Here is a 72,089-nt window from a genome sequence, read left to right on the forward strand (position 1 = left end):
GTCTGTATTTTTGGTTTTTACTTGATAATGTACCAGTCCCATCCACTGAGCTAAAATTATAACTGGAGGTAGCACAGCCAAGGCAGAAGTCTGTCAAAAGCGTGTCGCTGATTTTGTTAGGTTGGTATAGCAGTGGGTTTTCTTATCATAGCAATAACAAGGCTTCTTATAACTAGGTTGGTATAGCAGTGAGTTTTCTTGTCATAGCAATAACATGGCTTCTTATGACATGACACCCGCCTCACGCAAACATGGCGGCTGGCGACACGCATCTTTGACATTCAGTGCTACCTCCAGTTAGATTGATAACTCAGTGATCCCATCCCAGTCCATTTCCACTAGCGTGCTATGGCTATCTGGCAGTCTGGCACTAGCAGTGCAGACTGCAGACTGCAGAATGTGGGAACTGTCTGTGGCTGTGGCAATTACATTAATGTATCTGCAATCCTAAAATGCTATGGGAAGGATAGGGAAACAGGTCCAAGACGTAGGGAGTTGTGAAGGAAGTAGTAAAGGCGAGCAGTGTGGAGTGTGGAAATGGAAATATGTATCTGCAATACTAAGACTGTTTTCAGAGTAAACTAATGATTTTCCTCGAGCAAAGCTTGGTCCCCAGGTACTTATATAAATTTGCCGTTTCTAGGTTAGGTAGGGGAGGGGGGAAACGATACGATACGTATCGTTTTTCGATATTTTTGACGATACGATTCGCGTATCGCGATACAGACGCCCGATTCGATACGGCGATACGATATTTTTTTCCGATACGTATCGTATCGCTGTATCGCGATACGCGTCCGTATCGCCCATCACTACCACCAAACAAACACAGACACACACAGAAAGGAAGATGAAGATTGAAGATACTCGAACTCGAGCGAGAATCGAGATTCTCTCGTTTCTCGTTCGCTCTCAATCTCAATACTCATTCCACTCTATCTATTCGCTATACTCACACCACACCACAGAGTCCACTCAATGGTCCAGTCAACAGTTTTTATTCTGCTCTTCCATTCCATTGCCGCCGTCTTAAAAAAAATCAAACCCCAGAACCCCCAGAACCAGAAGAAACAAACCAAACCAAACTTAAACAGGATTTGAGGTTAGGGTTAGATTATGTGGTGTTGACGTTGAGTTTCGTTTAATTTATTATTATTAGGCACTTTACTACAGTGTTGTTGTTATGGTGTTGGTTTAGTAAAGTGTTGATCCAAGTAAAAATATATCCATAGCCTATAATAGTGAAGTGTAAAATGTCGAAAAATAAAATTAGTCAAAATGAATTGCGGCGTCTTATGTCACAAGAGAAAAAGAAATTGATCACGAATGGAAGGAAAATTGAATCACCATTAGCAAAATATCCTTTTATGGTTGGATCCAAAACATGCATGGTCATCTTTTAAAAATTTGTTATGCTTTGTAGCCTTGTTCTTAAAAAGTTAATTAGGCCTAGGTTCACTGTAGGTCGACATAATCCTACTGAATTAAGTTAGGCTCACACAAAATCTTAGAAGGCCTAGGCTACAACAATCCTTACTTATAAGCCTTGGCCTAGGACAACCTGGATAGACATGTTAGTTAAGAGACAGCGAGTTCCAGTAACTTACAGTTCCGCAGAGAACCTAAGCTCGGAAGGCTCCATCTGATGAAATTTTCTTTCGATAGATTATAACTTAGGCCTGAACTTAGTTACCGTACCTAATGTAGCTTAAACGCCTAGGCTAAGTTAGCCTACATAGGCCTATACTGTATTAATTTTCTATAAGTTAGGCCTAAGTTATTCCTAATTGGTACCTCTAAAATATGAGGACCACTCACCACTCTTGAAACAGTGTGATGCGGTATTTAGATTAGGGCCGGCACACGCTATCCCGACCACGACTCCGACTAACCAGTTTTATATTAAGAATAAATGGAACAGCGCGCACTGGTTCGGCTGGTCGGACCCTGGTCGCACGACCAAAGTTTTTCAGTTTGGTCGGGTCCGACCTGCTGGCCGTTGCCAAAAATAGCACAAAATGTAATGGGACGACACGCACAAACCCCGAATTGCCTCCGACCCGACCAGGTTTTTCTTCACTTCCTATAGGGGGTACACTGTCTCAATGAAGTGTCTTGTCCCGTGATTTCACCAGCAAATTTTCTATGTAATTCATCAAAGCTTTAACACATTCTTGTGTAATTAAAAAACCTGTCTTCATATTGACGTAGATCTTCATAAAATGTTGCAAACTGCCCTTTTGTAGACCTGACAACACAACAGGTCAACATCCATCTTGACACTGAAGTTTGTAAAACATTTGTTGTCTTGGTCGAGTTTGGTCGGGTCGTGCTTTGGTCGCATGGTCAGTTCACACAAGCGACAAGTCCACCGACTTGATCGCCCATTGGGTTCATCCAATCCCAATGTGAACATAAAGATCAGCTGTTCTATTCAAGACAATAAATTTGTGAAAATACTCATTTTAAGCAGTCATAAAGTTTGAGTAAAATAGGCTAGTCATAATTTAAATATCGTGCCATATTTAAACAAACAACCTGGAATAAATTTGAGCCTAATTTAAAAAGTATTGTAGCATTTTTATACCCAGGATTCCTAATAATATTATTAGCTTTTATAACTTATTTCAATTTGCAAAAAAACTAATAGGCCTAATTTGGAAAGTGTTAATTTGTGGCAATGATTTAACAATTCTCTTAGTTATTTGAAAAAGAAAACAAGCAAAAGCTTAATTCTTTCCTAAAATACTTAAAAGACAATTTGCCAGTTGTATGCAAAAGTTGTAGTACCGGTATGGTAAAATAAATATCACAGGATGTTGAACTTGAAAACAAGAAATTGATATTGATGTACTAAGTCTCATTACTTTCTCTATAAAGGTAATAAAAAATGTATTACCGTTCCAGAACTTTTCAATCACACTGTATTAGACACCAGTAAAAAGGTTTTTCAATATACATTAGCCCATCTAAACTACGTTTTTACTTTAAATGTTGCAATAATAGTCCTATTGAAGGGCCCTATTATTCAGGGAGAAGATAGTAAAATTTGATATTTTAGAAAATCTTATGATGCCATATATTTAGTTGTGTAGAGTTTTCCTTAACATTATCTCACATATAAGGATGATGGAACGTTGACATGTATTGTATGCGAGAGCGTAGTTCGCAGTGATGCAGTGTGGATTGTCCACCTCAACTCTAAACAGCACAAAGACAACATCGCCCGCAAGAAACAGCTTCTTGCCCCTCCCCCTATTATTCCAAAAAATGTCTCGGACCCTCCCAAGCTGTATAAAAGACCACTTACGCCCCCAACTGCTGTTCCACCTAAGAAACTAAAAGGTTTGTTCTATTTTTACAGTAGGCCCTAACCTATTTGGTAAACTTGATATAAATGTAAGTGCCTAGTAGGTTTAACTTTAAATATAATTTTAGGACTAGATCTGTATAGGCTACATTTCAATCTTCTAGTGTGACTTTACCGTAGTTATATTAACCAAATCACTCATCAAATCCGACACATGGACATGATACAATTTTAACAGAATATTATTGAGCGCTATTAATTAGGTTATTATTATTATATGAATATTATTATTATTATTAATTATTATCATTTAGGTGAGTCGGTGGCTCCGTTGGTAGCATCAAGGACTTTAGGTCCAAGGCAGCGATAACATGGGTTTGGATCCTGATCACTGCGGCAAACATTTTATCAGTACAGTTCACCTTCGTACTGTAGCCTACCGACTCACCACTCGCTTTGCTGGACGTTCCACACACAGATCTGTATTCTATGTGGACGGGAAAATGCAAGCTTAAAAGCCAACCTCTAAAAAAAAATGCCCTGGTTAAATTAAGAAACTTCCAGAAAGGCTGATCAGTGGCGGTCCCAGGATTCCATTTTGGGGGGGGGGGGATGGCCACCGGGGGGTCTGGAATATTCCCCAGAAAAGAAGAGGGTCCGGGGGTTCCCCTCCCCCGGAAAAATGTGGAATTTAAAGCCTAAAAACATATATTTAACATATATGTATTTGAGCTTTAAAATATGCTCAAGCTAACAGTATTTATGTTAGCTAATAAAATACAAAATATTTCGGGGGGGGGGGGGGATATCCATCCCATCCCCCCCTGGGACCGCCACTGAGGCTGATTGATGATTCCCAGAGGGGTTGTGCTGTGACAGCAGTTCCCCTTAAAATTTGTTTGGTGTTCATTACATTAGTTCCATTTTTAAGCACACAATAAGTTAGTTTACCTACCATACATTTTCTGTCACATGAATTGAAAAAAAAAGTAGGTAAGCTATAAATTTGTACAAATGTAGAATGATAGGTTTCAAAGTGAAATTGAAAGAATTTTTGATACAGAAGTCAATATTCATTTCATGACTTTTTCAACTTTTTAAAACAAATAGTAGAACTCAAAAATTTATAAAATAGCATAACATAAAGTAGTGCGATTAATAGTAGCCTACCAATCATAATGACTGTAGCATACTTAGTGTGCTGCCGCACACTTGTGTAATATACTTGATAATCGTAAAATTGGATCTTTAATGTACCTTTTCTCGCCAGTGGCATTTTTCATGTTTTTTTTATGGAAACAGTCCAAACCCTTGTCTTGTTTAAGGTCGACCTGTTGTTAGAAAGCATCATTAAATGATAGCCCAACGATGAATCGCAGATGGGTCTTGAAACAGTCTTGCTTGAGATTGAACCAGCGACCTTCAGGTTTGAAGACGAGCACTATAACCACTCAGCTACCCAGACAATTTGATAAATTAACGTAAATTAAATATATTTTAATATACTGAAAAATATTTCCTTTTGGCTACTAAAATTATCATCAAAAACTGTAAAGACTCTGACAAATTAATGATAGTTATGTAACAATATGTTTTTCGTGGCACTTAACCTAAATAATTCAACAACCTTATTTGCTGTTTTCCCAGGTATCTTAAAAAATGCACCAGCACCAAAACTACCACCAGGGTTTTTCGACAATGGAGCAGTCAAAACAGAGTCGTTTCCAACGTCCAGTCAAGTGGATCCGTCCTCGGTCTTGACACCAACGGAAGTAGTGGCTGAAGAACCAATGGATACAGAAGATGCCTCTTTTGTGGATTCTAAAGATCCACTACCTGAGGGATTCTTTGACGATCCCATCATGGATGCAAAGGTAATGTAGGGCCAAATGTTTGAAGTTTTATTTACGAATCGCTTTTAATTTAAACTTGTAGTAGGACTGTTAGGATAAAATTGTAAGAGGAAATTATGAATGACTTCCAGTGACATATTTAACTATCTGCCACCTATAGGCAGTGAAGTTTGCTGCCCCTTCTCCCCCACTTGTCAGTGCCCCCCCGACCTCCTCACTAAGATTACTCCAACACATGCCCTGTCAGATGATTTTGTATGTTTTACCTATCGTCGTAAGCATTGAGCGAGTAAGACAAGTTGTGCATGAAAATCGTGAATTAACAATCGATGAAATTGTACTTGCTCAATGTTTACGTCATTGACTGCTGTTGAAGGAAGTCCACTACGAGGGTCATCAACAATGCTTTCACGGCCTTCAGGAAACTGTGCCACTCATAAACTTGACTTTTCTTCATCGCCTCTTTTCCATTAGCTGAATTAACAACCCAAGAGTCTCACTAGGTGGTTTTTTTAAGTAAAACACAGAACTTAATGTTCACACACTGTTCATGAAATGTCATTTTTCAATGCAGGTACACGACCAACAGTAACCGACAATGTAGACCTGCAGGTACACCCATGGTCGAAGTAAATAAGGTGTGCTATTCAGCCGGACGAGTTTGAGACCGTTCTGCGCATCGCGACGTGACGTCACCTTGGGGGCAAACCGCTTCGCACGCGTATATAGCTCAGCATGACACTGCTGTATTAACATCAACATTTTGAACTGTTAGAATTGAGGAAAAAGTATGAAACTTGACATGAACATCAATTATAAGTGGACGATGCGTGTTGTGAAAAAATAGTTTGTAATTGTTAAAAACTTAAGCATGAAATCACTCTTTATACTTGGCCTTTCTTAAAACTAAACATGTAAAAGTTAGTCAGCTACAAAATCACGTACTATTTGGTTAGAAGCATTTGACCAGCGGGAAAGTTTTAGATAAAGATCCAAATTTAACTTTCCTTCAAACTATATACCGTTAGAGGCGTTATTTCCTGAGATATGCTAAGTTATATGAGCGTGTGATCGGAGCGCATGCTGCGAGTCGAGTCAGTTGCCAAGTATTAATCACACATTGCCATCCAACAAATAATGTAGTTTCATGAATATAGCATCAGTGATATTTTTATTCCTGTATTTATATTTTTATGTGAAAAATTGTTGTTCTGTTGACTGCAGTGTGTTTTTCCCCGTTTGAATATGGGTTTTTCGTAATAGTTCACAGAGAATATATAATATTGTCTTCTCTGTGAATAGGGTTAACCAGGGGCGGCTCCAGAGGGTAGGCCGGGTAGGCCCGGGCCTACCCAAAATTTGGGTTAATATTATAAAATTAATATTAGGCCTAAATAAAGAAATGATATTTAATAAGGAAAGATAGGTACTTGCAATTGTCAAGTGAGTTATAATAGCTACGAGTGATTTAGTTAAAACTTTAAACTGCGTTAGTTTATGCTCCTGACTGGCCAATGGCGACTGCTCGACGCTCGTTCGTCGTACTGCGTACTGTACTCGCTGTTGATAGTGTGTGAGTCTGACGCCAGACTGCTCCCGCTCTCGCACTCACACAAAACAACACACTGACTAGTGACTACAGAGACACGCAGCCGCTGCCCGCCAGGGGCGCCACTGTCAGTGTCACTCAGTAGTACTCGATGACAGCGAACAACAAACTTAACCTATATGTTGCCGTAACACACAAGTTAATCGTTATTCTGCTCTTCGAACTTGGTTCTTATATTGTTTTTGTGCACATTCGTTTATTAAATAGTGTTTTGTGTTCTAAACTCGTTTTGTGCCATGGAAAAGTTTTTAGTGAAATTTAAAAAGGCTTCATCTTCATCAAAGACGAACAATGAACAGTCCATTAGGCCTACATGTGATGATGATGGTGAGTCTTCCAGTTCCAATGTTGAAAAGTCAATTTTCAAATTAGATGACAATGACACTAATCTGCCTATTTGTAAAAAGTTAAAAGTAGATGAACCGTCCATTTAGACTAGTAACCAAATTAGAGGTCCACTAGATATTAGTGCATGTGCTTCTGACGGACCCAAACAACCAATGCTTAACTTCCCTAGGCGAAATATTTCAGGAAAGCAAAGGTCTTTCCAGAGCTTTTGGTATTCTCAGTATTCCTGGATAGAATACTCAATTGAAAATGATGCAGTATTTTGTTTTTTTTTGTCGACATTTTTCTATTCTCAGAAAGGAAGTTCTTACTTCAGCCGGATATAATGACTGGAAAAATATAAGGAAAATGGCAGAAAAACATGAAAACTCTAATGCCCACAAGCTTTGTTTAACAAAGTACAAGGGATGGCTGGATTCTCAAAAAACTGGTGCTGTTTCAGTTAAAATCAATGAACAAATGGCCCAAACAGTAGAAAAAAATAGAGAAACTCTGAAGACACTTGTAAGAAGTGCATTGTTCTGTGCCCGCCAAGGCATTGCACTGAGAGGACACAGGGAGGTACAACCTGGGAAAGCTCATGAAGATCCAGATGACAGTGATGACTCAAACGATTTATTGGAATACCGCCCCGAAAGTATGAATCATGGAAATTTTCAAGAATTGGTCAATTTGCTTTGTATGGAAAATAGCCAGTTCAATAGTAATTTAAAAAACCTTCCTGGAAATGCCAAATATACCTCTAAGACTATCCAAAATGACCTTTTAGATGCAGCCTCAAATGTAGTCACTCGCAGCATTGTTAATGAGATTAAGTCTAGCAAACATATACAGCATTATAGTTGACGAAGCTCGAGATGAAGGAAAAAAAGAGCAAATGTCTATCTGTTGCCGTTACATACATCAGGCTAAGATAAAAGAGAGGTTTCTTGGGTTTGTTGAGTTACAAGAGCTCACAGCTGAATCTTTAGCGATCAAGATATTAAGTTTCTTGGAATCAAATGGTCTAGATATTAAGAATTGTGTAAGCCAGTCGTTTGATGGAGCATCCGTCATGTCGGGAAAACTTAATGGAGTGCAGACATTAATCAGAGAAATGGCAAAAAATCCTTGTCCTTACGTCCATTGCCATGCACATAGACTCAACTTGGTCTTGGTTGACGTAGCCAAGAATGTGCAAATAGTTAGGGAAACTATTGGCCTATTAGAAGCAATCTATGCATTCCAATCCAGCTCCACACTACGTCATGAACTCTTCATTTTCTTCAAAGAGACTAAAACAGGCAAAAAATCAATTACAGTACCTCAACACAGCGATACAAGATGGGTAGCAAAGTATAAAGGAGTAGAGTTCTTTAAGAACAATCTTGACTCTGTCATTAATGCTTTGAAAAAATGTACAGAAAGTTCAAAGCCAAGAGAAGCTGCTGAGGCTCGGGGCCTCTTGATCCAAATACAATCGTTTAACGTGGCTTTCACTCTAGTTAGCCTTGAAGGTGTCTTACAAATTGTGAATATCCTCTCAAAACAACTTCAGTCCTCGACCATAGATGTTGGCAAGTGCCGAAAGCTCGTAAAAGCAACAAGAGATCAGTTAGATGAGTTGAGATCTGACGCAAAATTTGAATCCTTTTTTCAAGAAACTGCACAATTGTGCAATGATTGTGAAATCGATCATGCAAGGGCAAGAGACACTGGCCGCCGTAAACAGAATCCAACATGATTATTTTGATTATAGCAAGCCTGGATGATTATTTCGTCATGGAGACTACTGGGAAGGGACGATACACACAGAAAGAAAATCCTAAGACAACATTGAAAGCAGAGTATTTTCATATTCTTGATAATATGATATGTGAAATGGACAAACGGTTTGCCGAAAATGACATTTCAATTGCTTGTATTTCAGCCTGTAACCCAAAGTCACACGATTTTTTAGACCCAAAAGTGTTGTGTAACTTCTCAGAGCTGCACGGGAAAGACTGTGACTTCACTTCTACCTTGAAAGTACAATGTGATTTAGGTAAAACAATGTTCAAAGACTCTAAAAGTAGCATGGACGTGTTGAATGATTTAGCGAACTTCCCATCTTTCGATGAACTAAAACAAGTAATGACGATCGTGTTGACAATGCCCGTCTCCACAGCTACTGCTGAAAGGTCATTTTCTACTATGAGGAGAATTAAATCAAACTTAAGGGCTACAATGACGGGGAGGAGACTTCACAGTTTGGGAGTGTTATCTATTGAAAAGGAAGCAAGTTTAGAACTTCTGAACAACCCTGATCCTGTAATTGATGAATTTGCTTCTCAGAAAGGCAGAAGATTGCAGTTTGTAATGAAATAAACAGTTTGTTTGAATAATGATCACACAAATTATTTACTTATCAGGCGAGCTGAATTCTGAACTGAGTGTTATTACTATGTTGTATAATTAATTTTGATTAAAATATTATTAATGCTATTAATAGATATGTGACTGTTATAGGCAATAAATGTTTTCTTTAAAAACCACCGTTTTTCAACTATCATAGTGTATTTCTCTAAATATTTTTTAAACTAACAAAATTGGCATCCATACATAACGATAAACAAAATATTAAATGCAGTTTTCAAACCATTTAAAAAAAAACCTAGATACTAATAAAATATATAAAATCCAATGTATGTTTGTATGTTTGTCCTTTATGGACTCCGAAACCGCTCGACAGATTGTAATGAAACTTTCAGGCATTATTAAGCATAATCCATTATGCTTAATTAGGATTATTATTCAATGGTGGTTTGTGTGAAGTTTGGTGCAGATCCGTCAAAAGGGCTCCGCAATAACTTATTAACTTACATATGTCAATAATTCCCAAAGCAATAATAAAATATACAATTTTACTAATTTTTTCTAAGTACCTTTTGATAGCGGACCTTAAAATGTGATTTTTTTTTACAATTAACATTTTTTATACAACTAAAAAATCTCTTAATTATGTCTCTAAATGGCCTAAAAACTCGATTTTACAGGTCTAATTTTCAAAAAAATTCCATACCCCCCAGACCCCCCGGTCTTGTCCCTGTGTTTGGCCTACCCAAAAAAATATTCCTGGAGCCGCCCCTGGGGTTAACGTTGTCAAATTGTATTTAAAGTATAAGTATTGCAAATCGTTATTGATTAGCTAAAACCAAAGTTTGCAAATAGTGGTTTAAATAATAAATTATCTTTAACGCAAAGGAATGTATTTAACATAGTATATAAAATAAAATGTACTTTGTTAAAAAATAATTTGGTGATTGGTATTTATAATCAGGTTAAAATATAAAATTGTTTCACTCTTGTAATATCATTATAAAAAAAGGATCCTATTTCACTGGGGTTGTTATCTATGTCACAACTTTGGCTCGGATGCAGGGGTGTGTGCGGGGGATGATCACGTGTTGTTTGTTTTGTTTTCGTTTCTGTGTTCACCGCGAGTTGTCAGTTTTCCATTCTACAAAAATGCCCCATTGTGCAGTGTATCAAAATTAAACAAATCAACAGGAGGCTAAGACAATGCAATTTTGCTAGTGGCAAAAAAAGAAAATTTCTAAAGAAACTTAAAAAAGTTAAGAAAAATCCAGAGGTGATGAAATGTTTAATTTTTTACATGTTTACTTCCAGGTCGTAAATATTTTTATAAGATTGCAAAATGTAATTTTAAACTATGTTTTTCGTTAAGGAAATGTTATCAAAGAGAGTTAATTTGTATAAAAACGAAGATGTTGGAACGTATTTTAATGTAAAACTTATATCTGTCACATGTTAATATTACATATTTCATTAAAAATGTAGAATACAAAGTATATCCTTATAACATGTAGCTACAGTGTTTTGGATAATAAATGCGTGGCCTTATTATCCAATAAACGGTGGCATCGGCTGAGCGTGCGCTCCATTGCCGCTTGATATAATTCTTCGTAGCTAAACAAGTAATTCTTTTATCAAAATCCAACCGATACTACAGTTAAATTAGAACCTTTCCCTAAAACTTTCCCGCAGGTCTGATAAACCTGACCAAATAATACGTGATTTGGTAGCCGACTAACTTTTTTGTGTTAGTATGAAAAAGTTTGAAGTTTGATCGGTGGTTGAATGGTTTTTATATAAAATTTAAATCATAAGCATCCTATGTTAATAGTCCAAGACTTTGCAAAGATTCAGGAATTTTTACCGGTTCTTACTATTAAAAATTACAATTTTATTAGAGCAGCGTCACTGCTCGATATGGTCGTGAGGCTGTTTGCCCCCAAGGTGACGTCACGATACCTCTCCCCGCACCGCCGGCAGCCGGCTACGATACGAGGTAGCTCACCTTATTTACTTCCACCATGGGTACACCAAAAGGGCTTTCCAATGTCAGCTACACCGATATGCCCTACCCAGGAGTCGCACCAACTACTGCAAGGCGAATTTCCCGCTGGCAATCACATTGAATGTCTACAGAAATTCAATCAGGGAATTTTTGGACTGTAATATGTATAAATTGAGTATTTCATACATGTTTACAATATCTGTAGGCCTTTTTATATTATTTAAGTGCATACCGGTATGGTTTATTTAGAGATCTAACTTAAATGGGGCCAAATTAACGAGTTTGTTCAGTAGGCCTACTTCATGTTGCTAAACAGGATAACTTTGTTTGCCTCAGGCACGCAACGTTGAATACAAAGACCCCATTCAAGAAGAATGGGAGAAGTTTCAAAAAGAGATCAAGGAGGAAACGTCCGTCTCCACACAGATCATAGAAGACGATCAGGAGGAGGCTACAACAGAGAGGCAAATACAAGAGATAGACGAACAGCTGCGTAATTGGTCTAGGTATGTTCTTCTAACTTAAACATTGTGTTACTTTCTCTCCCTACACATAGTATATGGGGAAAGTATTTATAAGAGGAAATTATGATGACTTCCAGTGACATATTTAACTATCTACCGTCTCTAGGCAGCGATGTTTGCTGCCCCCCCTCCCCTCCCCGCCCCTCGACCTCCTCACTAAGGTAACCCCAACACAAGGTTTCAAGTTGATGTCTGTGTGTGTTTATGTGTGTGTTCAGAGCTACTAATTTTTTTTATGAATATTTAGTGTGTGTCCACCGTTCATACAATCCATTGATTGGGGACAGGCATACAATCTGTAGTATCTCCAGGTGTTATCCAACTTTTTTTTAATTTTGATTTTAGTAGAGATTTTTTTCATAAAAACTTATAAAATAACAGAAAATTGGATTCTCAAAATAACAGCTCTTTTGATTTTGATTCAAATTTGGTATGATACAGTCACTTTTAACTCTAAACAAAAGTGTACTGCCCCCATTGCTGTAAAAGTTACGGTTCAAAAGTTATTGAAACTTTGGTGATTTTCCCCATAAAATATCATAGTTGCTTCCACCGCTTAACTTACCCATGATAAGGGTTGTTGACAAGCTAACGGAAGGAATGTCGAATTGCCGATACCGGGAATTCTAAATTGTAAGGGACTGAGAGAGCAGTGGACGATTTAACTGACAGATGCAACAACAGGTACAAAAGTGTTGATGTAAGTCTATGTTGTACATAATAACCTTTCGTTCAGTGCAATCATTTACTGTACAACTAAATGCAAGTTTTATGCACTGCTTGGCTAACATAATTTAAACATAATGACATTGTCTAGTAAAACTCGTCTCCCTAGGCTACTTCAAAATCTACGTGTGGTAATTACCTGCTATGTATTGTATAGTTTGCAGCTCATTAGTTTGTGTCTAAGTCCAAGTCTGTTAAATGGTATATGGTATTGTATTTGTTAATTGTGTTGGATTTTTTTCTTCGATAAAGTGACTGCAAATAACCAGTGGTTGAACATTCATTACAGTACTTTTGTCTACTGTCTTTTAGTATCTATGCATCGGTTTAATCACCTCTCATTTTACATTAAAACGAGTGATTAGAAAGTGTAATGATTTGTTCGACTTATAAGAGGGTAAACATTTACAGGGTTCTTGATCTGGAGAAGAAAAAGGAAACGGTCCAAGCTGTAGCAACGAAAGGTTCCAGCGAGAATGCGAGGGAAGATGCGTCAGATGATGAGGAAGATTTCGATGAGTTTTTAGATTGGAGAGCTAAAAAATCATTTAAATAAAATCTACATTGGATATGTTGGATTGTACATATATAACTGTAAATATGTAATAATGTATTTTGTATAATTAAACAGTTTTTACACTTATTTGGTTGGTGTTATAATTTGTTTCCTGTTTTGTAGTAGAACACGTTTTTCAACCATTGAACATTCAGAAGCAGTTTTTGTTGTCTTTTTCAGTAGGCCTTGGGAGGTATGAACACTTTTTTGGGTACATAGGAGCTCACAAATATATTATTTGAAATAGAATATTTGTCTAACTGTAATTGTAATGGAAAATTAAAAATAAAGGTACAACGGTTTATATGAAAAGGAATGGAGTTAGACTTAGAAAGCTAGCTTACCTGAGACAATGAGAGTCTAGGGACACAATAAAAGAACATGAAACATAACAGTAACAATGGTATTTTAAGTAAACAGTTTTGTAGATAAGTGTAAAAATAAGTCTTGATGTAGGACTTCTTCAACAGGACGAAATTATCAGTGTATTATACTTTTAAGCTCTTTTATTGCGTATCTATTAGACCCTGGACTCTAATATATTTAGGTAAGCTAGCTGAACTCTATTCCTTTTTCAAAAAACCTCTTACTAGTCAATCAGCTTTCCTTTAGAAGATAAAGTTTCTAATCTTTGTGGACAGATGTACCTGTAGCTTTACATTCTATAGCTATCAATCATGTTAGACATTTGAGTCTATCATGTTTGAATATCTAGTAACTTTACCCAACCCTCTAAAACACAATTGTCTAAATAATTCATCAACAACAAACAGTTAAACCATTGATAGATTTAATGGCTGCAGGTTAAAAGACCTGACTATTTTGAACATGTTGAGGTGTATTATTGCTTTTACTACATGTTATGAGATTGTTTTGTCCCTATATTGAGTCTATTGATTTAGTAGGGGATTTTTTAAGTATCCGGTAAATGATCTTTTAAATCATTTTGTTTTTTGACCTAACTTCAAATGGTGTTTTCAAACATTACGGCCACTTGGGTATTATAGTGTTTTAGACAGTGACAGTGTCAGGGTTTTCCACTTCTTTAACTGATAGAAATGAAAAATTATTTCATATAACTGTTTGTTTTTTGCTGTAGATTTAAAGAATTACAATATTCTCTTAGGAGTTCTCATCCATTTTGAAGCATCGTGCAACTTGTAATATATTACAACTTATATACTATAAGTAAAAAGTTCAAGTTTGTAAGCTATCATTTTCAGTCAAACATTCTCAAATAAATTTAAACCGCAGTAGAAAAATGTTCAGCAATGAATTTTTAATTTTTGACATGCTCACACCTAAAACGACCACTTATCGTTATTTGTAGAGGTCTGATATTAGTTGGTGCATTTGTCATTTGACAGGTGGTGGAAGACAGACAACTGTTGCCAGTTTCATGAGGAATTTTTAACATGAATGCGGCATGGTTGGTTTTTGTAATACAGGTAAGCTTAAAAGTTACTATTAATAATAAATATACATAATCAGACAACGTATTGTCACTCTTGGCGCAAAAGTTGAGAAACCTTATTTACATAGCGAAAATGATAGGAATAGTTATTGTAAACTAACACAGATCTGTAAAAAAAACTAAAGGAGAAAACAGAAGCACACTCTAACATCAAAATGTTTTTTTAATCAAACAAACTGGCTACAACTGGTTCATAACAGATGGAATGTCTACTTCTACGTTAATGTTTAAGTAAATTGAGAACATCATAGTGTGTGTATTTTGCAGGTTTTGGCCTCGATCTCTGAAACTTTGTGCTGGTGGTGGACAAGAGAGTCTCCAGGTAGGTATTTGCTCTTCAGTCACTAATGGAAATGTTATATTTAAATTAAAAGGAAATGCAAGTCGCTGATACAAATATTTTGTAGAGAGGAATGAGTTCAGCCACAGCCACCTCTAATACAAGGCGGCGGCGAGCGAAACGTGGCAACGTCACATCCGTGTCTTGATGCGCGGTCGTCTTACCATTACAGTGAATGGACGAGTCGCGTACCGACTTACATAATTGTGTTTCTACTACCCTAACCATTAGTAATGACATTGAGCTTGTTACTACAGCATGCCAGATAGATGAGATGTGCCTGGATGCAAGAATAATTACAAAAGCTCAATTAAAAATGAATAATACATACAGTGTTCTAAGATTCTAAGCGATCCACCGCGTCAGCAACAATGGCTTCCTGCTATTCTTCGGTCAAATTAGACACCTTAAAACAATTCTCGTTTTTGTGTGAATCATTTTCACGAATATGAACTTAGATTTGAAAAAATGTAAGAATAAGACATTGATTCGTGTAAATATAGACGTGAGAAGTGATTTTTAGGTGAGAATGCCGTACTATTTCCTTATTTATTTGTCTATCTTATTGATAAAAGCTGCTGTTAAGTGATTAAAATAATGTTAAGGTTGGTTTGTCGGCTACTCATCACATAAATATAAATACATAATTTATGTGATGAGTAGCCGACAAACCAACCTTAACATTGATAATGCCATCACGAAAAATACATACCGGAATTAATTGATTAAAATAACTTAAATAAATAGCACTTCAAAGAAATAAACCGGTGTTTCTGTTAAGTAGGCATACTAGTAAAAAATATGTAGCCTACTGCACCGTCTAACAATAAAAGCATCATAGTCTCTGACTCCAGTCTGAATGTTGATGTGAAAAAATTCTATTAATATTGTGGAAAGCCATTCCCTTGGCCATTACCAAGCCATTGGCTTGGATTCTGAAATCGTTTAAGAAATGGCAAACGTTTTGCTTAGTAACGATTCGAAGAAAATAAATTATTTAGTAAGTATGCCTTCAAAATGAAAATTTCAAATTTTGTTGTCACTAACTTATGATTTCCTCAGGTAGACTAAAACAATATTCCTATTGAAAATTGAAAATTAATTTTATTTGAACAAATTGTTAGATGCTAGTCTCTACAAATCCCAAAGTCTCTACAAATATATTGAAGTGGCAATAAGTTAGTCCTCCTACTGTATTCCTCTTCCTCGGGAAGGAAAACTCCTTTGCCAACAGATGCTGTCCGGAAGAGCAAGGTTCAGCATCTACCGGAAATTCCTCCAGATGTGAAGCCTTCTAGATGTCGGTTCCCAGGATGTGACAGTCCTAAATGTCGCATTAAATGCAGCACCTGCAATGTTTTCTTATGTCTAAATTCTAATAGGAACTGTTTTAAACTGTTTCATGAGTTATAATGACCAGGTTCCTAAGTTAAAGATTTACGTGTGTAAAAAAATGAGTTTGGTCGAGTTCCGATGTAACCAATAGGTTACATGCTGTTTTGTACATTTCTAATAAAAAAAAAATTCCAAAAAAATTTTTTCTTGTTTACTTTATTTATTTCCTTTAAATATACACAAAAATTACAAAAATAAAATTCTCAGTTTTCCTATGGGTCTGAGGAGGATAGTTTGCAGCTCATTAGTTTGTGTCTAAGTCCAAGTCTGTTAAATGGTATATGGTATTGTATTTGTTAATTGTGTTGGATTTTTTTCTTCGATAAAGTGACTGCAAATAACCAGTGGTTGAACATTCATTACAGTACTTTTGTCTACTGTCTTTTAGTATCTATGCATCGGTTTAATCACCTCTCATTTTACATTAAAACGAGTGATTAGAAAGTGTAATGATTTGTTCGACTTATAAGAGGGTAAACATTTACAGGGTTCTTGATCTGGAGAAGAAAAAGGAAACGGTCCAAGCTGTAGCAACGAAAGGTTCCAGCGAGAATGCGAGGGAAGATGCGTCAGATGATGAGGAAGATTTCGATGAGTTTTTAGATTGGAGAGCTAAAAAATCATTTAAATAAAATCTACATTGGATATGTTGGATTGTACATATATAACTGTAAATATGTAATAATGTATTTTGTATAATTAAACAGTTTTTACACTTATTTGGTTGGTGTTATAATTTGTTTCCTGTTTTGTAGTAGAACACGTTTTTCAACCATTGAACATTCAGAAGCAGTTTTTGTTGTCTTTTTCAGTAGGCCTTGGGAGGTATGAACACTTTTTTGGGTACATAGGAGCTCACAAATATATTATTTGAAATAGAATATTTGTCTAACTGTAATTGTAATGGAAAATTAAAAATAAAGGTACAACGGTTTATATGAAAAGGAATGGAGTTAGACTTAGAAAGCTAGCTTACCTGAGACAATGAGAGTCTAGGGACACAATAAAAGAACATGAAACATAACAGTAACAATGGTATTTTAAGTAAACAGTTTTGTAGATAAGTGTAAAAATAAGTCTTGATGTAGGACTTCTTCAACAGGACGAAATTATCAGTGTATTATACTTTTAAGCTCTTTTATTGCGTATCTATTAGACCCTGGACTCTAATATATTTAGGTAAGCTAGCTGAACTCTATTCCTTTTTCAAAAAACCTCTTACTAGTCAATCAGCTTTCCTTTAGAAGATAAAGTTTCTAATCTTTGTGGACAGATGTACCTGTAGCTTTACATTCTATAGCTATCAATCTTGTTAGACATTTGAGTCTATCATGTTTGAATATCTAGTAATTTTACCCAACCCTCTAAAACACAATTGTCTAAATAATTCATCAACAACAAACAGTTAAACCATTGATAGATTTAATGGCTGCAGGTTAAAAGACCTGACTATTTTGAACATGTTGAGGTGTATTATTGCTTTTACTACATGTTATGAGATTGTTTTGTCCCTATATTGAGTCTATTGATTTAGTAGGGGATTTTTTAAGTATCCGGTAAATGATCTTTTAAATCATTTTGTTTTTTGACCTAACTTCAAATGGTGTTTTCAAACATTACGGCCACTTGGGTATTATAGTGTTTTAGACAGTGACAGTGTCAGGGTTTTCCACTTCTTTAACTGATAGAAATGAAAAATTATTTCATATAACTGTTTGTTTTTTGCTGTAGATTTAAAGAATTACAATATTCTCTTAGGAGTTCTCATCCATTTTGAAGCATCGTGCAACTTGTAATATATTACAACTTATATACTATAAGTAAAAAGTTCAAGTTTGTAAGCTATCATTTTCAGTCAAACATTCTCAAATAAATTTAAACCGCAGTAGAAAAATGTTCAGCAATGAATTTTTAATTTTTGACATGCTCACACCTAAAACGACCACTTATCGTTATTTGTAGAGGTCTGATATTAGTTGGTGCATTTGTCATTTGACAGGTGGTGGAAGACAGACAACTGTTGCCAGTTTCATGAGGAATTTTTAACATGAATGCGGCATGGTTGGTTTTTGTAATACAGGTAAGCTTAAAAGTTACTATTAATAATAAATATACATAATCAGACAACGTATTGTCACTCTTGGCGCAAAAGTTGAGAAACCTTATTTACATAGCGAAAATGATAGGAATAGTTATTGTAAACTAACACAGATCTGTAAAAAAAACTAAAGGAGAAAACAGAAGCACACTCTAACATCAAAATGTTTTTTTAATCAAACAAACTGGCTACAACTGGTTCATAACAGATGGAATGTCTACTTCTACGTTAATGTTTAAGTAAATTGAGAACATCATAGTGTGTGTATTTTGCAGGTTTTGGCCTCGATCTCTGAAACTTTGTGCTGGTGGTGGACAAGAGAGTCTCCAGGTAGGTATTTGCTCTTCAGTCACTAATGGAAATGTTATATTTAAATTAAAAGGAAATGCAAGTCGCTGATACAAATATTTTGTAGAGAGGAATGAGTTCAGCCACAGCCACCTCTAATACAAGGCGGCGGCGAGCGAAACGTGGCAACGTCACATCCGTGTCTTGATGCGCGGTCGTCTTACCATTACAGTGAATGGACGAGTCGCGTACCGACTTACATAATTGTGTTTCTACTACCCTAACCATTAGTAATGACATTGAGCTTGTTACTACAGCATGCCAGATAGATGAGATGTGCCTGGATGCAAGAATAATTACGAAAGCTCAATTAAAAATGAATAATACATACAGTGTTCTAAGATTCTAAGCGATCCACCGCGTCAGCAACAATGGCTTCCTGCTATTCTTCGGTCAAATTAGACACCTTAAAACAATTCTCGTTTTTGTGTGAATCATTTTCACGAATATGAACTTAGATTTGAAAAAATGTAAGAATAAGACATTGATTCGTGTAAATATAGACGTGAGAAGTGATTTTTAGGTGAGAATGCCGTACTATTTCCTTATTTATTTGTCTATCTTATTGATAAAAGCTGCTGTTAAGTGATTAAAATAATGTTAAGGTTGGTTTGTCGGCTACTCATCACATAAATATAAATACATAATTTATGTGATGAGTAGCCGACAAACCAACCTTAACATTGATAATGCCATCACGAAAAATACATACCGGAATTAATTGATTAAAATAACTTAAATAAATAGCACTTCAAAGAAATAAACCGGTGTTTCTGTTAAGTAGGCATACTAGTAAAAAATATGTAGCCTACTGCACCGTCTAACAATAAAAGCATCATAGTCTCTGACTCCAGTCTGAATGTTGATGTGAAAAAATTCTATTAATATTGTGGAAAGCCATTCCCTTGGCCATTACCAAGCCATTGGCTTGGATTCTGAAATCGTTTAAGAAATGGCAAACGTTTTGCTTAGTAACGATTCGAAGAAAATAAATTATTTAGTAAGTATGCCTTCAAAATGAAAATTTCAAATTTTGTTGTCACTAACTTATGATTTCCTCAGGTAGACTAAAACAATATTCCTATTGAAAATTGAAAATTAATTTTATTTGAACAAATTGTTAGATGCTAGTCTCTACAAATCCCAAAGTCTCTACAAATATATTGAAGTGGCAATAAGTTAGTCCTCCTACTGTATTACCATTCTTGGTATCGTAGCTATATTTTGTAAAATTTAAGCCCTGTCTGTCTAGTAGTTTTTAATATGTTGAATAACAGACATATAATTCAGACACCATGAGATTGTTATTTAATAGTATAGATTATCAAATTAACAAAGTAAATATGTAAAGTCCATCTATTTCCACATTCATCGTACTTACAATATGATAAATGCAACCAAAAAGTTATGTTTGTATCTTTAGTTTTAGACATATTGTGGTGGGTTGCAATTTTTCACTAAATAAACAACCTAGATTCTAATTTGTCTATTTTACTATACCCTAAAATCCACTAAAATATGTAATTTAAATACTTTCATTCATTGATACAGAGCAGCAATACTCTCACTGATGTTTATAGCCTAGCACGAGTGCCGGACCCAGGCGGAATGTGAGTGCCAGTTCGAACGTCACGGCCTTGTATCAGAGGTGGCTGTGGTTCAGCCTGTCTATACTCCTTTTATCCATGCTATTAGCTTACCCGAGAAAGTTAAACACAAGACGGATATATTTTGTCATCATATAGGACTTCTTCAGAGAGAAGTGACACTCTCAATAATGTGTTGTGAGTTGTGACTTTTTAATGTGTATCTATTAGACCCTGGATTCTCTCAAGTAGCTAAACTCTAGCTAAACACTATCCCCTTGAAACAAATTTTTTAAATACCCCAGCTGCAGAAAATTTGTCTTATCGGATTCACACTAAAATATTTCCACACAAGACATATTTATTTCCCATTTATATTAGATTTCAGGAGTACTTCGGTATGTTGGTAGGGTGAAGGTAAAAAGTGTTTTTTTCTTACAACATTTTAATAATATAAGGTGAAATAAATAAATTTGGCAATTTTTAGCAACAGATCCATAAACAAGCAAACTAGAACTGTTCCTTAATTTTCATACAAATAACACGGAATTTTTTTTTTCCATAACCAATAAACGTGTAAAAACTAAACAATATACTATTTTATTGGTTACTTTAAGCTCTTCAAAATGGTTTAGAGAGAAGTTTTGAAATTTTTATGTTTTGAGGTCCAAAAATTGGAAACCCCTATTCCTACAAAAAAAAGCCATAAACCACTGTTCCTTTGGTCCGATTATGCTGGTTCACAAACTCATCCAAGTTAATACCAACCTACACCTTCAACCCAAATTCGACCAAAATTACTCGAGTTGTCGCATTTATATACATATATAGGTATATTAAAATATAAATAAGCCTATATACATTTGTAACAATTTGAGCGAATAGTGGTTTTGGCCTCTGGGGACATAAAAATGAAAATGTAAATCCGTCCCGGGCCTAGGTCTTACTGTTCCATGTCACATACAGAACATTAATATGTACTTCCTTATAGGGAAATTTGCTAAAATTTCAATGTATAATATTAGTATTTAAACTCTTATAATTTTTATAATTAATTATTACCATAATATAGGTGAAATTCTCACACTTTTTACAATATTTTGTTATTGCACCAAACAACCACAAGTGCGAGGCACTGTGCGGTCGCACCTTTTGCATGTGCTTGGCCGGCTCTGATCACACCCAGGGGCGGCTCCAGGGGGAGGCCCAGGCCTAACCAAAATGTTGGTAGATATTTCAAAATTATAAATAAATAAAGACATGTAAATAAAGGGAAAGCATTAAAACTCATTATTTTGCATTAACATTTTTTTTATTCTCCCCCTTTTGCGGGGAAGCCTCTCAAACCTCTCATCTACCGATCAAACTCCTTCATGATCCCTTGTCAGACCTCAAGGCTATTAAAAAGAAAAAGTCAGACCTACCCAAAAGATTATTCCTGGAGCCGCCCCTGAACACAACACTTTCAAATAAAAGTATACAATAGTTAGCAAATGATAAATTTATCTTATAGACTTGATTTGTTTGGTTATGTTTGCAACAGACTGAGCATGAACTATAAAACAGTAGAAGATTAATTTATGTTGAATGGTATTGAATTTAATTTTATGTATGGGGTATGGGTTACAACAGATTAAAATTTAATCAATTGATATAAAACCATTATTTCTAGTGATACAGCACTCCAAAATCAATGGAGAAAAGTTATTACAAATAGCACAAGAAGATTGGAACACCAAGATCACTTGGGTCAATGATTCGAAAAGTGGAAAAGGCCGTGTTTTCATGAGATGTTTTGAAAAAAATAAAAAAAACCAAGATAAAGTTAATAGTGGTTCATTTATTTTGTTATTGTTTGTTAAACACGGACTTCAATGGAAACCTTTGTCTGTGTTTGATGTGGATTCATGCAAGGGGCACATAACAAGATATGTTACATGTATCTCTTTAGAGGAAGAATCAACAAGACTCATTCAAGTAGAATATAAAGAAGAGGAGAAAAAAGAATGTTTACTGTTCGAATTACCGGAAAATGGCTTCCAAAACATTAAAGTAACCGTAGAAGACACTGATGAGAAGTGTTTAGCTCAGAAATTTAAGTGGTTTTCTGTTAAGGTAAGTCAATATTACATTATAGCTGATTATTTAATGCAAGGGTTACCCTGTAATTGGTAACTGTAATGTGATTTGGTTTAAAACTGAAACTGATACATATAGGGATTTTGCCCCAGCCATTTCTTAAACCTGAACAAAAGTAATAATTTATTTTAACAGAGACTTGAAATTATTCCATCCCCATCTGGTAACATAACGGATCCAGAAGGATAACAAGAGGTACTTAGGTATGGATTAAAATGATCCTCTCTAGGGGCATTTCCCGAAGGGTAAGGTTGCCCATATGTTGCTTGTTTATCGTTATAGATAGTTTGGGAGGCCAGGCAGAGTGAAGACAAAATAACAAATTCGGAATTGGTAGTGTTAGTGAAAATATAAACACTCAGTCAAATCCCAGTAGAGTGGGTCTCAATGTTTTTTTTGTCTGGGGATTCCCACCCTCAATCCCTCATCCTGCATATTTTCAAGACCCACATGTTAAATAATGTAAAATAATTATAATTATTTAGTTTGAAGCATTTTTATTTCATAATCTTGAAAATAATGAGACTTGTAAAGTCCTATTTATCAGAAACTAGATCTACATTGAATGCTGAAAAATTTGGATGCGTAAACAAAGCACATAATTTTCAAAAATAATCGTTCTGTATAGGCCCCCTTTACTGAGGGCCTCAAATGATCCCAGTCCGGACCTGAATCCACAATTTTGCTATGCAATTAGTTTGGACAGTCCCAAGTAGTGATCTTTGAGCTTGATACAGGATGTCTTGTCTCTTAATTTGAAGATTTGAAGGTCGTCAACACAAATAATAAAATAGGTAGACCTTTTTTTATTTGGAATGCAATCCCGATTCACACGACTAAGATAAATATGCATCGGGGGGATGCAGCAAACCTGCACACTATTTTTATTTTAATTTTTAATTTTTTTCCTCTTATTCTTTTGTTTGAACATTTTCATTTATAAATATGTTTCAAGATTCAATCATGTGACTAGAAATTTGCGAAGTCTGTAATATACTACTATTAATATAGATTTTTAATATACTTATAGGAAAAATTTGTCAATCATCTAATGTACCACCGTGAATGCGAGGGAGTCTGTCTTGATTGCCCCAAAAGTGCCTTGACAAAATTTGAGGAAAATCATCCTACACTTAATTTGGTAAGCTTTATACAGTGGTATTTCTATGAATTTTACACTCTTAATGTAAGAATTTGCTAAATAATGCTTAAGAAGGTGTCTTAAACATTTATAATTAGCAACATGTTTGAAATTTTCAATTTTAAGATACCATCATTAACTAAACGAATTTGAATATTATTAAATACTGTGCTCTGGCTGATGACTGCAAAAGACAGAGGGAGGATCGTGGGAAGGTCTCCTCCGTGCCAAAGAAACCTAGGCCGAGAAAGCCCAGGGCTGTGGTAATTCTGATTAAACTCCTGGGGGGGGTCATCTTTCACTGAAGTCTTGGGTTAGCTTAAGACTAAGGCCAGGCCAGAGGGGACAAAAACCATCGTCAAGTCCATCAGATGTACCCAGAACCCAGTCCTCCTTGAGCTGGGAAAATCTGACGACCGAGCAGCTCTTGCTGCAAAGGTCAAAGAGGTAGTATAGGCTTCGGAGATCCGGGACCTTGACAAACTCTCGACGGAGGCTGAGGTCAGGGAGGCCATCATAAAGGCCAACCCTGATATCCAGAATACCGACTCCTTTAAGGTATGGCTCACACGACCAAACTATAGAGTGCAACGAATGGCGTTCGCTAAAATGCGAGACCAAGATGCCATTAAGCTGCTGAATTTTGCATACCTGATATCGGATGGGTCAATGGCAGGTTCAGGCGGAGGGTGGTCGTACCGCAATGCTTTCGCTGCCTCGGGTTTGGTCACTCTTCCCAAAACTGTAAGAGACCCGATCGAAGGAAGAATTGCTTCCGTTGTGGTGGTTTGGGCCACAAAAGGAAAAACTGTGCAGTATTAGAGTGCTGTTTCGACTGTGCAGTAAAAGGCCAAAATGACGACTCATTAGGTCATATTCCTGGGACTGGGCGATGCAGTGTTTTTAAGGCTGCACTCACAATTAAACAGGCCAAGTCTCAAAAGTGAGGATTCTCCAGGGTGATTTTAAGAGTTCCAAGACGGCTGACTCTCTGTTGGACCAGCTGGTCCAGGAATTTGGCGCAGATATCCTTCAAATCAGCGAGCAGTACCGTGACAGAAACCCACTTTTTATGTTCCCAGACTCTCTCGCTACTGCCGCTTGTTGGGTACAAAACAACTTGGAGGCACCAGTGAGGGATCACGGACGCGGGTGTAGGTTCGTATGGATGTAGGGGAGTGAAAATTTAAAAACGTACGTTTTCAGGAAAAGCACTTTGCAGATTTGTTTCCCCTTTTTTCAAAACTTTTATTATTATTTTTATTTCATTAACATTTGAAGTTTAATAAAATGTCCATGGTAACGCAATATCTTTGGTATTTTTTTAAAAAAAAGAGCATCTTTAGTGGAAAAACACAAAATCCTGTCACGACCATAACAGACGTTTAAATGAATATTAAAAATAGTTAATATTATTTTTATGACTATGTTTTGCTATAAACTAATTTACTTTTATGACCATTATACAATAAAATGGTCACTGAGCTTTTGGTATATTTGGTCTTTCTAGAAAAAAATGAAAAAACTCAAAAAATTGAAAAAAAGCCAATAAAATCTTTTTAAGTTTGTATAACTTCGAAAAAACTTACCTGAGACCAGAAAAATCGTTATGTTTGTATAGAGGTGTGCTTCTTTTGTGTATAAAACATTGAAATATGACGATATTTTAATTTTTGAAATTTTTATGATAGAAATCATCAACGTGATGGTCAGGGACAAGCGCTACGGTCGTGAATTTTCTGTAATAATCTAAATCTTTCTAAACAATCCTTCAATTATACTGTTAGTTATAATAAAAATAAGTGTTTCAATTGAACTAAACTGTTCAAATTACAATTATATTAAAGTTATTGTCACGACCAAACACACTATAATCCATAAGGCTGGATTGGTCGTGAAAAAAACCCACCATGGTTGTGAAACTTTGGTCGTGAAATTACGTGTTATTTGGCTCTGTTCTGGCGGTAGCCCTGCACCCCATGTTCGAGGATACAAAGTGAACTTCTAGGTTAATCTAGCAATTGAAATATCTTATAAACAAAAATTAACACCATGTCTACCTCATCGAATGACTACGTACGGTCATGGACACACCAAAATTACAAAAAACACAATCTTTCCTTTATTAATCTTGTAATTCCCCCTTTCAACTCGAAACGACCGGCACTACAATCCTGACGTACACCCCGAACTAGTCTCTAAAACCAACTGACTCCATCGACGCCAGGCTTGCCACTGTCGTGCTCCAAAGTTGAAAATTTTTCCCAAATGGTCGTGACGCCAAATCGAGGGACAGACTTATTTTGTCATGGTAGTCAGTTTGCAATGACAATAAAATTATAATATGCTCCTTTTTTGTAAGTTTAGTAACCATTGATGACATAAAAATATGGCTTTATATATTTCGGCATGAATAATTAGTCTAAAAACAGCGTGAAAGTTGGAAAATGTACCCTAGTGACACGTCATGGTCGTGAATTTCGAGACTTTAAAAATACGAAAAAAATACCTAGAACTGTGCAATAACCAAAATAAAATACCCCCGCCGCAGCAAACCTGCAGACTAAGCGAATTTCCATTTGCCTGATTGGATTTACACTAAAATATCTCCTTAAAATATCACATTTATTCCCTATTTAAATAGAATCAGTTTAACACATAGTTAGGTTTGCTGCAACAGGGAGGGTGAAAGTGTTTTTTTTATGTAAAATGTTAATAGTTAGTAAGAAATAAAAATATTTTCCAAATTTGGGCAGAACATGTTAATAAACAAGCAAACTACAACAGTTTACTTATTCTCCATAAGAATAACATGAGAATTTTAAATTTACAATTTTTTGGAATTTTCTCCGTAACCATTAGGCGCATTATAACGCTTCAATATACTAAATTATTTGTTTTTTTAAGCTCTACTAAATTGTTTGGAAAGAAATTGCAAAATTTTATGTTTTTTGGGTCAAAAATGGGAAAAACCCATTTTTACCCCATAAAAGCCCCCATAAACCCCCGTTCCCATGGTCCAATCATGCTGGTTTGCGAACTCGTTTGAATAAACGTAGGTTTACAGGTTTGTACCAAATTTCATTAAAATCGGATCATTTTTGCTCGAGTTATCGCGCTAACGGACACATATATATATATATATATAAATATATATATAAATATATATATATATATATGAATTTGAACGGATGGTACTTTTGGCCTCTAGGGACCTCAAAACGAAAAAAAAATCGGTCCCGGGTCCAGGTCTTACCATGAGTACTACGGTAATAGCTTATTCCCTATATGGGAAATTCGCTAAAACCAAATAAATGTGTGCAACATGTTGCCCCCGTCCCAAAAAATATTAAAACACATAATAATAAACTACAAATCCAGTATCTACGAAGTAAAAGGCCAGGGACATGAAAACTTACGTTTTTAAATTTTCACTCAGGGACGTCACGTTTTTCAGTGTCTACCTTTCCCCTAATGAGCCCACAGAGTAATTCCTTCTGAAGGTTGAGCGCCTAGAGGAAATTGTGCGTGTCACTGCTGGGCATGTCGTCATTGCTGGGGATTTTAATGCCAGTGCTGTTAAATGGGGAATGCCATCTACAAACTCCCGGGAGAAATACATCCTGGACATTGCCACCAGGGCCGGACTATTGCACAGTTTTGTTGTCTATTGCACAGTTACAAAATATGGTCTACCCTTAAGTAGTGATGGGAACAATTGATTGAAAACAACCGATTCAATCGGATATGATTGAAACTATAGTAGTCACTTCATACTCCCGGTCCTACGGCAACTGGAACCAGTCAACCGTCAATAGTTGGAATAACTGGAAACAGTCAAACGTCGGTGATTGAAACTTCAGTAGACTTCCTCTTATCCGGACACCTTTTAACCGGACATTGGTTTAACCGGACTACACTTGGCGGAAATGACATCTCTTTAACCAGAAAATTTTTATTAGCACATTGGTTTAACCGGACTAGATCGGCAGTAAGTGGGCAGTACTGAAATGACTGTTCTCGTGGGAAAGATTTGAGACCATTGATCAGGTGTCTAAATCCAACAGAAAAGAAACATAAACAAAATTAGATCTCAGAAGACCTGAAAAATGAAAAAAAAGAACTACTACAATTGGCCTTAAAACTTCGTGGAAACAAAAATCCTGCCTTGAAATGCGAGTTGAAACAAAACAAACTGAAATATAGGGCAAAATTAGTCAGAGCTAAAACAAAATATTTTGAAAATAAAATACAAAAATCAGCCAATATACAAAAAACAGTATGGCAGATTATAAATTATGAAGTTGGGAAAGGAAAGGGAACAAGAAATAAAAATATTACTTTGAAAGAGGGAAATTGTAGCTTAAGTAATCCTAGAACATGTTCATCGTGCTAACATGTTCAACAAATATTTTACTAATGTTGATCAGGATGTCAGAGGCAACCAATGTGAGAGCAAGATTGAAAATCAAAGTCTTATTGAAAATGAGCAATGTATTAAAAGAGGTTTTGATTTCAAATTTATTGATGCGGGGGAGGTGGAAAAAGTAATTAACTCTTTAAAAAGCAAAAATTCTGTTGGACACGATGATGTCCCTATTAAAGTTATAAAGCATGCCAAAAAATGTCTGAGCCATATTTTAAGTCATTTAATATTCATCTTTTGTATCAGGAATTTTTCCAAATCAATTTAAAAAAATCTAAAATAATACCAATTTATAAGAAAGACGACCTAGAAACTGTGTCAAATTACCGTCCTATTTCTCTCCTACCAGTAATATCAAAAATTTATGAAAAAATTGTCAACAGTAAGTTATTAAATTATTTAGAATAATTTAAACTATTAAACAATAGGTACTCAGCATGGATTTAGGCCTGGAAAATCTGTAATCACAGCAGCAGTGTCATTCATAGAATCTATAATTGAATCGGTTGATAAAGGGGAGTTCACAATTTTTCATTTTCATTTTCATCTTAGTTAGGAATTTTCATGGACCTAACTAAGGCATTTGATAGTGTCAACCACACCCAACTGATAGATAAATTACTCATTTTAGGGGTTACAAAAAAATCAATAAAATGGTTTCAGTCATACCTAAATAATCGTTGTCAGTTTGTAGAAATCACACATAATCATGATAACAGAATTACAACATTTTCTTCTGAAACTGAAAGGGTTAAATGTGGGGTACCCCAGGGGTCAATCCTTGCCCCCCTGTTGTTTTTATGTTATATAAATGATGCTGGTGGTGCACTCTCATGTTTGCCTCAGAACAATCTTTGTTTTATGCAGATGATACAAATCCCAAAGTATCGGCTGAGTCAGTGCAACAAGTTTAAATTTTAAGTTTTGTTGAATTGGCAAACATTGGAAACTTTCTAGAGCAAAATAAATTGAAGCTTAATCTCAAAAAAACTATTTTTTTAACTTTTAAAACAAATCAAAACAAAAAGTTAATTCAACCAAATATCATGTATAATGCAGAAGAAATTGAACATAAACACAGTACACAGTTTCTAGGTCTAATTGTGGACCAAAATTTAAACTGGGATGAACATGTTGATAAACTCCTTTCAAAATTATGTTCAGGACTATATTCACTCTCTAGAATGTCTTATTTTTGTAACCATAAAACATTAAAAAACATATATTATGCTAATGTCCATTCACATTTATCCTATGGTTTGTGCCTTTATGGTTCAACTACAATAGCAAATTTGGATAGGATACTTAAACTTCAAAAAATAGCAATAAGAATAATTTTGAAATTAGAACACAACGAAACAACCAAAAATAAATTCAAAGAACTGAAAATTTTAACGGTATATGGCCAATTTATTTACGACACAATTATTCTAGCAAAAAACAAGTGTAGAAATTTAATATATATAATTAAATATATAATAAATTTAAAATCAAAACCTCTTTTAATACATTGCTCATTTTCAATAAGACTTTGATTTTCAATCTTGCTCTCACATTGGTTGCCTCTGACATCCTGATCAACATTAGTAAAATATTTGTTGAACATGTTAGCAATAGTTCTGGGATCACTTAAGCTACAATTTCCCTCTTTCGAAGTAATATTTTTATTTCTTGTTCCCTTTCCTTTTCCAACTTCAGAATATATAATCTGCCATACTGTTTTTTGTATATTGGCTGATTTTTGTATTTTATTTTCAAAATAATTTGTTTTAGCTCTGACTAATTTTGCCCTATATTTCAGTTTGTTTTGTTTCAACTCGCATTTCAAGGCAGGATTTTTGTTTCCACGAAGTTTTAAGGCCAATTGTAGTAGTTCTTTTTTTTCATTTTTCAGGTCTTCTGAGATCTAATTTTGTTTATGTTTCTTTTCTGTTGGATTTAGACACCTGATCAATGGTCTCAAATCTTTCCCACGAGAACAGTCATTTCAGTACTGCCCACTTACTGCCGATCTAGTCCGGTTAAACCAATGTGCTAATAAAAATTTTCTGGTTAAAGCGATGTCATTTCCGCCAAGTGTAGTACGTCTAGGTCTAGGTCTTACCGTGCCACCTACGGTAATAGCTACTTCCCTATAGGGAAATTCGCTAAAAGGTTTTATATAGATTTTATCAGTTATGAGGTTGCTCGATCCACCTCAGAAGTAATGTTCACTAATTGTCCAACACCTAAATAGGCTATAGTCTATAACAAATCAGATGGAGATTACCAAATTCAATTTTCTTCTCTGAAAACCATTTCTTCTTGCCTGTATAATAAAATGGGTTACTCTCAATTGTTCCAGATCTTCTTCCTATTTGAAACAATTAGAATATTTTGTCTAATTTTCACTTTTTACTTTGAAATTATTAAGACCACACACATTTTTTCTAACCCATCACCTATTTCATGGCAGAAGAAGGAGAAAGTCCAGTTGCTATGATAACATGTGTTCTACAGTCAGGTCTATTCACTTTTAATCACTCAGGTCAATTAATATTAGGTATATGAAATTTCATTTGTGTAAATTGGCTTTTTGAGATTTATTTAATTATCTATATATTTATTTTTATTTTACCTTGTGTTTGAAATAGATTGTAAACATCATATATTTTTAATAATCCTTTATAAGATTCGTTGATTAACAACAATTCATGTTAACGTTGCTATTCACATAACAGACAGTATTTGCTTTTTGGAAATGCAGCATTGATTTGTCATTTGCATTATTTGTTGCCAATGAAGCCGCACGAACATATGAACTAGGCCCCTAGCAGTTCAAGAATAAAAGCCAGCTTGACTACAAGTATATTCCACTACACCTAACAATCCGAAGAGAGATTATATTGAAAAATTTATGGAATTGATAAGGTTGAGACAACTGACATCCGCATGTCATGCAATTACAGATGTAACAGTAACCCAGTGACCAATTTATCAAAACTATACTAGAGGGTTATTCATTTGCACAGAAGTACGGTATGATGACCGTCATGACGAAGGAAAAAATAAAACTTACACAGCTTTAGGGTGGGCCTCCGTTTGGTTTAAGAACGGTCGGTGCCTTCTCAATTAACAGATATTTTTTCTAAAAAAGCATAGATTTAATCTGTATAACACTGATGAAATCGTGTAAGTGTTTACCACAAAAGATCCACCAATACAATTTTAATACTATTTAAAGGTTCCTCCAAAAGCATCCTTCATATATTCCACCAAAAGAAGAGAAACCAGTTAACATAGTAACAATAACTCCTATGATGTACTGTATAAGAAATATGTTATTCATTGAATGATCAACCATATTTTCTAAACTAACCCAATAGACATTATTGTTTTTACACTGATTTATTACTCATTAAACAATGTTAAATGCTCAATTTTTTTTATAATTTCACTCCATTAACGCAGTTAGATGAATTAGCGTAAGCCTTTAAAGCAACCGTCGATTTTGACGGGTTTCACCTAGAATTATATATAGGTATACTGTATAAGAATTTGAACGGATGGTGTTTTTGGCCTCTAAGGACCTGAAAACGAAAAAAGTAAATCCGTCCCAGGTCCAGGTCTTACCATGAGTACTACGGTAATAGCTTATTCCCTATATAGGTAATTCGCTAAAAGTAAATCGGTCCTGGGTCTAGGTCTTACCATGAGACCTACGGTAATAGCTAATTCCCTATTTGGGAAATTCGCTAAAAGGAAAAAACTACAAATTAGGACAAATGTTTCATATTTATAAAATAAATTTCTGTTCTATTATTTGTGCAAAAATCTTAACTTGCTTTTATGTTATTTGACTGTAAGAAACATAACCATATTGGCTAATCATTACCGTAACCAAATTTGTGGATCCTGAACTAACAAGTGGAATTATTTTTCAGTGTATATTGGGTCCGCTTACTTGTTGCTATTGCTGCGCTCCGTGAGTACATTTTAAACAATTTTACAGACTATTTACTAAGTACTAAGTTTTAAAAATATACACATAAGTAAATTATCCTATTGAGATAATAAATACCCCCCGCAGCAAACCTGCAGACTAAGCTAATTTTAACTTGTCTGATTACCCCTACTAAAATCTTACTAATATTATAAATGTGAAAGTTTGTGTGTTTGTTTGTTTGAAGTTCAATCACGCATTAACGACTGGACGGATTGGGCTGAAATTTTGCATGATGATAGCTCACATGCCCAATTAACATATAGGCATATTTTTCTCTGAAAAATCCTTTCGGGCTCCGCCCCAGTGGCTCTGCAGTTTCCCAGGTTAACCTTATGAGTATTCATATTTAAAGGGAATTAAAGAATTTTGTCAGCTGTTTCAACTAAAAAAGTTGGTTCTATGATATGAAAAGCATTAAAAAGTTATAAGATTTACCAACAGGGTGCAGCACTATTATTTGTTTTGCATTTACCATAACTACAGCAAGCAGCAACAAAAACTGTGATATGCAATGAGAACTGTCAAAGTAGGATTGTTTACAGTTATGTTTATGTTTTTAATTTCATGAATAATTTGTGATATTTTGCAAACTTTTAATAATTTATTCTTCTCTATTGTTTAGGTTGAAGTGGTAGAACATTATGACTATGGTAGATATGTAATACTATGGTATAACGTAAATTTAAATAAGCAAATTTTATCAAACGGTGTCCTCCCCCATTGAAAATGCAAATGCAAAGCTCGAGTATAACTGCAATAAGCGTTTTATACTTATATGCCGACCCCGTACGAAGTTTGGGTACTCTGCTAGTATTTCCATAAATAAGACATTTTTTTCCAATTTAAATAACACTAGATTTAACGAGTGCTTAGGTTTGCTGCTACGGGTAAGGAAACAAGTTTTTTTTACCGTACGTCAATAGTATAAGATGAAATAAATAAATTTGCTTAATTTTATCAACATATATCCATAAACAAGTAAACTACAACAGTTTTCATTTTCTCCATAAGAATAGCATGGGAATTTTTAATTACACTTTTTTTCTCCGTAACCGTTAGGCATACAATAGTGCTTCATTGTACTAAATTATTTCTTTCTTAAGCTGTACTGGTACAAAATGGCTTAGAAAGAAATTGCAAAATTTGTTGTTTTTATGGTCAAAAATAGAAAACCCATAAACCCCCATTCCAATAGTCTGATCATGCTGGTTCGCAAGGTAGTTCGAATAAATGTAGGTTTACATGTTTGTACCGAATTTCATCAAAATCAGATCATTTTAATTCGAGTTATCGTGCTAACGGACATACAGTATATATATATGAATATGAACGGATGGAGTTTTTGGCCTCTGGGGACCTCAAAACGAACAAATAAATCGGTCCCGGGTCCAGGTCTTAGCATGAGACCTACAGTAATAGCTTATTCCCTATATGAGAAACTCGCTAAAAAAAAATTCAATTTTCCAGAAGCAATACATACCATGATCACACACACCACGAACTTTAAATTTTTACTCCCCCCTGTACATTATGGAGAAAGTATTGTTTTCATCAAACTTTTCGAGTTTGAGTTTTAGGTGGAAATATCTATTTTGAGTCACTCTGAACCCAAAAAGTGGTTTTTGAAGTGATGTATGTGCCAAAGATTGCAAACAAAAAATCACCTGATTGTATTGCCATATAAGTTTATGTTTGTTTTGATTTGATTGTTATTGTTTACATAATTTTTTCTAAGCTAGTGAACCTGTGCGGCTCAATGCCCCGCAAAAAACATATTAATTTAGAAAACGAATTCATCGTGGTATATATTGACTCGACGTCGAAAATTAAATTCAGTAATAATAAAGCCTTAGAAGGGAAGCAGTCCAGCCATTTTCTAGCTGTATGCGTATTATATATTTACTAGTGGTCGTCCTGTGGTCGAAACTCGACCAAAAATAATTAATGTACAGACTTCTCTATTTTCTCCCCACACTGTAAATAAAACATGTGATTGGGATTTCTTCCATTTGTTTTGATTTTCTGTTTATATTTTGTTGTTATTTCGTCACCATCATGGCAACCCAGTTGGTCCATGTTAATTTTTTGAAGTTTTCAAATTCGTTTTTTGTGCTTATTTTTTAGCCTATTTTAATTTATAAAGGGATTCTGCACATCTACAGGCAAATATCTTTCTAGCAGTATGCGTAGATTTCTCCTGCGATGCACACGAGCTGAGAAAAAAGGTTTTAAAGCAACATGCTTGCCTATTAATATATAGACTAGTGGTCGTCCTGTGGTCGAAACTCGACCAAAAATAATTAATGTACAGACTTCTCTATTTTCTCCCCACACTGTAAATAAAACATGTGATTGGAATTTCTTGCCTTTGTTTTGATTTTCTGTTTACATTTTGTTGTTATTTCGTCACCATCATGGCAACTCATATGGTCCATGTTAATTTTTTGAAGTTTTCAAATTCATTTTTTGTGCTTATTTGTTAGCCTATTTTAATTTTTAAAGGCATTCTGCACATCTACAGGAAAATATCTTTCTAACAGTATGCGTAGATTTTCCCTGCGATGCACACGAGCTGAGAAAAAAGGTTTTAAAGAAACATGCTTGCCTATTAATATAGGCCTATAGATAGATAGATAGATTAAATTAATAAGTGTTCAAGGTTAAGTATGTTATAGTGTAGCTATTTTTTTTAGATTTTTAAAAACAAATTTAACAAAATATTTTATCATATCAAACCAATTGGCCTATGCAGCATATGAGGGTCATAAAATGCTGCTTGAAGAAAACACTTTTAAAAATAATCACTAAAAAAAAATATTTTTATCACAAAAGCACTTCCATGAATACTATGACTTTAGTCTTAAAGTTACCTTCAGGAATATTACCCCCAGCTTTTTGGTTCCCTGATAGTCTTGGTACTGCTGCAATCTGGGCGCGTAATGCAGCTACAGTACAAGTACGGGGTCACGCGAAGGGCCGAGGTTTCGTTTGGGTTCGGTGCCGGGATGTCACTTACTTTAGTGTCTACCTCACTCCCAATGAGGCCATCCGTGACTTTCGTGAGAAGATAGACCGCCTGAAAGAGAGCGTGCGCAATATCACAGGACACGTCGTCGTGGGTGGGGATTTTAATGCTAGGGCTGTCGAGTGGGGAATGACCCTCACAAATTCCCGGGGCAAGTACATTCTGGACTTTGCTGCCAGAGCCGGACTCGTTGTCGTCAACGAGGGCAACACGCCAACTTTCCGGCGCCCTGGGATGCGGGGAACGATCCCAGACATTACCCTTGCATCTGAGTCTCTTTTGCCAAGGATCAGAGCCTGGAGAGTCCTGGAGGATTACACGGCCAGTGACCACCAGTACATAATTTTTGACGTCCTGGATGGTCATCAGAGACAAGTGGCAGCGTTTTGTCAAGTGCCCGTTCGATGGAACATTAAAAAACTGGACGTGGCAAAATTCAATGAAGCCATCCTACGAAGAACGCCGGTGGTTCATCCTGCAACTGGCGTGCCTCATGCAGAGGCGTTAGTTGCATCCACGATGAAACTGATTGTCTCGGCCTGCGATGAGTCTATGCCTCGCAGGAGATACCGGTGCAATAAGCGTCCTGTGTACTGGTGGACTGCCGAGATTGCGGAATTGCGTCGAGCGGCATTGAGGGCCAGAAGACTTGCTACCAGGGCTAGAGAACCCCTAGACAGACGGCGTAAGTCGGATGCTTATAGGGTGGCTAGGAGGTATCTTCGTCGAGCCATCAATCGGAGTAAACGCAGTTGCTGGGATAAATTAAGGGACGATGTTGATTCCAACCCGTGGGGCCTGGGTTACAAACTTGTAACCAAGAAACTTGGAACCCGCTCTCCACCTTCCGTCATGGACAGGGTCACTATGGAGAGGATAGTCGAGTCCCTTTTCCCGGCTCACGCGTTGCGCCCACTGCGGGATTATGGAAGGGTGGACGACGTCCCACTTTTCAGCCCTGAAGAGCTGGTGGCGGCCGTCATATCCCTGAAGAACAACAAGGCTCCTGGTCCCAATGGGGTGCCCGGTGAAGTCCTCAAGAAGGTTTTGACTACCAACCCCTTGATCCTTTTGAGCATGTATAACGCCTGCCTGGTTGAAGGGGTTTTCCCCTTGTGCTGGAAGACAGCTAGGCTTGTGCTTGTTGGGAAGGGCAAGGGAGACCCAGATCTGCCATCCTCTTACAGACCTCTGTGTATGTTGGATACGGCTGGCAAAGTCCTCGAGAAATTGATCCGTTCCCGGCTAAATTCAGCCGTTGTCGCTGCGGGGGACCTCTCCCCTCGTCAGTATGGATTCAGGATGGGGCGATCAACGATTGATGCGATTGAGGAGGTGAAGCAAGCCTTGATGAGAGCTGAGGATTTTACCCACTACTCTCGCAGGGTTGTGCTGCTCGTAACGCTCGATGTGCGAAATGCATTTAATTCGGCGAGGTGGTGCGATATGCTGGATGTTCTGGAGAACACCTTCCACGTGCCGGCATACCTCATGCGCATCATAGAGGATTATCTCCGGTTTCGCCTCCTAACAAATGACACTGCGGAGGGCCCGCGGACGATGAGTGTCACTTCTGGTGCTGCCCAAGGTTCCATACTCGGCCCAGACCTCTGCGTAACCGAGCTAAACCGAGTTATGCGTACCATAAACGCATGGATGGCAGACCACGGTCTCTCGCTTGCTCTGAGCAAAACCGAGATCGTGATTTTGACAAAAAAACGGATTGACACCATCGTGCCGTTGAGGGTGGGAGCCGTCGAGGTTCAAACTGTTCGTTCTGCCAAGTATCTTGGGGTCATGGTAGACAGCAAGCTTAGCTGGCGGGATCAGATCTTCCGTACAGCGGACAAGGCCGCTAGGGTGGTTTCTTCTCTTAGCCGGTTGATGGCCAATGTCGGAGGGCCTCGGTCCAGTCGTAGAAGGCTGTTAATGTCTTCGGTCCAGTCCGTACTCTTGTACGGTGCGGAGGTGTGGGCAGACGCACTAAATAAGGAGGCATACAGGATGCGGCTCGCCCGAGTGCAGCGTCAGGCAGCACTGAGGGTAGCATCTGCCTACCGAACAGTGTCCGAGCCCGCCGTCCTGGTGATTGCTGGAGTCATCCCCGTCAAACTTTTGGCGGCGGAGAGAAAGGCAATTTACCGGCGCCGTGGGGAGGACGAGGCACGAACAGAGGAACGCACCCGCACCTACCAGCTGTGGCAGGAGGGCTGGGAACAGGAGACCCGGGGACTCTGGACCAGGCGACTGATACAGCATGTCCAACCTTGGGTTGATCGGCGGTACGGAGAGGTGGACTTCTACCTCACCCAATTTCTGACGGGACACGGCTTTTTCCGGTCGTACCTGTTAAAAAAAAAAAAAAATTACCCTGGTCAGAATTTTCTGTAATAAATATGCGTATCCTATTAAAAGGTGTAGCCTTACTTAAAACAACAAATATATACAGGGTGAGTTTTAAATGAGTTCCCCCCCTACTTTTTTCTACATTTCTTAAGATATCATATCTGGACCACGTCAGATCATTGTAGAATAATTAACAAGTACTTTATTTTGACTGGGTATACATTTTTGGCCGCAATCTTGGATCTGCCATATTGGATACAAAGTTTTTTTTTCAAATGTAAAGGTAGGGTTGTGACCCATTATTTCAAATTAGAATTTTACGCTGATTACAATGCCATAATTATTTTTTAAAAATCTTGATCCGTTCTAAAGTTATGAGGACTCTTTATACCTTTATTTTTAGCCGATTTTAACATTGTGCATTTACAAACTAAGGCCATTATCTCAAAATAGTATTAGATAAAGATAGGCATACACCACCATTCATTGTCGACCTATTTTCACTTGGTTATGATGGATGTAATTTTTTCGGCCGCCATCTTGGAACCGCCATTTTGAAATGTGACAAATTAATTTAAATATGAAGGTGGTGTTGTGACCCATCATTTTGAGCTACTTTTTTATGCTGAACTCAATGCCGCAATCCGTTTTTCATTTGCATCTTTGGTTTTTATAATATTGAAATTTTAAATAAGAGAATTTTAATATTTCATCAAGAAAGCTTGATAACCAAAAACGGATTGCGGCATTGAGTTTAGTATAAAAAAGTAGTTCAAAATGATGGGTCACAACACCACCTTCATATTTAAATTAATTGATCACATTTCAAAATGGCGGATCCAAGATGGCGGCCGAAAAAATTACTTCCGTCATAACCAAGTGAAAATAGGTCGACATTGAATGTACTAGGTGTATACTTATCTTTATCTACCACTATTTTGAGATTATGGTCTAGTTTGTAAATGCACAATGTTAAAATGGCCTAAAAAAAATAAAGTTATAAAAAGTCCTCATAATTTTAAAACGGATCAAGATTTTTAAAAACTAATTGTGGCATTGTAATCAGTGTAAAATTCTAATTTTAAATAATGGGTCACAACCCTACCTTTACATTTGAAAAAAATACTTTGTATCAAATTGTATCCAATATGGTGGATCCAAGATGGCGGCCGAAAATGTATACCCAGTCAAAATGAAGTACTTGCTACTCTACAACGATCTGATGTGGTCCGGAGTTGATATCTTAAGAAATGTAGAAAAAAGTAGGGGGGGGACTCATTTAAAACTCACTCTGTATATATATATATATATATATATATATATATTTGCTCATGACTGAAATTGGTCTGGCTAAGAACAGTGCTGCTCTTTAATTAAAGTGCTTGTGCTGCAAATGAAAAAAAAACAGAAATTAGCATTCTTTCCATTTTAAAAGGTAAGTTTGTTTCAGACGTGCAAATTTTTATCCTCGAAATCAAAATATGTCCCCACTCACTTGTTCCAGTTAGGACTTTACATTCTACTTTACATTGTTGTTAACCGTTCTGATCACATGAAGCCTTGTGCCATTAATGAGGCCCTTTTTGATGTATTAATATCAATAAAACCACTGCCCCCTTTTATTAGTATAATCTGTGTCTTGGCAATCCACTGACCTCTATATTTAAAAACTCAGTTGGATTTTCTAGATGGGTGTCTCCGCCTTTGTCTGTTTTCTAGGACCCACTCTTCTTCCCCTTGGCATACTGACAATTAATTACCTAACTTGTCAAGTTCATGTAGTAATTCATTAATACTGTTAGTTTGTAAAGAAAATTAGATAAAAGTTACTTGGCTTGGTGCTTTCGTAACTGCAAACTCAAAATACATCACCCACAGGTAAAAAAGAATCAAGTTATTGGTTAAAAAAAACTATGTTTGTGTAAAAACATTATTCGGTACTTTCCTGTTAAAGGGAACATTCATTATTATCGATGATTTATTTTCGATATATCGATAGTTTTGTTTTCCATCCGATATATTGATAGTAACAAATTGAAACATAACAGCTGACAAGTAATACAGTAAATAAATATTGTTCAGTATCAACAAACAATTTAAAAAAAATATTATATTGAAATGAAACTGTTCTAAACTAACCTAACCAACCAAACTTGCTGTAACATTTCAAAATTCCGTTTATAGGCTATCTATTCCCCATAAAGGCATATTATGCCTTTTCTGTTATCACGTGGAATTTTGAAACGGTAACTTAGCCTATACAGCAAGTTTGGTTAGTTATGTTAGGTTAGTTTGGAATAGTTTCATGTCCTAATCCAATATATAGGCTATTATTTTTGCCTAAAACAAGGTTGGTTCTTAATTTGTAATTTAAATGCCAAAATGCGTTTGAAGATATTAAAACAGAAGTACCAATCGTGAAGTAAAACAAAAATATCGATATATCGAAAATAAATCATCGATAATAATGAATGTTCCCTTTAACAGGAAAGTACCCATTATTCACATGAAGTAGATGATTTGTTTGATTTCTCGATCAGCTGTTTCGTTTCTAATGAATTAATAATGTCAAAGATTTGGGATTTTAAATACATCTATATAATTAATACGCTACATGAAACTTTGTCGGTTGAACTCCTCCGTCATTTCTTAACCGATTTTATCCATTGACGTCTCATTGGAAAGAGCGTGTCGCGTAGATTTGCAAACTGGCCTTACATTTTTTTTAATGTCCCTTGGGCTCTGCCCCAGTGGCTTTGAAAGTTCCCATGTTATCCTTATGAAGGACATAATTGTTTACATTTTGATCAGCTGTATAATTATTTAATTGCTGTTATTTATTTTTGAATTCAACTAAACGCATTGAGTACATTTACTGACTTTGTTTAAATTAAATATTTACTACTTTAATTTACAATGTAAAAAATTGAGAAAGCCTGGGCAATTTGATATATTTTGCCTCCTATATTATGAAGAACACCTACAATATGAAGATTCCCACAAACAATGAACAAGTATGTTAGCCAAAGTGTTAATATTTTGTAGGAAATACGGACTTAACTTTATGATGATTGGCAAAGGAAAACACTATAAGGCTGAATTAAACTGGTACAGCAAGGACATTATATAATGTTTTCATAAAAGTCAAGTGATTTTAAAATAATATGACTACATCCAAGAAACCTTAATTAAACTTTCATTGAAGGATTTGCATTATTCACATTTAAGGGAAACAACAAACCATCTGAACAACATTAGGCCTTTCAATTCTGCATTTTTTTCATGTAAATATAACTTACGTTATAACAGTAGCTAGCCAAATTGATGCCAATTGAAGCAAATACAATTGTGATAGAGAGGTTTTGCAGAAAATCATGCAGTTCTTAAGTAATGTAAACAAAATGTTATCGCTATAAAAAAAAATGATTGAAATTTCTAAACGTTCTGGCGACAATGGGTAGTAGGCCTACCATGCAGACTACATTATCATTGACGAAGATCAACATAGACAACCTAATGCGGCTATAAGTGGGAAACATTTGTAGAATACACTGAAAACCAGATCAGCCTTTGAAAAATGATAAAATATTTACAATAAATGTTGATTATATGGAACTGTTAGGTACGGAATCTATGAGTTGAGTTTTTTAACTCATCGGAAATTATGACTTTTATTAGTTTTTAAATAAGTTATTTGTTTTTAAATAACTACCGGTACTTTACTTCTTTGATATTGCTCGATTTCGAGCAACATGTACACTAGTCAATATTATTATAGTAAAGTTTTCTAAATATGGTAACTTATTTTCAACTAAATTTTACTATTCCCAGCATGAAAATAAAGTAGCGAGATTCAATATGAGTAAAGTTTAAGAAGGCACACAATCCTTGATGGAAATGTAGTATACACATTTATATACAATTGTAATATAATACACAGCAATTATTATGTAGTAGACTTTGATTATTTTCAAGTAACAAACATATGTTTCTGTAAATAAAAATTATCTCCCTTGTTATCCTTATGGAGTAATACGGAACTATAAAGGGCCCCAGGGCCTCACTCTCTAATTGTTTCCTTAAAAAGAAGGTTTCCTGCACAACTTCACGTTACGCTCTTTCCAATGACACCAAAAACATGTCAATCGGTTCAGTAGTTTCGGAGGAGTAATTGTCACAAAAAACCTGCTTGCGTATTAAATAAGTACTAGTGTCCCTGTTGCTCGAATTCGAGCAATTCCTAAGTATTACAGGCGTTATTTTAAAACGAATAACAGTCATAATTTCTCATGACTTTAAAAGATTCGACTCAAAGATTATAGAAATACTCAAGATGTACATAACAGATTATATCAAATTATCCAGGCTCTCTCGCTTTTTTCCATTGTAATATTTACGCCAACCCGAATTCAAATAGTAAATATTTCATTTCAACCAAGTCAGTAAATGTTTATAGCCAACTGTTAAATTAGCAAACTTATTGAATGTTTCCAATTAACATATGTTCTTCTTCTCACTTTTAATTTCTGACAACAGCTGGAGTTTTATAACAATTTTTGTTTCCCATGTTAATCTTATGGAGAAATACGAAACTTTAAAGGGCCCCAGGGCCTCACTCTCTTATTATTTCCCTAAAAAGAAAGTTTCCTGCACAACTTCAAGTTACACTCTTTCCAATGACATCAAAAACATGTCAATCGGTTCAGTAGTTTCGGAGGAGTAATTGTCACAAAAAACCTGCTTGCGTATTAAATAAGTATAGATAGATGGTGAAAAGGGTGTTTGCAATCTGGGTGACGTCAGCATATGATGGGAATAGTACACCTATGTATTTTCCATCCACCATGGGCTACTTCTTTGATTTGTAGCTTGTCAATATATGTATCAAATATAAACAAAAACAACTATAGTTCGGCCGCTTAGAAAACGACCTGCGCGCTAATGCTAAACCAATGCTGGAGGAGGTCGCTTTCTAAGCGGCCGAACTATAGCAGAGTACCCGTTCTTCGTACGGTGTTGGTGTATAAGTATGAAATGCTTATTGCAGTTATACTTGGCTTTGCATTTGCAATGGGATTGGACATGGTTTAAGAGAATTTGGTTCTTTTAATCTACGGTATGCTATAGTATAGCATAGCACATCTTATAGCCATAATGTTCTACCACTGCAACTAAACAATAGATAAAGTAAAGTTCTCATTGTATAACTTATCACAGATTTTTGTTACTAGTTGGTTCAAGTTCAAAAAAGTTTAATAGTGCTGCACCCTGTTGGTAAACCTTATAACTTTTTAACGCTATGTATTATCATAGAACCAACTTGTGTAGTTGAAACAGCTGACTAAATTCTTTTATTCCTTTTAAATATGATTACCGGTACTTATAAAGTTAACATGGGAAACTCCAGAGCCACTGGGGCGGAGTCTGAAAGGACTTTTGAGATAAGAATGCATCTATATGTTAATCGGGAATGTGAGCTATCATCACACCAAATTTCAGCCCGATCCGACCAGTATTTTTCGTGTTTACTTGTCACAAACATACATATACATTCATACATCCAAACATTTTCATTTATAATATTAGTAGGAGTAGGATGACTGAAAAGAAGCAGATCATTTAAAATGTTAAATGGGTCGAGTCTTTTAGCTTTCTAGATGGTGAATTCGCTTACGGAATTAAATAAATATAGATTAATTAATTGAATAAATCAAATGTTTGGTCTATGGTTACCTAAATAATAAAGATTGATTTCTAATATTGATGATATCAATATGATAAAAGATAACAGATGAAAATAAAATGTACAAATACTGTGAAACTGATTTTTTAATAATATGACGATGGCCTAAAAGGACAAAAATAGAATTGAAGGTAAGAATAAATACAACGATGATCAATTTAAGCTTATTTTCAGTTTCTTATTTCTCACAGCATTTTTTTTTCTCTAGGTGTCGGCAAACTGTGAATGATTGCTGCGGCTGCTGATGCATACCAAAATGAGAAACTCGTTGGAAGTCAAAGTAGGAATGTCCATGAACGTAAAATTTAGTTAATTATTTTAGCTGCTGGGTGTAAATATTAAAATTAATAAAACTAAAAGTATCAGAAATGTTAACCTATTATTTTGACATTCATTTAGGAAGAATACATTTGTGTAGTAAAACATGTGAAAATATGATTAAGAAGGGATTACAGTATAACATATTAGCATAGAAAGACGTGTTATCATGCATTGGAAATTTAATAAATTTTTTTGTAATTTCAGACTTTTATTGTTTGATTACAAAGTAAATATTTCAACCCTATTGTCATACCTTTTAGGCATTTAATGACTCACTGAAGCTCTTATCGCAGTGATCTAACCATTGCAGTCAGTAGTTACATCTACATCGTAGATTAAAGCAGTAGACACTACTTTACTGAGTGTATAAAGATGATTTATTAAATAAATTACATCCTTCTTGCTCTATCACAAGCAAGCTGCTAAACACAAACAATAACAAATACAAATTTAGACTAAACAAAAATACCCCCCGCTGCAGCAAACCTGCCGACTAAGCAAATTCCCATTTGCCTGGATTGATTTTCAACTAATTTATTAAATTAACATTTATGTTTAACGAGTACCTAAGTTTGCTGCTACAGGGAAACTAATAAAATGTATTTTTTTATTACAATATTAATAGCTTAGTATAAAATAAATAAATCTGCCAATTTTGATCAAAGTATATCCATAAACAAGCCAACTACAACATTTTACAATATTCTCCATATAACATGGGAATTTTAAATTAACAATTTTTGAATTTTCTCTGTAACCAATAACTGTACAAAAACACTTTGCTGTACTAAAATTATTTGTTTTTTTAAGCTCTTTAAAAAGATTTGGAGAAAAATTTATACATTTTGTGTTTAAAGGGTAAAAATGAGAAAACCCTCGTTAAACCCCGTTCCCATGGTCCGATCATGCCGGTTTGCGAAATTATTCAAGTTTATCCCGCCTTAAACCTTCAAACCAAATAATGTCAAAATCAGACAAAAATTGCTCAAGTTATCTTGTTCACGGACATATGTATATCTATATAAATAAAATTACAGTTTTGTCTGTACATTGCTTAGAATCATGCATTTTTTGGTTATTTTTACGTTTCATAGCCTAAGAAAGCCGAAACGAGTCTTATCTCAATTTCTGTTTGTTTGTCTGTTTGTCCACTCTGTGACTGCGTCTGTAACGCCAAAATGTCATTTTACGCGGCCTACTCCTAGAAAACTAGAGTACCGATCAAGGTTCTAATCATTTTTCTGTATTTACTGGATTGGTGACAGTGTCTTTGGCTATAAAAACATGGCCTCGCTTCTTTGAAAACAAAATAACAAACCACCAAAAACCCAATTTTGATCGATTTTTTCAAATTGTCTTCCAATGTTTACTATTACATTTTATGAAATAACGATCAGCTGTTTGGATTAGTTCTCACTTCTAGCTGTCACTGATATGTTTACATTCAAAGTTGTTTACAAATACCGCAACCATTTCCGATCAAGTTTTGTCAGCACATCCAAACCAAGTGAGATTAAAAACGTTGTGCCTTACTTATCAGCTTTAATTAATCGCAAGTGCAACGATTGTTCTTGAGTTTTGATAACCGGGGAAAATACCGTGAATCAGTGTTGTACAATGAATACAATGAATACAATGAATACAATGAATTTATTTGGCCAATCAACAACAACATTGTTACAGGCTATGTCAATGTACAAGCATGTATTAGTGCAAGGAAACTTACATTTTTTTAATTATCATCACCAATACCGTAGCTTACAAAGGTTCCACTCATTGACGGCGCTTCAAGGACAGTTGTGTTAAGTGCAAAGTAAAAAATCACAACTGCAGTCAGTGGGTGATCGTGGATATTGCTGCGATTTTGGAAGATCTTTCTGATTTCGCTGTGATCGTACCGTAACAGAGGTTTAACTTAACAGATGTAGCTAAACTCGCTTTTCCAATGTGTCACTTTTGGTTTCTACTTACTTAAATTTGGACAACGATATCGGTACTTTTCCTACTTAGGAAATAAAACTACAAACGTACAAAACCCCAGATTTGTGCGTTTTTCTTCACATTTCCTCTGAATGTTTGCTAGATATATGTACCGATTATTGTTTAGAGATTGCGTAATCTTTTAAATAAGAAACCTTTGTTTGGATAAAGGTGGTTTCTTCAAACTGTCATTAATATGTTAACATTAAAAGCTGCTTACAAATAATGCTATTAATGGGAAATAACTTTGATTTTCGAAAACTAAAAAAAAAAAATTAAAACCAAAGGAGATTAATAACTTTGGTACTGCACCACATCAAGTGAAAGTTTCTTTTAGCAAACCATAGTGATTTTTCAAAGCTTTACGTTGTTAACGTTACATGTTACATGTTTTGTGGCCTGTGTATTTATTTATATATTTGCAAACAGATCAACACCTATAATACAGTTTGATTAGAAGGACAGTTTGAATTAGTCGTAAGTACTATAGTTATTTTCTCAAATGTAAACGTTGGTAGCAGTAAGAATCATTTTTACATACAATTCACATAACTATTTTCACTATTTATTTATAAACACTGCACCTTATTGCTTATTAAATTTAATTGATGTCTTACTGTATAATTTTTAGCGTTTTCTGTCTGGACTCCAAAATGTTGTGTGGACTCAATTCTGTATTTGTGTGTGTATGTCTATTATTGGTAACGCATTAATGTCCTTATTTTTTGTGGAAAAGACGAGAGCACCATTGTTAATAGAAATTTCAACCCGAATAAAGTGTGCAGTAGTGAGGTTGAGGTAGTGTTTTAACTACAGTCCACTCTTGGTAATTCAAACACTTGATAATTCAAAACTTTCGATAATTCAAAATGAAGGCTCAGTCCCTAGAGAATCTCTCAATATTTCAAATTTTTACCATGCATTTTGATACACTCGGTATTTCAAAGTCCAAATAGAGGGCAGGTCAATTTGTAACACGCAGTAATTCGAAGTTTCGTCGGAAAAACACTCTATAATTCGAAGTAATGCTGTAATTCGAAGTTTCGTCGAAAAAACACTCTATAAATCAAAGTCACGCAGTAATTCGAAGTTTAGTCGGCAAAACACTCTATAATTCGAAGTGATCTCTTCCTGTTATAACAAGAAACTATACAGTACAGTACATCCTGTTCCCATGGTAGGCTAGTGTTGGACGTTTTGATGTTTGTTTAGTTAGAGCAGTAGTCTGAGTTAGTTCGCTGACATGTTTTTCTAAGTTGGCAATCCGATCTCTAGATTGCGCGACATCTCCTTGAGCACAAATGTCGTTGTCGACAGCTGATAGTTCGGCTATTGGCGAAATATATAGCGCTAAATAACAGATTTCTTTGTATTGTGTCTAAATTAAATAAACTTTAAAACATTTGAGAAATATATTTGAACATTGTAAAATGTACAAACACTGAAAACAAAAACATTAAATTGTACAACTGACTCATAACAGAAAACAATAAATAATTAACCAGTCAGCTGGTATTAAAATATAGGAAAATAGAATATTGTTAATTGACACTAGATTGAATATATATCAACTCTCCCCCCTTATTTCATAGGGAGGATCTGGTCAGTGTGTCTGGTCCATATCAATCCATTGTCCATTTTTATTCTGTACATGACATTGCCCACTCGACTGATGATCTCTCCTAATCTCCACTTTTCTTTGGATGCATAGTTCCTTGCTTGCACCTTTTGTCCCACACTGAACTGTCTTCCCATCTTCCTTTGTTCAACTCTAAACCATTCTGTTTTATCTGACATGACGTTTAGTTTAGTTCTGATGTCTCTGCCAAACATCATCTTGTATGCAGACATTCCAGTTGTAGAGCTTGGTGCCTTCCTCAGCTGTGTGACTAATGCATCGATCTTTGTTTGTATGTCACCTCTCTCCCCCACCATTGAATTTAGCCCCTTCTTCACAGTTTGTACGAATCTTTCTGCTTGTCCATTGCTAGAAGGGTGAAATGGTGCGCATGTTCTGTGACAAATTCCATTTTCTTTCAAATAGTTTTGAAAAGCCGTGCTGGTGAATTGTGTCCCGTTGTCTGTAACGACTGTCACTGGAAGACCAAACGTTGTAAATAGATGATGTAGCTTTTTGATACACCATTCTGCTGTAGTAGATTTTGTATGTAATATTTCTAGCCATTTAGTATGGGCATCAATGATTACTAGGAAGTAATTTCCATTCATTGGCCCAAGGAAATCTAAGTGTATTCTCTCCCATGGTCCAGATGGTTCTTCCCAAGGGTGATTCCTGTCTTTTGGAGGTTCATTTCTCTTCTGGGAACATATCTTACAGTTTCTGACCAACTCTTCAATGTCTCTGTCAGTCTGTCAACATTCTTCCAGTACAAATAGCTTCTTGCCATTGCTTTCATTTTTGTCATCCCAAGGTGGCCCACGTGTAGTTCTTTGAGTACTTCTTTCTGAAGAGATGAAGGTATCACAACCCTTATACCTCGAAAAACACATCCTTTGTGCAATGTGTACTCGTTGTTGTTTAATCCCATTGTCTCCAGATCATCTCCATTTTCAAGGGCTATCTTGACTTTAGAGAAAAAAGTAGGCTATCCTTCTTCGTATGTTCTGCAATTGTCTCTTTGGTAAGTGGTAGCATAGATATTTGATTCATCTGAAATTTTGAATAGAGATCTTCACCTTCTTCTAACTTTTCTACTGGGAATCTTGAAAGAAAATCTGCATTGGAGTGGTCTGAAGTTTTTCTGTATTCTATTTTATAGTCAAAACCAGCAAGGAAAAGAGCGTAATTTAACAAACGGGTAGCTGACATTGCAGGTAGGGATTTTGAAGGATGAAAAATAAATACAAGAGGTTTGTGGTCTGTGACAAGAATAAATTTCCTGCCATAGCAGTATGGAAAGAACTTTTTCACACCCCAATAAATGGCAGTCGCTTCTTTGTCAATTTGACTGTATTGATTCTCACTTTTACTCAGTGATCTAGATGCAAATGCAATTGGCTTCTCTGTTCCATCATTTAGCCTGTGTGAAATTACAGCTCCTAAGCCAGTTGGTGATGCATCTGTTGACAGTATTAAAGGTAATGATGGATTGTAGTGGATTAGAGTTTTGTCTTTGGCAATGTCCATTTTTACAGATTCAAAACTTCGTTCACATTCATCAGTCCATTCGAATTTCTTGCCCTTCTGTAAGAGTTTGTTTAATGGGTTTAGTTTCTCTGCCAGTTTAGGTATGAACTTATTGTAGTAGTTTGCCAAACCTATGAAAGAACGTAATTGGTTGACATCACGAGGTCGCTTTGCTTCAACAATCGCTTTTACCTTTTCAGACCCCTTTTGAAGTCCATTTTCATCAATCGTATGACCTAAGTAAGCAATCCTTTTCTGAAAGAATTTACACTTTTCAAAATTCAATCTAAGGTCATGTTCCCTCATTTTATCTAGGACTAGTTTCAATCTTTGCACAGTTTCTTCATAATTTGATCCTTGTATGATAATGTCGTCAAAGAAGCATTTAACACCGCTAATTCCTTGTAGTATTCTGTCCATGAACCTTTGCCATACTGATGGTGCTACCTTAACCCCAAACATCATTCTGTTGACTTTGTAAAGACCTTTTTCAGTACTTATAGTTTGCATATTTGAACTTTCCTCATCCATTTGCATGTGCAGGTAAGCATTGCTTATGTCCAAGGTACAAAATAGCTTGCCTCCATTCATTTCCGCGAAAATGTCCTCTATCCTAGGTATTGGATGTTTGTCGTCTTGTATCACTTTATTAATTGTAGTTTTATAGTCTGCACATATTCTTACAGATCCATTGGGTTTAACCACTGGGACAATTGGCGTTCCCCACTGAGCATTGTTCACCTTAGTGATTATACCGGCATTCTCTAGTCGATTGAGTTCGTCCTCTACTTTTCCTTTAAGTGAGTATGGAACTTGTCTGGGTTTGATGAAAATGGGCTTGCAACCTTCTTGAAGGGATAAATGAACCTTCTCATTTGGAATACATCCAATTTCCTTTTTGAAAACATCAGAGAATTCTGTAAGGATTTTAGAAAGATCACACGAGTTTTCTTGAATAGTTCGGATATCCCCAATTTTTAAGTTAATCTCCCTAAGCCAATCTCTTCCGAAAATAGGTTCAACATTTTGTCCAATAACATACAGCTTACCAAAGTATGCTTTGTCTTTGAAGTTAAACTCGACATACACTACCCCCTTTGGTTTGATAAGTTTGCCCGTGTAAGTTCTTAGTTGTACATGAGTTTGAAATAGCTTTTTACTCAAATTTAGTTGCTTATAATCCTTGTATGATATCGACGATAAAGCTGCTCCTGTGTCCAATTCCATTTGAATTGGCTTTCCTTCTAGTGTAACTTCAACCATGAACTTGTCAGAACCATTCATTTGTATCTTATATGTGTCGCACGTTGCGTGGTCAATATCATTTACATTTTCATTGTCCTCGATCTGGTTGATATGCCTAGCTCTGTTCTTTGCCATGCAGACTCTGGCTAAGTGACCAACCTTATTACAAGAATTGCAGAATTCATCCTTATACCTGCAACTGTCAGCTTTATGGAATTTATCCCCGCATCGATAGCACCGTCCACATAGTTGGTCAAATGTAGAGCGAACTGTATGATATCTTTCGGTCTTCTTGGTTGGGCCTTTGCTTCCATATTGTTGTTGTTCCGGCATCTTTCTTTCAGTACTTCCTGTTAGCTTAAGAACAGCAGCTGTTTTAGGATTTGATATAATGCTGCTCTCAAGTCTTGAGGATTCGAAGGAAATTGCAGCTTGCACTGATTCTTTGAAAGTACTTGTTTCTTTCTGTAGTAACTGCCCTCTTACATCATTATCTTTAAGTCCTCTAACAAACTGCATTCTTAGTAACATGTCTGATACCGATTTCCCACATTCACATTGAAAACGACAATCTTTTGCTAGTCTCTTCAGTTCCATTGAAAAATCCATCGTTGATTCGTCTTGCTGAACATGGCACAAAAATTTGTGTTGAAGAGATATAATACTAGGTAACGGTTCCAAATAATCCTTCAACACTGTTACCACATTTTTGTAATTCATCTTGTATGGATCATCTGGAGAAACAAGGTCTTGAAGCTGTTCATGTAGTTTTGGTGGAAGCACTGCAAGTAATGTGCAAAGTTTGGTTTTATCATCAGAAATTTCCTTCAAGGAAATAAAGTTTTCAAATCTTTTAATGAAGTTTGTAAATGATTCTCCTTCATCAAACGGAGCAAAAGCAATATTTGATGTAACAGAAGGGTGTAGACCTACTGAAGACTGATTCGTAACTGTGGTTGGGGATTGCAGTTTGTTTCTTAACACCACTTCGGTTGTAATGTACAGCTCTTCAATTTCACTTCTGCTAGTTGCTAATTGCTCAATATCTTCTTCATCAACTAATGATTCGAGTTCAGATTGAGCATTTTCGAATCTGTTCCAATATGTCCGTAATGAAGACAACCGCACTGTGACTTCATCACTACTAATGTCTTCTCTAACTGTTTTATTTTGTACAATTGCATTGTAAGCTTTCCTAATTTGAATTTTGACTGCAGTTAATACCTTTTTAAGCTTAAGTATTTCACTCATCCTCGTCGCCAATATTGTGTCTAAATTAAATAAACTTTAAAACATTTGAGAAATATATTTGAACATTGTAAAATGTACAAACACTGAAAACAAAAACATTAAATTGTACAACTGACTCATAACAGAAAACAATAAATAATTAACCAGTCAGCTGGTATTAAAATATAGGAAAATAGAATATTGTTAATTGACACTAGATTGAATATATATCACTTTGCAACTACAGTAACTGAAAAATAAGCCGTTGATTGTTTAAAAGTGTACTAAAATACGGTATGATGTTTTATTGTATTGTGCTGTACCTTTGTATGTATTATAAAAATTAACTCTCTGTAATTCGAATAGTTTTTTTTTCTCCCGATAAATCGAACTCTTGATAATTCAAAACTCTTGATAATTCAAATTTATATGCTTGGCCCACCAATTTCGAATTATCAAGAGTCTACTGTACTTTTAACCAGTGTGAAAAGTAACTTTCAATTACAGGCCTACCTTAGGGCTATGCCTCATAGATCTATACTGTAAAGCAATTCCTTTCATCATTAGATATCAAATATGGACTAACACGATCGGGTGACATTTAATTACGAAGCATTCGTTTTGGCTTTGAAACTGTCAGATATTGTATTTGAGAAGGTTTACCTATATGTATTCCTAAACAATTATAGTTTTGCCATCATATCTGGAAAAATGCACACTAAATATGCAAACCAACTCCTGTTCTGAATATAAGGTTTTAACTTACAACAAGATTCCCGTACGTAGAACGGGCAAACAGCTAGTATATATATATATACAGGGTTAGTAAAAAGTGTTGAGACCCCCTGTTATTTTTAAACGGCCCATACTAGAAAAACTAAACTCGGCACACCATTATGACATGTTATGAAGTACTTTTTGGGCATAACGGCCACTTGGTGTTCATCCCCAAAATGGGGGATTTCGGGGGAAACTAAAAAATTTCAAATACAAAGACCCATCGAGTGACCCCTCATTTTGAAGGTCCTGCTAAAAGGAAACCAACAACGCAAACTAGAGGTCTCTATCTCAGTTCAGTACAAAATGGCAGCCAATTGAAATTCTCATAAGTTCCCAAACCCAAAATGGGGGATTTTGGGGGAAACTCAAAAATTTTAAATGATAAGCCCCATCGAGTGACCCCTCATTTTGAAGGTCATAAAAAAAGAAAACAACGCAAACTATAGGTCTCTATCTTAACACAGTAAAATATGACAGCCAATTGAATATAAAATTGCAAGTTATTTCCGATTTCTAAAGATTTCAATCAGCTTCCATTTTTTACTGGATTGAGATAGAAACCTCTAGTTTGCGTTGTTAGTTTTCTTTTACCAGGACCTTCAAAATTAGGGGTCACTTGATGGGGCTTATCATTTAAAACTTTTGAGTTTCCCCCAAAATCCCCCATTTTGGGTTTGGTAAGCAAGTGGCTATTAGGCTTAAAAAGTACTTCATAACATGCCAAAAAGGTGTGTAGAGTTTAGTTTTCCTAGTGTGAGCCACTACAAAATTTACAGGGGGTCTCCAGACTTGGAAAGCTGCAAGTTAAATTCAACTTCTGAGAATTTCAATTGGCTGCCATTTTTTACTGAATTGAGATAAAGACCTCTAGTTTGCGTTTTTGTTTTTCTTTTACCAGGACCTTCAAAATGAGGGGTCACTCGATAGGTCTTTGTATTTGAAATGTTTTAGTTTCTTCCAAAATCCCCCATTTTGGGGATGTACACCAAGTGACGGTTATGCCCAAAAAGTACTTCATAACATGCCATAAAGGTGTGCCGAGTTTAGTTTTTTCTAGTATGGGCCGTTAAAAAAATAACAGGGGGTCTCCACACTTTTTACTAACCCTGTATAGCCTATATATAAATTTATATTTTGTTATTGTATACATCAATGAGGGCTACTTTAAATGTTACTAAGCAAATCAAAATACCACAGTACCCTAAAAACATTTTATTTTATATTACTTACATGTTTCGGACATTAATGCCATGATCACAGTATAGTATATATCTATACTATATATACTATACTGTGATCATGGCATTAATGTCCGAAACATGTAAGTAATATAAAATAAAATGTTTTTAGGGTACTGTGGTATTTTGATTTGCTTAGTAATAAATTTATATATATAAATTTAACGAATAGCGTTTTTGGCCTCTGGGGACATCAAAATGAAAAAGTAAATCGGACCCGGGCCTAGGTGTTACCATGAGACCTACGGTAATAGCTACTTCCCTATATAGAAATTTGCTTAAAAAATACTACTTCTTTAATCTAAGGTTACACATGGACAAGCTGAAGACAGTCAAGGTAGATGAAAAGTATATAGATTCAATAGTCAGAAATTACTGACGCTGGACATATTTTGGATCAACAAAATATTTAGGATTTTGAGAAATTATTACAAAGAAAAGAGTAACCATAAGGTACACTTATCTTATATAGATTTCAGGAGCGTCTTATCCTTATCTGTATTTCAATAGGAATTTTCAAATTATCAGCGATGTTATCAGTATTAGGTCCCATTTGTAGTCACAAATGGCTACACAACGGATCAACACGTGGTCATAGTTAAAGTACACTACAAGTACCGGGAATGTTTTGCTAAAACACTGGAAGCTGTGCGCTATTTTCGGCCGGGACAATGAACCAAATGAGTCATTTGTCCGAAGATTGATTTCTAAGTTCGAAGAAATTGGCTCAGTTTTGGACATTAAAAGACCAGTGCGCAGTCGGGCAGGTCACTCCCTTGAAAATATTGAGGCTGTACATGATAGTGTAGAGGATAATGCAAGAACATCGATTTGTCGGCGTAGTCAGCAGTTAAGCCTAGCTCGGAGCACAGTACAAAGAATTTTGGTAAAAGACCTTCACATGTTCCCTTACAAAATTCAACTCACACAAGAGATCAAGCCTAGAGGTCCAGTAAAATGGCTTGAATTTGTAAACTGGGTGGTTGGAAATCAAGATGAAAATTACATGTTTTCAAAAACTTTGCTGTTCAGCGATGAAGCATACATTCATCTAAGCAAGATCGTGCGATTTAACGAGACGTAGGAATTGGCTAACTCAGGAACTTGCTAACTCGGTCGTGTGTTGGAACTGGCTAACTCAGGAACCGGGTAACCGTCTCAGTCAGGAATTGGCTAACTCCGGAACCCGCTAACTCGATTTTGTCTCGCGGCGGAATTCGCTAAAGCCGCGTTTACACCGGAGTTTGAAACACGAGTTGCAAACAGAAATTGCAAACATCTCTAAAAACGCCCATTTTCAGACGAAACTTTTCGCTGTTGCAAACAGTTTTTCGGTGTTTGCAACAGAAATTTTTGTTTCCACTTGAAGTCGGTAAAGATCAAAGGGAGTTGCAAACTCTTTGTTTGCAACACTAGTTTCGGTCACTATGAGCCGTTGAAACACGAAACAGAAACATTTCTCCGCCATCCCCTATGCTACCACCTCCTGTCTCACTCACGTGATCACTCGCACCACCCTGTATCTCGACTCAGTACCCTGTCTGGACGGCTACCTAGTTATTGTTGTGACTTATCTCGTATCAAGCGTGTTGTGAGTGATGATCTACTGAGTGAGATGGAGTGAAGAGATTACAATATTATTAAGTTAATTAGCTTTTATAGATAACATGAAGTGCTTTGGAATCAAACTATTTCTATTTCTGACTATAAAAACAAAAACAAGAAAAACTATGCGTGGAATGACATTTCACGGGAAATTAACTTAAGCAAGGCAGAGGTCCAAAATAGGACGAGGAACCTCATAATTCAATTTAACAGATAATCTAAAAAGGGCAATAAGTCTGGATCGGGGGCTGACGATGGGAAAACCAAGTGGGAGTTTTTTTTATCAATCAATGATATTTCAATCAAGGTCAAAATTATTTCAAACATTTTCATGAAACATGGAAACAAAACCATGAAATAAAAATTGCAAACTTTTATTTGAAACTACTGTTTGCAACTGGTGTTTGCAATAAAAGTTTGCAACTTTTTGTTTGAAACTCCGGTGTAAACGCGGCTTACCTCTGGAAGTCGCTAACCCGGCAGCGCCCACTGCACGGAGCGTTGCCAACCTTGTACGGCGAAATAATCGTACACTGCCGTATTTCAAAATGTCAGTATCAATGAAGATGCAGTAAATGTTATTTTTTTGCTATACATTCTACTTTTAACAGCTAACTAGATCAAAGTAATTAAAATGCAATTTAAAAAATCATGAAAAGAGGTTTTTTATTTAACTGTACAACGGCCAATGAAATGAAATGAAATGTCTTTATTGCCTTTAACATGATATAACATGCATTGCAATTGTCAAAATAACTTAAATAATAAAATAAGTTTGTGATTTCGATCTTATATAAATGCAATAAGTATTATAAGAAAATAATATGAAAACATTGAACATTCAGTTTAATTGGTACCTACCTACTAAACAATTAAACCTCTACGAAACTAAGCCAAAATACACGGAAGTTCTGAAACACAGTAAACAAATATATCCTAATGTCGTAATGAACAAAAACCATTAATTAATACAATCATCAACCATCGTAACTTTCATAACTAATTCATAGATTTAAAATTAAAGGTTCGTCGTTGAATCGTTCAACCATAGATAAAACATGGTTCAACTTACGTGTAATAATATGACATAGACTACGTTTCATATCAATTTATAGAACAGCTGTAGGTCTAAATCTAGGCCTAATAGTTTAAACCAAAGCATTGTAGGCCTATTAGTAAATAGTTGCCTAGTTCTAAAATGAGTTGAATTTTTTAGTAATAATGTTACATATTTTAAAACAGTTTTTAGATTGTACACCTAAGCCCCACTAGTATAAATAACAGAAGATATAATATTCTTATATTAAAACGTGACAGGGTTATTTTAATTCACGATTCTTAATCAACGACTTGACGGATGTTCCTGATTTTAGTGTTGGGATTCCTTTATATTGCTTTTACAATCGAAATAAACTACACCAAGCCATGCTCGGTTCCCCGTTTCCCGGTAGTGAGCCACTCAATAGACATTAGCTTTGTTGTTGGATAAGATCAGGTAATTTTAGCTATGGCCACCATACATAAAAATGGTAACAAACAAGAACGCCTGGGTCCATTTAGAACCATAACAACTGCAGACTTTAGACGTAAAATTAATATTAATTAAGAGGATAACCCGGGTTCTACACTAATAGCCTACGATAACATAAATTTACAAATTGTATTTATGAATAGACAAATTTTTAATGCAATCCATGAATACATTACCACTTTATAATGTATTGATCAATATTTATTTAAATTCAATAGCTCTATTTAAAAAGATATTAGCACTACAATGTATTTCTGTAATGACGTTTAACGTGTAAATTTTATCGGGAAGGTAATCCTCAAAATTCTAGGCATACAAAGTCTACGGCAATTACTGAAGATTTTTTTTTTAAATGTCTATTTGTTGGTTGCATCGAATAGGATAGACTATTACAATACTGCTTCAATTTTTGTTAATAGATTATATGTTTCCTAACAACATAATGTAAGAACATTTAAATTCCTTTTCTTGACTAAAGTAAAGATGCAAATATTGTAATACATTGTTAACGTTTTTGATTTGCGTTATTATTAATTAATGTACCTAGGTAAATCATGTGCCTGATATAGAAAAATACCGAAACTATTTTTATTTGTTTACCAATACTAAGATTCGGAAATATTTCGGTAATAATACAGAAATATTAAGAAGAACCAAACTATTGTTAACACTCACACGACAGATATAATAGGCCTTTAAAGAGTCAAATATTATAACCTATCAAGGACAAGCATTCAAGGTTACAAGCCCAGTATACAAAATACGAACTTAATAGTTTTATTTGAAGAAGTTCACAAAATGGTATTTATTCCAATAAAAGAAACAAATGGTGGACTACGAGAATAGATATTTTATAACATGTAAAAGATCTAAATTAAATGTACAGTACTATCTTTTTGCATCCCAATAAACTACTATTTAAGTAAGAAAACCATGTGTAAAACATACTCCCTTATAGCCCAGTCAATAAATGTTTTTTATCGCAACTAAATGGTGGAAAGCTGGATTTTTTATATGTGATAGAACCACATGAGAGGTGTATTTTCCCAAAAGTCCCCACTTCTACCCCTTGAGCTTTCCCCCCCACCCCCCTCCAAACATAGAAATTGCAGTGATTTACTTAATTGATCATAATTCGAATGTTATGTAAGCTATCGAGCTGCAATTTGTATTATTTTATTTCTGATTAGTTTTCCTACAACTTTTGTATTTATAACATTTTTCTAAAACCAATACTTAGGGAGATATAAAATTTAAACTTCGTTAAAAGCTTTGTTTCAGAGTGCAAAATCTTGTTTTTCTCTATGTATACTTTTAAATATAAATAATACGCAAATATGGTTCAAACAAAAGTTTTAGTACGTTTTTCAAGGTTTACAAATATATTATTGGTTAGTCATCTAGGTGACCGGGTGAAGAGCTGAGCGTCGGCAAAGTGAGCGCGTGCGCGCTAGTTGAACACCTCTGCGCTGCGTCATCGCATCTAGCCCAGCCAATAAACGCACCAACTGCCTTTTTCGTCGTTAAATAGTGGAAAGCTGAGTTTGTTATATGTGATAGAACCACTTAAGACGTGTATTTTGCAAAAAGTTCCTGAATCTCTCCCCCCCCCCACCCCCTCCAAACCTGGAAATCTCAGTTGTTAACTTTACTCGATATAATTCAAATTCTACGCATGCCATCGTAGTGAAATTTGGTTTAGTATTATTTATAATTAGTTTATCTACAACTGTTGTACTAAAGATTTCTTATAAAACTATATCCAAAAAGATATAACGTTTAACATTTTTTTTTTGTTTATGTTTATGAGTACACAATTTTGTTTTACCCTCTATATATTGTTTTTCAAATAAAATACGCAAAATGTTACAAACAAAAATTTTAGTATGTTTCTTAAGGTTTATAAATATATATTTGTTTAGTCATCAGCATCCGCGCAGCCCCGCCCGTCGATACATAGCCTAATAAGGACCGGCATCGCTAAGTTCTCAACTGTTTTATATAAATCCTAAGTCTTCCTCATTTGTAGCCTACATTACTACCAAAACAATCTGTTTCCAAGCTAAACCGTGACTAAATGAATCACCTCACGGTCAGTAAAAATTTTTCGTCGACTCACTAATCCTTGATACAAACTGCGTCCTATCGTTGATATGTCCCTCTCTCCACGCTTCCCGCTAGCAAATAAAATATGGCTGCTCTGCCATGAGTTGTAAGCCTGTGTTAAAATAATATCACGAACAACGTAGAAAACTGTCGGTAGTATTTATAAGCCATTTTTAACCATGGTATGGAACACAAATTAAAACCAGTCAATGTTAAAATTAACTTTTTTATTAAGTCTATATAGAGGAGATTTTAAAACACTTAATAAGCGCCTCCATCTTTATTAGCGATGTTAAACGTTTGCATAATGTCTACCAAAAACCAATAAAGAACTATTATGCTGACTAATCTTTTAGATAACATGAAAACAATAAAATATTAGAGAACAGAACCTCACCAAGAGTCACAGTATAGAGTCTCAAATGATTGATCTGGACCACGTATTAGTGCCGTAAAGCAGATTCGTAATACATTGCTGCCAATTTTTACGAAAGAACCTCAATTTGATTGACACATCTACACAATATGTTAAGAAATTTGAATAATCTGCCTGTATGTATCCCGTAAATAGTCTTGCCTGCATGTATGGGGACACAAATAGTTTTTTACTTACTTATTTATAAATTTTGGATATATGCCTTATTACATTAATTAATTGGAAAGTAAATACAGTAAAAGAAAATACGTCTAATAGTCTAACACTTAAAACATAAATTTACACTTATAATGTTACTGACAATACTGTAAATATACATAAAAGATGGTAAGTGGTCGTCGATTTCGATTCGACACTCCAATCATCCTCAGACCCTTAGGCGAATTGGGTCATCTCATCATTGGGTTCAGTATGTTTCTTACCCAGCTTTATGTAATGTAATATTGTATCCATGTATATTATTGTCAATAGGTTTAGCCATTGACAGAAATAATTAAATAAATTATTATTTTAAATGATAAGCGAGTTAAAACCAACAATAAATTTAAGAAATGTACAAATGATTAGATTTCATCTAATTAGTATTTTTTTCAGTTTACTATTTAGATCTTTACTGACCGCGAGGCGCAGTTAGTATAAATCTAGCGGGGAACAAAGCGAGTCCCATTGGTGGTAGATAATGGAAAGCACATTGTAACTTAAGGAAGAGCAAAGAGTATGTTTATAGTGATTTTTATAAAGTGTTTATTAGGCCTAGTGTTCTATACCTCAATCTATCAAACTTCCGTTGGTCAAATATGAAGAAATCAAGTATTAAAAGTATTGCAAGTATAACAAGTAAGTAGGTAGAGATTAATTTACCTGAACCAAAACTGGTTATACAAATATTATTGGGTTCCATCTAAATAATAATTGCTTTTCCTGTTAACGGTTAGCTTGGATACAGATTGTTTTGGTAGTAAACTAAAAAGTACAAGGCCATAGCATTTGTATAAAACCTTTGAGAACTTAGCGATGTCGGTGCCTATGACGCGACGCATCGACGGGCGGTGCTGCGCTGCGTGGAAGCCTGCACCCGGTGTCTTTGCCGACAATGCCGACGCCCCACACTACATCAGTTTTTTTCAGATGACTAATCAAATATATATTTATTAACCTTAAGAAACATACTAAAGTTTTTGTTTGAAACATTTTGCGTATTTAATCTGGGAAAAAATATATAGAGGGTAAAGCAAAATTGTGTACTCTTAAACATAAACATTGTAAAAAAAGTTTAAATGATATATCTCTGTGGATATAGTTTTATAAGAAAATCTTTAGTACAACAGTTGTAGATAAACTAATTATAAAAAATACAAACCAAATTTCACTACGATGGCATGCGTAGAATTTGAATTATATCCAGTTCAGTGAGGGGGTAATTTCCAGGTTTTGAGGGGGTTTTGGGGGGGGGGGTTGGGGTGGGGAGAATCGGGAACTTTTAGAAAATACACGTCTTAAGTGGTTCCATCACATATAACAATCTCAGCTTTCCACTATTTAACGACGAAAAAAGGCAGTTGGTGCGTTTATTGGCTGGGCTAGATGCGATGACGCAGCGCAGAGGTGTTCAACTAGCGCGCACACGCTCACTTTGCCGACGCTCAGCTCTTCACCCGGTCACCTAGATGACTAACCAATAATATATTTGTAAACCTTGAAAAACGTACTAAAACTTTTGTTTGAACCATATTTGCGTATTATTTATATTTAAAAGTATACATAGAGAAAAACAAGATTTTGCACTCTGAAACAAAGCTTTTAACGAAGTTTAAATTTTATATCTCCCTAAGTATTGGTTTTAGAAAAATGTTATAAATACAAAAGTTGTATGAAAACTAATCAGAAATAAAATAAAACAAATTGCAGCTCGATAGCTTACATAACATTCGAATTATGATCAATTAAGTAAATCACTGCAATTTCTATGTTTGGAGGGGGGTGGGGGGGAAAGCTCAAGGGGTGGAAGTGGGGACTTTTTGGAAAATACACCTCTCATGTGGTTCTATCACATATAAAAAATCCAGCTTTCCACCATTTAGTTGCGAAAAAGGCTGTTTTATTGCATTCATTGACTGGGCTATTATATTAGTACATTTCTCATCCTTATAGATCAGCTGAAGTCAGTTTTATTGTTCTGTCCGGTGCACTGTCTTTAGAGATCGTGTTTTGTTTACAATTGTTTCTTGTTTTCAGTCATTAAAAATCTCGTTTAACCAAATAAAACGTTCTAATCATAACTAATAACACGTCCCCTAGTTGTATAACCAAACAGTAAAGAACAAATCATGAAGTTAACTATAAAATAATAGAAACACAATTTCGTCGACACTAGCGATCAGTGTCACCGGACATGAACTAGGCACGAAAACAAGCTTCAACGGTTACAATGGGATGTAAAGTTTACTTGTGTTGGTTAGTCTATGCCAAGACTATAATGCATTTTCTACCCTAATAATCATAAGAATAATATTAAACATACTTCTAAATATATTTATTTTATCGACTACGTTGCTCTTACTCCTAATTATTCGTAGGATACGACATTATGGTACCGATACGATCGTAGGTACTACACTTTCGGCAACACTGGCCAAAAATATTCGTGCTTGACTCCTACTGGACAGCACGCGAGGCTTCTGATTGGGAGTTAGCGAGTTCCGCCGAGGGGCCGAGTTAGCCACTTCTGTACGAGGACGGAATTCGCTAACCCGGCTCTAGAGCGGGTTAGCGGGTTCCGGAGTTAGCCAATTCCGAAACCGAACAAGTTAGCGAGTTCCTCTCATCGACCAAATTTGAAGATAGGGCGTTTAACATGGGGTTAGCGAGTTCCAGAGTTAGCCAATTCCGCGGACCCGATTTAACACTCTGTGACTACTTTCTTTGGGGATATTTAATGTCGCTTGTTTTCGCCAATAATCCTCAAACAATCCAAGACCTGAATGAGGAATTAATTCCTGCCATTAATGGAATTCAACAGTAAGTGTGTGAAAAAGTGTTGAAAAACTTTGTCAAGAGATGTCGGGCTTGTCAGCAGGCAGCAGGTGGGCCCTTACGAGACATAATAATATTTCATTAATAATCGGAGATACTATGCTTTAAGATTCATGTTTTATATTGTAAATTTAGCGTGAAAATATATGGTTATAATTAACATTTCAAATCCGGCGTTCTTATTGCGACACCCTTTATTAAAAAAATTGGCTTTTCTTTTCCATGTTCGATTGGCTCTTCTGCCTGACCAATTTTCATGATTGAAGTCTAAAATTGAAGGTATGCCCGCACATATTTCACATCAAGCATCTGCATATATTTATCTACAGTCCCACTCGGGCTTATACTTAAACAATATTTGCTCCCCGTGTATTTCTCATGGGAGTTAAATTTCTAAACATTGTCTTATTGCTTTTCATATATCTCCAGTTTGAATGAAGGAAAATACTTTGTTTTGGTCTTGACCACATACTTTTGCATTGTAATCTACCTTATTTGTGATCAATTGTTTGATTTAAGACAAAAAACAGGCTACATAAACTTGAAATATAATTAATAGTGAAAAATCACATAAATGGGTTAAAGCTGTAACAGTTTTTGAATCAAATTGGTCGTAGTTGAAGTGAACCACCACCAGATTGTGCTGATGTAAATTGCTGGTTTCTGTTGAATATGCAGACTTTTTAAACAAAGCTAACTGATGGGATCCCTTATTGTGCAAAATCTCAGTAACAATTAAGTCATTAGACAACTTTATAACAAAAAGAGAAATCTCAACAAAATTTGGCATATCATTTACTGGTAATAGTAAGCTACCTTTTTGTGTACATGGTGATTGGATGTCACCTTTGATTCCAATTTCAATTTTTTTTTTTTGTATATGGGGGATGGGCCGTCCCCTTATGGGCCTTAAGGAGTATGTTGAAAATCTTAAAGGTAATTAAGCTTAGGTTGAAATGTACAAGTTCTGTTAAACTAAAAACAATGCCGCAAACCAGACCTCAAATGGACAATCGAGCCAAAAATGACAGTTGTTCAAAGATTCATTGAATTTGCATTGGTATTATACGCTACCTCCTCAGGGGGCGCCCGCCAGAAGATGTGAAGATTGTAAGCATAGGTCGATACGATATGCATATCAAATTAAAGGTCTTTTACTTGTAGAATACAATGCCGCAAACTTGAGCTCAAAAGAAAAAATGAGTAAAAATTTGCATCCGTTAAAAGATTAAAAACGGCAGATTCACGAAATCTTTGAACGGCTGCCATTTTTTACTTGAATGTCTTTTTGAGGTCTGGTTTGCGGCATTGTTTATAGTTCAACAAGACCTTTAATTCAATGTACATATCAACAGATGCTTACCTTTCAGATGTTCAACTTACTCCCTGTGGGCCATCCCCCTTTAGGTGACATCCAATCACTATATGTAAACAAAAAAGTAGCTTACTATTACCAGTAATTATGTGCCCAATTTGGTTTTGATATCTCTTTTCGTTTTAAAGTTATAAAGTTGTCCTAAGACTTAATTGTCACCCTCTATATCGCATGTCTACTTGAGTATCCACAAGTCAATGATAAAATTAACTTTCTGTACACAATTTATTGAAAGAAATAGTAACATACAAAACAATAAATTATACAAATTTTAAGGTATAAACAGATACAATAGTAACTTAAATTTAACATAAATACTGGAGATAGGCCTACGAATAAATAATGATGAAACATAGAACAATGTATAGTGTCATTTAAGAAAACTTTATTCAGTGTTATTAGAAGGTTGCCTATGGTCTGGACACCCATAAAAATGTTTGATTTTAAACATTAGAATTAAAATTATTGTTACACAAAACAAAATTAAGGCATAAGGAGACATGCAGTATTTCAACTAATAAAAACAATCAATAAAAAGCTTTGATCATTAATCAAATAAACTAGTGTACCTGCTGCTTGAAACAAGCAACTGTCAAGTATGAAAGGAGTTATTTCAAAATTAATGACTGTCATATCTTTTGATGAGCTAATTAGACTAAAATCAAAGATTAGGTAACTAATGGAAATACTCTATCTGTTCATAAAAGTTTGATATAATCGACACTTCCTTTAAATATTTTATTATTTTTCACAAGCTGACTTGGATTTTATTTTACTTTTTCCAAAAAGTTTATTTGAACTAGTTAGTAGTTACATGACTAGTTGAATGCTAGTTCAAACCTAAGTATCTTAAAAATATGAACTACCTCGTAGAACAAAAAAAAATTGTAATGCTTCCTATAAGGTCAAATTAACCTGAAATTACTTATTGAAAAATTCTTGGAGTATTCTTTTAAATACGGGTATCCCAAAAATTGCAGTATAAATGGATAGGTATGTGAGTGAAAATTTAAAAACGTACGTTTTCAGGAAAAGCACTTTGCAAATTTTTTTCCCCTTTTTTCAAAACTTTTATTATTTTTTTTATTTCATTAACATTTGAAGTTTCATAAAATGTCCATGGTAATGCAATATCTTTGGTAGTTTTCTTTTTAAAGAGCATCTTTAGTAGAAAAACACAAAATCCTGTCACGACCATAACGGACGTTTAAATGAATATTAAAAATAGTTAATATTATTTTTATAACTATGTTTTGCTATAAACTAATTTACTTTTATGACCATTATACAATAAAAAGGTCACTGAGCTTTTGGTATATTTGGTCTTTCTAGAAAAAAAATTAAAAAACTCAAAAAATAGATAAAAGCCAATAAAATCTTTTTAAGTTTGTATAACTCCGAAAAAACATACCTGAGACCCGAAAAATCGTTATGTTTGTATAGAGGTGTGCTTCTTTTGTTTATAAAACATTGAAATATGACGATATTTTAATTTTTGAAATTTTTATGATAGAAATCATAAACGTGATGGTCAGGGACAAGCGGTACGGTCGTGAATTGTCTGGAATAATCTAAATCTTTCTAAACAATCCTTCAATTATACTGTTACTTATAATAAAACTATGTGTTTCAATTTAACTAAACTGTTCAATATACAATTATATTAAAGTTATTGTCACGACCAAACACACTATAATCCATAAGGCTGGATTGGTCGTGAAAAAACCCGCGATGGTCGTGAAACTTTGGTCGTGAAATTATGTGTTATTTGGCTCTGTTCTGGTGGTAGCCCTGCACCTCATGTTCGAGGATACAAAGTGGACTTCTAGGTTAATCTAGCAATTGAAATATCTTATAAACAAAAATTAACACCATGTCTACTTCATCGAATGACTACGTACGGTCATGGACACACCAAAATTACAAAAAACACAATCTTTCCTTTATTAATCTTGTAATTCCTCCTTTCAACTCAAAACGACCGGCACTATAATCTTGACGTACACCCCGAACTAGTCTCTAAAACCAACTGACTCCATCGACGCCAGGCTTGCCACTGTCGTGCTCCAAAGTTGAATGAAAAGTTTTCCCAAATGGTCGTGACGCCAAATCGAGGGACAGACTTTTTTTGTCACGGTAGTCAGTCTACAATGACAATAAAATTATAATATGCTCCTTTTTTGTAAGTTTAATAACCATTGATGACATAAAAATATGGCTTTATATACTTCGGCATGAATAATTAGTCTAAAAACAGCGTGAAAGTTGGAAAACGTACCCTAGGGACACGTCATGGTCGTGAATTTCGAGACTTTAAAAATACGAAAAAAATACCTAGAACCTATTTAAAACCAAATAAATGTGTGTAACATGTTGCCCCCGTCCCAAAAAATATTAAAACACATAATAATAAACTACAAATCCAGTATCTACGAAGTAAAAGGCCAGGGACATGAAAACGTACGTTTTTAAATTTTCACTCATGTATACAGGGTGTCTTGTAAAAAACAGCCAAACTACAGGAACTGGTTTTATGGGTCAAAATAAAACAATTAATCATTAGCACTATTATCCACCATTTTGCTTTAGCAAATTCCTCATAAAGGGAATAAGGTACTACTGTAAGTCTCATGATAAGATCTAGACCCGGGACCAATTTACTTTTTCGTCTTGATGTTCCTATAGAGGCCTTCTTCCCTATTTTGAAAAGTTGTTATTCTAGATTTTTGTTTTATACTTTACTTTAATACTTTTCAAAGAGATGTTGACATACAAAGTAGGTATTTTAAGCCAAGTATGAATATTTTGAACCATAAAGCCATTTCCTGGAGTTTTGGCTGTTTACTTACTTGCTCAGTTTAATGTTCAAGACCTCGTATAACGGTAGCCTACTAAACCTTATATTGTCATCGTTTTGAAAACTAAGGTGTTACATAACATTTCTAACTAGACAAAACTAGCCAACTAGGCTAGAACTAGACATACGGTACCATTTGCTTGTTTTAGTTCCAACCAATTTTAGAATAAAAATGTCGCTGAAAGTACACTAACACATTTCTGTTTATACACATACTTTTTAACCAAACCCAACTGAAAGGACAACTTATTGTATGGCCATAATATTTGAACATGAACTTTCACAAAAAAAGAGGAAATCAAATTTTCAACTTCAGCACAATTTGAGTACCAGTTGTTTATTAAATTAAGTACCTATATGTTATTCTTTTCTACAGCTGATCTTCATAACATAGATGGAATGTTGCCTCCAGTACCCAAAACCCCAAAAGTCAATCATAAAATTATTTTTGCCTCATCAGGTTGTTATGGCAACCCTTTTTATTTAAAAAAAGTTTAGGAGGCTGAAATTTAGTAACATGAATCCACATGACTTTAGATCGTACATTAGAATCTCATGCAGCTGCATATTTTACGAAGGCCTCTAGAAATAACTTACTAACAAATCATTCCCTACAATACTAAAAATATTTACACTATAAACACAAGTAATAGATTCGTGATTTAACTGTAATGACTTTACCCCCCCCCCCTCGTTGTAACCAACCCACTTCTTTAACAATAAAGAAACAATTATTGAGAGTTACTTGTTGTAATGAGTAAAGATACATCTCTATTTAATAGAACCTTTGACTATATCTACTTCAGTATCCAAAAGTCAATGATAGAACCCAGGATATGTAACTGAATGGTAAAAAACCGCATAAAAAGATACAAGTAGACATAAGTGGTACAGCACATAGAAAACTCTTGATTTTTCAAAACTGATTTTGAACCAGTTTTTAGTTATCATTAGGCTACTTCCTAATAACAATTCAGTGTTGATAAGAAACAATACCCTCGCCGCAGCAAACATGTAGACTAAGTGAATTTCCAATTGCCTGATTGGATTTACACCAAAATGTCTCCTTAAAAATACCACATTTATTCCTTAAATGGAATTAAACAACTAGTACTTAGGTTTGCTGCAAAAGGGAGGGTAAAAAAGTGTTTGTTTTTTTTATGTTATAGTTTTGTAACAAATAAATGCATCTTCCAAATTTGATCAAAATATGTTCATAAACAAGCAAACTACAAGAGTTTACTTATTCTTTATAAGAATTTTAAATTTAAAATTTTTCAGGAATTTTTTCCGTAACCATTAGGCGCATAATAACGCTTCAACATACTAAATTATTTGTTTTTTTAAGTTCTACAAAATAGTTTTAAAAGAAATTGTAAAATTCTATGTTTTTAGGGTCAAAAATGGGAAAAACCGATTTTTACCCCATAAAACCCCCCATAAACCCCCGTTTCCCATGGTTTTGCGAGTTGCGTACACTACTTTACCTACGACAGTTTTTTAATTACTCAAAATCACTACTCATAACTTCTAAGAGAGGTTATGTTTTCTTTTATAACCTTGTCCCAACTCATTGTTCCGTCAATTAAATTTGACTTTACAGCTGATAAGTATTACAATATTGATGTTTGAAGCATTACAATTTTACTTCTATTCTATCCAAACTCTACAAAACAAGACTGTAAAGTAAGTAAACAATACTGTAAAGTGAATCTTTTCAAATTCTAAGAACTGAATTGAAAAGGCTAGTTAAAAAGTCGGTCGTAGGTAAACACACATTTCAAACTGAATTAAGAGATTGAGTGAATTACATTTAAGTAGTTCTAGACTATAGTTCGGCCGCTTTTTTAGAATGCGACCTGCATGCCGCTAATGCTAAACCAATGCTAGAGGAGATAGTTTTCTATGCGGCCGAACTATATAGTTTTCTCTGGTTTTATAAATGCAGTACTGTATCTGTATGTACCAATACAAACAACAAATAATAGGATTTAGCATAAAAGAAGTTTGCTTGAAGTGATACTTAACTCTTATCTAGAGAATCTCGTAAGTATGAATTCATAATCATTATTCATTATATAAATTTATGAATTATTATAGTTCCCTGGGTCTGGGTTTTGAATACACAAGAGCCAGTAAAGGGGGTCCTACTGCAATTCAAGCAGTGTATCATAGTAAAGAAATAAACATAACCTATAAATCAATGGTACAATTTGACCACAAAGATCAATGGAATGTTATAGATAGCAACATTATACAGCTTAACAGCAAAAACATTGGATATTGCTGTTCAAGTTATTGTGCTTGGAATATAAACAAGAAATCACAGTTTTGGACAGTAACAAGATAAACAATAACACAAAAACACTTTCAAACTATACAAGAAAATATATACAAACCCATAAGTTAATATTTTTGTTCGACAAGATCACTTTGCAATCTTGAAAACATAAGTTAGACTTTTAAAATACCTGCCACATATACAGTTAGCAGAGTGTCAAACTTTCAACTTTCATAATTGGCGTAAACATTGCTTTCTCTTTTTTGTCCTCAACCATTATTTTAACCCTTAGAGTGCCAGGCGAGAAATAAAAGTAACGCTCAAAAAATGCCGATGATTTTTCCCGAAGGTCGCGCTAAAAATGCCGAGCGCGATCTGGCGATTTTTATGTTAAAATTTTGTAAAAATCGAATTTTCGATATTTCGACCAACAAAAATCGATGTATCGCATCTTGTAACTTTCGACTCAATGTTAATATATGGGTTAAAAGAATCTGAGTATCCATTCGGTTGTTATGACAACTGTTCGATCATTACGAAACGTCCGGTCAGCCGGACGTTGGCACTTTTGGCTCGTTCTAAAAACGTCCGGTTCCCCGGACGTTGGCACTTTTGGCTCGTTTTAAAAACGTCTGGTTCCCCGGACGTTGGCACTCAAAGAGCTAACCCTCTCCACTTCATAGACAATAGCAAAATACAACCAAAACAATGAAAAACTGTGCAGAACTAGGATTACTTTACACTATTCTGTTGTAAATAGTTGAAACTTGTTGTCTAAAGACAGAGAGAGAGAGAGAAAGTGAGAGAGATCCTGGAATTGTCAATCCACTGTATCCCTCTCATATATAGCCCTGACAGAAATGATTTAATAAATCTCAAAGATTCATAGCCAAACTACCTCGCTTATAAATAAACAAACTAACAACTTATCATTTACAGTTTTCAGTCATCGTCAATACCAACAGACTGACTGTTATTTAGTTCCTACTACTTCAGAGCAGTCGTGTAGCATCTGAAGGCGAGCTTGTTACATCTTAAACACTGGCTTGGATTTCCCTGGAGTTTAATCTTCGACTGAGATTTTCTACTCTGACTTTGATGAATTTGAAAACGTCGTCTGCTAATTCCTCCACTGTCGTGTACCTCGTTTTTTGGAAACTGAAGGCATCTGTTAGGAATCCCATTACCTGTTCCTGCAAGAAAATCATTTGGTTTAAGTTTATTAACTACAGTCCTAGCATGAAAACTTGTCTTACTACATTAGTCTCTTAATCATATCCCATATACAAATAGTTTAAATAAGTTGCTCTGTATTAAATGCCTAAATCCTTGAGGTTCCCGAATACAAAGTGGAAAAAAGGGGTTGAGTCAACAAAATTCATTACAACTTACAGTCATGACATACCACATGAAATTCGCACTTGATTTCACTGTGCTCGATTGCATGCATGACGGGTACTCAAAGAGTTGATAACTAAAGATCAGATGATAAAGAATCCACGATGATACTTTCACAACAAAACCAATTTCTTGAAGCATTAGTTGATAAAACAATGACACACCAAATTAATCAGTTGAAGATAAAAAAAACTACCAAAAAATCATCCTAATTTTTTTTCTGAAGAATACAAATATTTTATTTTGTTGAATAATAGGATGAAAACTTTCTTCAAAAAATATATTTAAATTCAATATTTTTCGTGCAATTCATATCAATGTCAATAATTACCTAAAAATGATTTAAAGGCATCATGGAAAGATAGTACAAAATTAGAAAGCATTTAAATCAAAATATTTTACTAACCCTAAAATAAAGGCAGATGGATTTTAGGCCCTCATCAGGCCCTAAAAATCCCCAAGCCATCAAGGGGGACATTTGTTCTGAAATGGCGTAGAAATGAGCCATAAATCCATTTGGGTACTTTAACATTCTTCTTTTAGCCTTTAGAACTGACCACACTGCTGTTGTCAACGCCTGAAACATTGAAAGTTTTATTCATATTTAAAGATTGGTAAGAACCTAACAAAATGAAACAAATGAAAAATATACTAAGCAAGTGCTAGTCTTACAATATTAAAAAAAAAAACACGACTCAGATTGCAAAAAAGAAAGGTACAGAGGAAACACACTTATGGGACGACGGCGCGCTTTCAGCTCTAGTATGTTGTGCGGAAAATTTACTTATGACAACTAAGGAAGAGCCCGAATGGCGAGCATTGTGTGGAAATTCCTATCGCACAGGGTCTTCCTCCACCGTGAGCGGTATAGTACATGAGGGCGAGAGGGGCGGTGTTGGACTTTGTCCTAGACACCAGCTATTAGTGCTAGACCCTACTTAAGTATACTGAGTATAGTACAGCCACTGGCTGAGTATGGTAGTGAGAAAATTAAGTATACTGAGTATAGTACAGCCACTGGCTGAGTATGGTAGTGAGAAAATTAAGTGTTTCCTCTACACCTTACTCCTCTATAAGAAAGTATGTATTTTCCCATCTTCTCTGTATTTTGGAAGCAGTCCGTCATAGCCTAGTTCTGTCATCTTCCAGTCCTTCATGCGGCAATGTCCAAAAATGCGGCATAGTCCAAAAATGCGGCATTTTACTTTTTACATGTAATTGATAGGCCTACCATTAATGGTCTTTGTGTTAATGTGTAAAATGTGTATAACTTATTCTAAAGACACCTCAAGAAGTGGATCCTTTTGTTAGCCTGATGATGGCGGAGTCCAAAAACCGATGAAAAATATGTAGCAAGTTTTGAACGATACTGACCAAAACTACCTATATGTTTAGCCATTATTTGTCTAAATAATGATTTTGAAAAAAAACTAAATGAAAAGAAATTTTAATAAAAGGTTTGTTTGCATCTAAGTGTGTTATTTTCAATTGTTAAAAGACTATTAGTTTGATCCCAAGAAGAATTAGAATCTTTTCAATCATTCAAAAATGTACCAAGCTGTCCTTGAATATTGGGCTTGATAATGAATAGACTTGGCTGAAAAAAACAGATGATCTTAGTCAAACCCACTACTTTAATATCACAGTCCATTCAATAATCTTTTGCATTCATATCCAGTTCAAAACACACTCTCAATATGTGTCACTATCGTAGTAAAGTGTTTAAGAGTGATTTATTTTATTTAAGATTGAAGAAAATCCATTTTAAAATTATTAATAATGTGAGTACCTAGCAATACTCTTGGAAAACTCACAGACTCTTTAAATCCATTGGACAACCATCTGTTTTGAACAACTGCGGTGACGGAAGCCGGAGGAGTGTCCAGGTCTTCGAAGGCATCCATGAGGATATAGTCCATGACAACGTCATAGAACGTCATCGCCTTCACACCCTTCACACTCAACTCCTTCTCAACATCCTCCCAGCAATCCTTCTCTTGTAGGAACAACAGCATCTCTTCATACGCCACCATGAAATCCTTTGTGTCCTGTCAATAAAAAGTGAGTGTTACACATTTGACTATTAATGGATCTACCCATTCCATTCCCATGTTAGGCCAGGCGCACACAGGCGATTTTGAGTCGCAGTTAATAGTAATGAGTTAACAGTTGCCTGACTAAAATGTTCAACATTGTTTTAAATTGGAGTGCGCA

General features: G+C 35.2%; 4 protein-coding genes across 5 annotated transcripts in view; 2 read left to right on the forward strand and 2 right to left on the reverse strand.

Moving 5' to 3' along the window:
• Window positions 1-1,150: 1,150 nt before the first annotated feature.
• On the forward strand, window positions 1,151-13,352 carry LOC129000723 (zinc finger protein 830-like). The gene is made up of 5 exons (XM_054427697.1): window positions 1,151-1,357; window positions 3,119-3,345; window positions 4,958-5,184; window positions 11,796-11,965; window positions 13,121-13,352. The coding sequence occupies exons 1-5, from the start codon at window positions 1,254-1,256 to the stop codon at window positions 13,263-13,265; spliced, it is 873 nt and encodes a 290-aa protein (XP_054283672.1). The 5' UTR covers window positions 1,151-1,253; the 3' UTR covers window positions 13,266-13,352.
• A 5,114-nt stretch (window positions 13,353-18,466) lies between these two features.
• Window positions 18,467-43,837, forward strand: LOC129000969 (uncharacterized). 2 transcript variants are annotated; one of them, XM_054428077.1, is made up of 6 exons: window positions 18,467-18,554; window positions 18,848-18,902; window positions 22,179-22,621; window positions 23,676-23,786; window positions 32,136-32,176; window positions 43,520-43,837. In XM_054428077.1, the coding sequence occupies exons 1-6, from the start codon at window positions 18,522-18,524 to the stop codon at window positions 43,554-43,556; spliced, it is 720 nt and encodes a 239-aa protein (XP_054284052.1). In that variant the 5' UTR covers window positions 18,467-18,521; the 3' UTR covers window positions 43,557-43,837. The 2 variants fall into 2 exon arrangements, with proteins under 2 accessions (XP_054284052.1, XP_054284053.1); XM_054428078.1 differs by lacking the exon at window positions 32,136-32,176.
• A 3,356-nt stretch (window positions 43,838-47,193) lies between these two features.
• Window positions 47,194-50,524, reverse strand: LOC129000514 (uncharacterized protein K02A2.6-like). Its single transcript, XM_054427477.1, has 2 exons — window positions 48,598-50,524; window positions 47,194-47,708 (listed from the first exon to the last, which is right to left on the reverse strand). Exons 1-2 carry the CDS (start codon window positions 50,522-50,524, stop codon window positions 47,194-47,196), a joined length of 2,442 nt encoding a protein of 813 aa, XP_054283452.1.
• An 18,446-nt stretch (window positions 50,525-68,970) lies between these two features.
• LOC128999545 (mitoguardin-like) overlaps window positions 68,971-72,089 on the reverse strand; it is a 296,106-nt gene continuing 292,987 nt past the window's right edge. The window contains exons 8-10 of the mRNA XM_054426115.1: window positions 71,690-71,923; window positions 70,282-70,452; window positions 68,971-69,670 (exon numbers count right to left, since the gene is read on the reverse strand). Of these exons, the coding sequence (XP_054282090.1) occupies window positions 69,512-69,670; window positions 70,282-70,452; window positions 71,690-71,923 (564 nt within the window). The 3' untranslated portion in view covers window positions 68,971-69,511. The remainder of the gene's footprint in view (window positions 69,671-70,281; window positions 70,453-71,689; window positions 71,924-72,089) is intronic.

This window comes from Macrosteles quadrilineatus, unplaced genomic scaffold, assembly GCF_028750875.1.
Source record: "Macrosteles quadrilineatus isolate MER2022 unplaced genomic scaffold, UCM_ALF_1.0 Scaffold_8__2_contigs__length_117827958, whole genome shotgun sequence".
In the NCBI taxonomy this organism is placed as follows: Eukaryota; Metazoa; Arthropoda; class Insecta; order Hemiptera; family Cicadellidae; genus Macrosteles; species Macrosteles quadrilineatus.

What these genes read in the sequence shown, in the direction of transcription:
- LOC129000969 (XM_054428077.1), top strand. Translation starts at nt 18,522, where the DNA reads ATGAATGCGGCATGGTTGGTTTTTGTAATACAG. An exon ending in GGTTGGTTTTTGTAATACAG is followed by an intron (nt 18,555 to 18,847) that starts GTAAGCTTAAAA and finishes TGTATTTTGCAG; the next exon opens with GTTTTGGCCTCGATCTCTGA. An exon ending in GTGGACAAGAGAGTCTCCAG is followed by an intron (nt 18,903 to 22,178) that starts GTAGGTATTTGC and finishes CATTATTTCTAG; the next exon opens with TGATACAGCACTCCAAAATC.
- LOC129000514 (XM_054427477.1), bottom strand. Translation starts at nt 50,524, where the DNA reads ATGCAGTTTGTTAGAGGACTTAAAGATAATGATGTAAGAGGGCAGTTA. An exon ending in ATCTAGATCACTGAGTAAAA is followed by an intron (nt 47,709 to 48,597) that starts GTGAGAATCAAT and finishes TTGGTCTTCCAG; the next exon opens with TGACAGTCGTTACAGACAAC.
- LOC129000723 (XM_054427697.1), top strand. Translation starts at nt 1,254, where the DNA reads ATGTCGAAAAATAAAATTAGTCAAAATGAATTGCGGCGTCTTATGTCA. An exon ending in ATTGAATCACCATTAGCAAA is followed by an intron (nt 1,358 to 3,118) that starts ATATCCTTTTAT and finishes ACATTATCTCAC; the next exon opens with ATATAAGGATGATGGAACGT. An exon ending in ATCCCATCATGGATGCAAAG is followed by an intron (nt 5,185 to 11,795) that starts GTAATGTAGGGC and finishes TGTTTGCCTCAG; the next exon opens with GCACGCAACGTTGAATACAA.